Source organism: Chlorocebus sabaeus, chromosome 16, assembly GCF_047675955.1.
Source record: "Chlorocebus sabaeus isolate Y175 chromosome 16, mChlSab1.0.hap1, whole genome shotgun sequence".
NCBI classification, from domain to species: domain Eukaryota; kingdom Metazoa; phylum Chordata; class Mammalia; order Primates; family Cercopithecidae; genus Chlorocebus; species Chlorocebus sabaeus.
In genome coordinates, this window is record NC_132919.1 from 24,883,566 (window position 1) to 24,955,654 (window position 72,089).

The 72,089-nt window shown below is 42.6% G+C and overlaps 1 long non-coding RNA gene across 1 annotated transcript; it reads right to left on the reverse strand.

The window, feature by feature from the left end:
- Positions 1-9,981: 9,981 nt before the first annotated feature.
- Positions 9,982-47,414, reverse strand: LOC119622786 (uncharacterized). The gene is made up of 4 exons (XR_012088769.1): positions 47,289-47,414; positions 45,137-45,246; positions 41,382-41,514; positions 9,982-10,618 (listed from the first exon to the last, which is right to left on the reverse strand). It is a non-coding gene; the product is annotated as an uncharacterized lncRNA (long non-coding RNA).
- Positions 47,415-72,089: the final 24,675 nt, after the last annotated feature.

Sequence of the window (72,089 nt, forward strand, 5' to 3'; positions counted from 1 at the left end):
GTAGGTTGCCTGTTCACTCTGATGGTAGTTTCTTTTGCTGTGCAGAAGCTCTTTAGTTTAATTAGATCCCATTTGTCAATTTTGGCTTTTGTTACTGTTTAATACAGCCTCATCGAGTGGGGATGGTGGTTTGTAAGTTTGCATCCAGCATGAGATCTGGATGCTGTGTTTCCATTTTAGGGGATTCTTTAGCAAGTCTCCCCAAACCACTGTTCCTAGCAGACTGTGCAGCTGGCTACACTCCCCAGGCCCCATGAGGCCAAAGTTTCCACAAGTTGAATTCAGGGCCCTGCTTGTCCTCAGGTCCCGCCTCTGTGCTCATTCTTTCTGGGACAGCTCTGACTCTCCCAGGTGCAGAGATTTATTCTCCATTTCCGTTTCCTCACAGCACTCCAGGTATCCCCAGCCCATTCAGGCCGCAGTGGTGCCCAATAAATGCCCCTGCCCAACCAGCTCACAGTCCGACCATGGCCCCTCTGAGTCCCCTTCTGCCCTTGTTCCCTGCACACTCAGCCCGTCTGCACCCTGAGGCTCTTGCAAGACCTGACTATGTGGACAGTAGCACCAGCACTGGGCTGCAGTGGCTTTGGCAGCCCTCATCTGGGGCAGAAGCATGGCAATGCAGGGAGGAAGGACCAGGGGTGCAGTAGGCTGAGAAGGTAGACACTCCTGGAGGACTGTGGGGAACTGACACACAGCAACATGGAAAATGAGGGAAAGAAAAAGGAAAATATGATCCATAGTTTAATACCACTTAATGTAATTAAAACCCTGCAAATGCTAGGCATGGTGGCTCACACCTGTAATCCCAGCACTTTGGGAGGCCGAGATGGGCAGATCATGAGGTCAGGAGATCGAGACTGTCCCTGCTAACACGGGGAAACCCCATCCCTACTAAAAATACAAAAACATTTAGCCAGGCATGGTGGTGGGCACCTGTAGTCCCAGCTACTCAGGAGGCTGAGGCAGGAGAATGACATGAAGCCGGGAGGCGGAGCTTGCAGTGAGCTGAGATCACACCACTGCATTCCAGCCTGGGTGACAGAGTGAGACTCCGTCTCAAAACAACAACAACAACAACAACAACAACAACAAAACCCTGCAAACACACTTAAAAAGGTATACCCTTTCCAGGGACACACTCATGTCCAAATATTTGTCACACTCAGGTCATTTATCATTAAGGTGGGCTCCTCTTCTGGGAGGCAGAGGAGGGTGGATGTGGGCATCCTGAAGAAGGAGAGAAGATAACACAAAACAAAAAACGAAGTGCTCCCCACAGACTAAGGACGACGTGTGCCAGCCACCGGGGCCAGCCCAGCTCTCTGCACAGAGGACCATGTGAGCGGAAGAATGCAAGCAGCACAGGAATGATGCCTCAACCTCCCCAGTGCCTAGCAGATGCACCTGCTGGCTTGTTCCCATGCTCTTACTTCCCTTGGGGAGAGGCCCCCTTCCTCTGCTTCCACTCTCTAGCTGTCACCTGTCCCAGCATTCATGACTTCTTCAACAATTAGTTAGTGCCTACAGTGTGCAAAACCCCAATAAGATACAGCTCCTGCCCTCAAAGCACCTGTTTAGTAAGCAAACTAATATTTGTATACAAACACCTCAAACAAAATTTAAAAAACAGCTATGAAGTAAGAAAGTCTCAAAACTGGAGAACCTGAGCCATGCTCTGACTCTGCTCTATGAATGCTCACGCAGGGCAAGTTGAGGACATCGCTGGCGTCAGATAACTCAGTTTAAAATGAATAACTGAAGTACTTCCATTTGTTAGCTTAACCATAGCTTCAAATCTAATGAAGTGAATTGCAGTCCAATCACTGTCATGAGCACAGAAAAAGAAAAAAAAAAACTAAAGAAAATATGAATGAAACAGAGGCATATAAAATACATCCTACATCATGAACAATTTGGTTTTGTTCTAGAAATGTAAAGACAATTTAAAAATCAAAAAATATAATTATCTTTATTAATAGAAAAATTAGAAAAGGTTTATGATGCAGAAGATACAGAAAAAACTACGTAGTGAAATTCAACATTACTTCAGGATGAAAACTTATTGTAAAAATAGAGAATTTGTCCATGTTTTCTGGAAGCAAGAATCTACATTTTTGTAATTTCCTGAGGAATAGCTGTATTTTCGTTATCCCTGGACCTTCTAGATTACACCTGAGTTCATGCTAATGAAGTAGGCCCCCAGATAGCTTCAGGTTGATACCAGAAAGATCAACAGTTGGGTCTTTGAGCCAGCGCAGCCTAGGGCATATTGCTAAGAGAAAGGAGTTTGTCTGAAAAGGCTCCATAGTTCATGATTCCAATGAGATGACCCTCTAGAAAAGGCAAAACTATGGAGACAGTAAGAAGGTAGTGGCTGTTAAGAGTTTCACTGTGGGGGAATGAAAAGGTGGAGCCAGGGTATTCCAAGTGTTGTGAGATTATTCCTTATGACACTGCAAGGTGGATACATGACATTATGGCTTTGTCAAAACCCAAAGCCTGTGAATCTTAATGTAAACTACGAACCTTTCAGTTAATAACAACATACGGACATTGATTCAGCAATTACAGCAAGCATATAACACTAATGCCAGTTGGTACTAATAGGAGAAGTTTTGTGTGGGGAAGAGGAGACCATATGAGAACACTGTGTGGTTTCTGCACAATTTTTTCTGTAAACTTCAAACTGCTGTAAACGCATAAAGACTAATAGATTTTTAAAAGAAATAAAAATAACAAACAATGTATAACCTAGCATGTGGGCTATGCTGTAGAATATGCCATGTGCATGTGAGAAAAGTATGTATTCTGCCACTGTTGGCTGGTTGTTTACCTAGTATCTCCTAGGTCTAATTATTGTTCATGTTCTCTGTATCTGTGTTAATCTTCTACCTAGTTGTACTATCTGCTAATGAAAGTGAACTACCAAAGGCTTTAACTATCAAGTGGTCTACTTCTCACTTCAATTCTGTCAGTTTTTGTCGCACAAATTTTGGCGTTCTGTTTTTAGGTAAATATTGTTTATTATTGTTATACCTTCCTGGTGTTTACCTCTTTTTTATCATTATAAAACATCCTCTTTATCTCTAGCATATTATTTGTTTTTAAAGTCTTTTTTTTTTTTTTTTTTTTTTTGGCCAACATTAGCATAGCTGCCAAGTTCTTTTATGGTTGTTATCCATAAGGTATAATAACTTTTTCCATTCTTTTACTGTAAATCTGTTTGTATCTTTAAACCTAAATTATGTTTTCTAGAGACAGAATACAGTTGTGTCTTTAAAAAAAACAAATCTGATAATTTTTCCTTTTTTGACTTGTTCAATTCACTCAAACGGAATGTTTTTATGGGAATGTCTGGCGCTTCATCTGCCATGATGGCTTTTCTTTTCTACTGGTCCCATGCCACTTTTTTCCTCTATTCCTCATTTATAGCCTTCTATTATATTGAATACATAGTCTCTAATGTAATATTTAAATTTTTAATGACTTTTAAATTGTGTTTTGTTAGTTTTTTCATGATTGCTCTACAGCTTATGAGATATACTTTTATTATCAGAATCTCCATCAGACTTTCACCAACTTATTTCTAACAAAATACAGAAACTTTGCTACTATATAGCTCTATTTCCTGTCCACTTTGCTTATATCATTTCTGTCACACATATTCAATCTATATTTGTCACAAACCCAAAAATAAATTGCTAAAAGGATAATTTTATGTCATTTTAAGAAGTTGAGAGAAGAAAAATAAGTATATCTAGAGAGATGTATGTTAACTTTGGTACTTAGCATTTCTGGTTCACTTTATTGCCTCCCCTGAATTCAAGTTATCATCTGTTCTCCTTTCCTGACTCTAATACAGCTTTGCTCCCACCTGCCTTCTGTGAACTTTCATTGCTAAATACATTGTATTTCTGTATGTTATAGGCCCAAGGTCTAAGAATACAATTATATGTATCTTCATACTATTGCCTCTTAAATTTTTTCTTAAGAGAAAAAAGGAAGAAAAATATATATACTGTCTTTTGTAATTATATAATTACTTTTACTGCTGCTATTTGTTTTCTTTTTTTAAACTTTTTTATTTATTATTATTATTATACTTTAAGTTCTAGGGTACATGTGCATAACGTGCAGGTTTGTTACATATGTATACTTGTGCCATGTTGCTGTGCTGCACCCATCAACTTGTCAGCACCCATCAACTCATCATTTACATCAGGTATAACTCCCAATGCAATCCCTCCCCACTCCCCATGATAGGCCCCGGTGTGTGATGACCCGTTATTTTTTGGCACTTAATTTAAAAAAAAAATCTACATGCTTATGTTAATTTTGTAATTACTTGCCATTGTATTCATCTCAGAACACTCATGAAATAATCACAAAAGTCATAGATGATATTCTCTGCTAATTAAGCAAATTTTTTCTTTGTGAAATCAATTGACTTAATTCTTCTCTTTTTTGGTATTTAGAAATCATTTCAACTACTAATTTATTGCTGGTGGAATTTTGCACGATTCTCCAAATAAAAAAACCAAGAATGACCAGTATTAGTGGGAAAGTACTAAGTGTAAAAACCTTTTTCAGTCAATGAAAACTAATTTTCTAATTTTGCTTAGAAATTTTAGATTTAGCCTTGGTTAATAAATATAATGTTTGCTACCATATATAAATTCAAAAGACTTGTTAATTTAGATCGTCAATTTAATGTTGACCAAAGTTGCTTGAAATTTTCAAAAAAAAAAATTTAGGTAAGCTTAAGAAAAGCTCGATTGCATTTTTTTATAATCTCGTACTTCTGTTTTCATTCTGATTTGGCAGGCTGCTCACTTTTTTTGTTTGTTTTTGTTTTTTGTTGTTGTTGTTTATTTTAGGTGGACTGTGGCCATTCGTTTTCTCTCTTAAGTTTTATTTGATTGTTCTTCCAGAAAAAATGCAGTGCTGCATCTGGATCAAACAGTTTGGTTGGAGGAATTTAAACCAAAAGAGCTTATTTTCAATTGTCGTAGCTGACACTGAATCTATATCTAATGGCGTAAGCAATGTGGTATTGGAATGTCTCTGAATTTTATGTTAATAAATTTAGTAGCTAAATAAGTGATGGACTCTTCTGTTGATATCTGAGATGAAGAATGAGTAAAAAAAAAAAAAAAAAAAAAAAACACGTAAAAATCTTCCATACAACTAAATTTATCTTTGAATTCTTTGTAAAAATAAATTTTGTGAGATGGAACTTTAGAAAGTTTTCCTATAATTTCTTGAAATCAAATTTCAAGACAGTACATTGTAGTCTGATCATTCTGCATTCTTTATTCTGATTTTCTAGCAACTTGCATTTTTAATGGCTCAGAAGTTGGATTTTCAATAAAGTAATCACAATAGAACAATCTCCTTTCTGCATAAAAACATCACTATTTCAAGGCCAGAGAGGCCCCTTTACATGACTTGTTGAGACTTATTCAGAATCAAGCATGATTCAAGATACTGGTGGATTTGGGGTATTTGACGAGTATCCCTCTGGTGGCTAAAATGTTTTGAAGATAATTTGTGTAGCAGTCATTCAAGATTAAAGACTCCCCAGTTAATAGATTATCCAGTGAGATCACAGTTCCTGTGACAGTAGCAGAAGATGACCAGCAAGGAATTAGCAGCAGCCTAGCTGGCTTGTGTTGCATTCTCAATGAAAGCAGAAACTAACGAATAGCACTCAAAGTAATCAAGATCCTGCTCTCATGTCAAAAGTTGAATATGTACTGCCCCAGATATTTGGGGACTTAACACTTTCTCCAATTAAGAAAAGATGTTGAGAGCCTCTAGGAACCCATCATCCAAGACTATGACACTAAAAAAAAACACACCTAAGATTTTAATCTGCAAAGTTATTTTCTATTAAATTCATGGTCTTTTTCACGTCAGGGTGAATAATGACAATACACTATAGCTTAGTCATTTTGCACTCTTCATTATGATTTTCCAACAGCTTGCTTGGTGTATATCCAAAAGAAAGGAAATCAGTATATCAAAGAGATTTCTGCACTCCTAGGTTTGCTGCAGCACTGTTTACAATTACTAATATTTGGAAGCAGCCTACGTGTCCATTAACAGATGAAGAAAATGTGGTACATATACACAGTGGAGTACTATTCAGACATAAAAAATGAGAGCCTGTCACCGGCAACATAGGTGGAACTGAAGATTATTATGTTAAAATAAAATAAGGCAGGCACAGAAAGACAAACATCACATGTTCTCACTTATTTCTGGGTTCTAAAAACCAAAATACTTATGGATGTGGCAGAAGGATGGTGACCAGAGGCTGGAAAGGGTAGTGAGAGAGTGAGCGGGAGGGGGCAATTGTTAATAGATACAAAAGAAAAATAGAAATAATAAATAATAAAACCTAGTATTTGATAGAAAACCCGAGTGACTACAGTCAATAATAACTTAATCATATATTTGAAAATAACGTAGTGTAATTGGAATGTTTGTAACTCAGAGAATGATTGAGGGGATACCCCATTCTCTATGATGTGCTTTTTTTCACATTGCATGCCTGTAGCAAAACATCTCATTTACTCCATAAATACTATGTACCCACAAAAATTAATAATAAAATATGAAAAAGAACCATCTTCTTTTGTGTAATAAATATGATAGTTTCAAATCGAAGGCTAGAGAGCCCCCCTGAAACAATACACGCTCTTTTGACTTGAAGAGTTTTCTCTTTGTACATAGGTAATTGTAGAACTTGACATTCTGGACCATTGACTTCCAACACAGCACAAGGGACAGCCACACATATAAAATACAATGACAGAGGAAGACTCAGCAGTAGATTCTGCTGAAAAAGTGAGCATGCCAAATTCAAATTACTTTTCAAACTCATTGATTTTTAGCTACTGAAAGGTAGCTAGGACATTATCAGACAGGGTTTTTGTAGAATCTAAGATTTAGAATGTGACCTTGAATGGGATTGTGATCATTATGCAATAATTGCTGTAAAAACCCAGGTTGGTGTTGGCCACATATGACTACAATACTAAGATGGGGATAATTAAAGAGTGTTTCTTTGACAAGTTTCTCTAAAGGTGGCAGTAAACTTAGTGTCTTTCACTGTTCTTCTTTTTGCAAGACTCCCAGACAGCGAGAGACAGCTGGCATCCCCACATTAGTTCCTTACCAGCCAAGATCAGCATCTTGCCCACAACAAATTCTGGCTGTTGGTTAACATGGCATACTTAGAGACATATTTGGCATTTGGTAATACCTGGGTAAGACCTTTCCAAGCTCCTATGAAGTATATGATGCATAAGGTCCATTTCTAAATACTAGAAATATCTTGCTGTCAAAGCACATGTCCATAGTTAAGATGAAGCCATGCAGAAAAACATGTGGCAATGTAATCACCAGTATTTTCTTTTTCAATGGCCTTGCACATGCCTGCTACTGTACTGCTGAAGTTCTGTGTCAGTAGTTTATGTTTCCCTATTGTGTCATCAGCCCAATGCAAAGTACCATCAAAATTACACCTGGAGGTGCTAAAAGGAATATAATCTGAGTAAATGCACATTTTCAGTCTCAACTTCCAAAGAATGGTCATAAAACAGTGTGTTTGTGTTGTTCTATCTTGGCTGTCACCTTTACTACACTGTAGGGCTCTGAAGTGTGTAGAGTGAACACCACAGAGTTCTGGTTGCCATTTTGAGGTTTGATATCATAAACTTTTTCAAAAGAAGTATGCCTGATTACAGAAATGAGTATTGTCCCCTGACAATCAATATAGAATTCTGGGTAATTCTCTTTTCATTTAATAGTATCTTCTGCTAAACTTAAGTTCTGTGGGGTTGTATCACTTACATCTAACATCTGAAGTGTGAGGCAAGGCACTTTCATCAAAAAGGCTCTAGTCACGCCAGAGACAGCAAACCCTGGACTAACATATTTCACATATCTTATTGTTCGGTACTTGAGTACTGTCACAGAATAACCATTTCGGTCTTCAGGGCCAAAATAAGTAGAAAAATGCCTCATGGAACTTTGTTAGGTGTTAAGTGTTCCCGATTTCTCCACAAGAAGAAAACATGATAAAAGTCCTTGATTTCAGTCTTCATTGTATCACCTACTGTCATCCCATAATGGTGACTTGTTTTTCATTTCTGAAACCCAATATACTTTGAGTCATAAGGCAAATATTTAGCCGTTTCAAATATGCTGCCTAGAACTATTCATGGAGGCATTTCACCAGGGTTTTGAAGGACCTGAAGTGACATTTGTTTCCACATTTTCTAGAAGCAAGTTATCATTAGATTGTGTTTGTTTACTATACATGAACACAGTCTGTTCTAGTCTTCATAGTGTGGAACCATATTTGTCTGTAAAGAACCCACACACTTTAAACTTAAAAGTGGTTTTCTGTTGATGACCTTTATGTATATATCCACTTCCCTCTCCAGATTTTTGTCAATCTTTGGTGGAAAAACAGCTTTTTCTTCTATCTTTCTGGATCTTGTGGCCATGACAAATGCCATTTGCAAGAAGCTGTCTAACAGTACTGGATCAATATAATATTCATGCATTACTTTCTGGGCATCTTCACTGACTGCTTGTTATGCCTACCTTTAGCTCATCGCAGAATGAAAAAATGGGTTTTAACTGTTTGAAAATGACATCATACTAAAATCCAACATAAAAGAGGCATACAGAAAGTTCATTACTGTTTAAAATCAACTTACATTTACCAGCAACTCTACAAATTATCTTCTTTCTGTAACTTAAAAATTTAGTAGACAGCAACTATATTAGGATTCTTTCAAAGCATCCTGTGGTGATTATGGAATCACACCTTTGTATCTCCACAGAACGACTTTAAATCTTTTACTAAGTATAACATGACTTGGCAAAGCAGTATCTCACAAGGAAACCAAGTCTACCTTGGAACTACCACATTGTTAAACAATTTTTCAAGTTATCCAGAAATACTAAAAGTATACACCACTTACCTCAAAAATCTTCTCTGGCACTACATCTTCATTTGTATACTCTTTCATTGTCATTTTGTAAAATGACATATTACCAGATTTTGCTGGTAAAAACTGATAACATTTACATTTTCATCATGCTTAACAGTTTACAGAAGCATTATTCATTTTCTTTTTTCACCCTGTGGCAACATTTCATGACTGTAAACCACTAAGACTCTCATCATCTCATTTTTGCAGAGAAATAACACAAAGAAATATGATTTTTTTTTTTACTAGCTAGGAGCTTGAAATTTATATATTAGAACAACCATTTAAATTGTTCTTTTTTGAGCTATATCTGCTGCAATAATTTCTTAACATTAGATTTGCTTTTCTATGATGTGCTAGGACATGAACCCAGGCAAAAAAAAAAAAAAAAAAAAAGGTTGGGGTCTCATTTAACATGGACCTATATGTTCTGGGCATTAAGGAGATCATAAAAACACCATCAAAACTATAAGTTAAAGTACATTGATTAAATTTTTAAAATAATAATGAGACACAAAAAACTTACAATTTATTTTTGTTGAAACAAATGTTTTATAATTATTGCGATCTTTTCAAGAGACAGGATCATGCTACGTTGCTCAGGCTGCAGTGAGAGGGTGCCGTGGCTATTCACTGGCACCATCATTTCACACTACAGCCTTGAATTCCTGGGCTCAGGTGATTTTCCTCTCTCAACCTCTGGAGTAGCTGGGACTACAGTTGTGCACCACTGCACCTGGCTTTTGTGATTTTTCCCGTTGAAAAATAGTCAAACCTTAGACAAATTTCTTAGTAAGTCAAGCATAGTTGAACTGTTTTTTTCCTTTACCTTTTCCTAACTCTATAATTGATACACCTTGTCATTATTGTATTCACTTTATGATCCCCAGAAATACTCTTACTATGCATGAAATCTGGGCGATCTTTGGTTGTCTTCTTGGAAGAAATAATTTACCCAAAAGACCAATTTGTAAAGCAAGCAAAAGTTTAATTGGAGAAATACAAGAACACTCCAAGAGAGGAGTGGGCTGACCCTGCTAGAAACACCCCCAAGACATTCTGCATTGTGATCTTCTATTGTCTCAGTTCTTTTTTTACCCAGTTCTCATCAAAGTTTGGGGATCCTCCCCTACTGTGTTTAATGCACATGCACTGGAACCAGTGATCAATATGAATCCTATCTAATGGCGAGTTTTGTACTAATTGTGCCTGCTCAGCTCTCAGGAATTCCTCTTTTGCCTTTTTCCTTCCTTATCATAATCTAGTTAACAACATTCTGACAATTCGACCATGGAGTGAGTGCTGGGCATCCTAAAAGGTGTTCCTGGGTGTTCTTTCCAACATGGATACCCCCCTTCATGCCTGCTCATATTGACTGTCTACTCTTACATTTCTCCCTCAAGGAGTTGGGGCTCAGAAATCTTTTGGGAGATGGGACAGAGGTCATTCTCTGAAGCTGCTTGCTGCTGAGAAGGGACATCGAGGGTCTTCAGGGTCCTTCCTCCTTGCTTCCTGTCATGGTGAGGAGGATTTGACGACTGTTGCTGTCTCTTGGAAGATTTAACCCATGGTGTCCAGAGGAGACATGTAGGGACTTGGTTGTCCTGGAGGGAAAGAAAGAGGTTGATATCCCCATCACAAAATCATTTGAAGTTTGATGGTTTCTAGGTGAGAGGAAGTAAACTGAAAAGGTTCAGAAAGCAAGGCCTAAAAATGAGAAGGAAAATAGAGGCCAGGGGTCTCAAGAAAGGGAAGAGCTGAGAATGAAGACCAGGTGACACCCAAGCAGAGCCAACCCTTAGCATCCCTTTCCCAAAGGTGAGAGGCCTGGTTTATAAGATCTCTAATGTGCTCCTGGACATGCCCTGATCTGTTAAAAGAAAAATAAAAGAATTATATTAGAAATCTGAAAACCAAAGGAAAGGAGATACTATAACCTTTAAGAAGTAGTTCTCCATTCTAATATTTGAAGACAATGAGCTTGAGGCATGAATCCTTAAGTCTTTTCTTGGATTATGTATTTTGTTGAGACCTAAACTGTCATTAAACTTTCCATTCTAGGACTGGGATCATAATACACGTTGCCAATAAAGATCTGGTCTGCTCCTTCACTAGAAGTCTGTAGTAAAATCTGCTAGAATTTCCTTCTGTGAAGATTGCAAAAGACAAATGCTGTTTATTTTTTTCCCAAATTGTAGGAGATCAGTCAGGGTGATGGAAGAAATTATAGGAAAAAGATACAAACCTTACTGGAAGGCTGGGAGGTTTTGCAAAAGCTACGAAAGAGAATTTTGCTGAAGGTAGCTAAATTCTGTCAGGGTAGATAATAAGGAAGTGTAAGGGAACTGATCTAGATAAATTTGCTTAGGCCTCAGAACCTGGCCTTGAATCATCTGCATGCAGGACTGTTCTCTCGGAAGGGGGGGGTGCACCATGTTAATTACCCACAAGTTGTGGTGACTCAAAGCCTTTATCATTAAATCTGGACTAAATAAATGCCCGCAGCACAGGCTTGTTGGGGTTGTAGCTGCTGTGATTCTTTACGATATCCTCTTTGTCTGTGAGCAGCCCGGTCCTCTAGCTTCAGGCCTAGACAAAAAATCCGTGTGTGTGTACATTTTTCTTCCATCACTGGGCCAGGGTCTGCAAGTCAGACCCAGCAGGTGGTACCCCGTGTGAGGAATGCTGCAACAAATCATGACGGAACCCTTAAAAACGAAGGTGAACAGACTGTGCTGTCAGTAAGTAAATCATTGATGCCTGCTTGGGATTTCCAAGTTTGAGGGAATTGTTCAGGCTACGGTTTCATCACAGGACAGCAGTTATCAGCTCAGCAGCAACAGTTTATAAAAGTATTGAAACAGCTGCTTAAAGTTCGTGGAAACTTGGTTTCACAGGCTCAATTAAGGGACCCCATGCAAACTGTTGTTTCCCATAACCCATAGGAAATAGGCATGCTAGACGCAGAGCTCTAGGAATAAGGCAGGCTAGATGTAGAGCTCTGGGAACAAGTGGGGAGAAATCTTAACATCATGCACAAGGGCAATGGTTCTCAATAACATGTCTAACATTATGGCCCTTAGTCTGGGCTGCTTTGGTCCTGCTCTACATGGAAGAGCCCAAAAAAGGGAAAGGAAGGGGAGCTATCACCTACCTTACCGCCTTCTCCTTCTCCCTCAGTCCAGCCATTAGCAAGCAAAAATAACAAAGAGGAAATGGAGATTCTGCCTGATCCTCCTCCTCCAATAAATTGGAAAAAAGACAAGGGATACGCTACAGCTATGGGACCCTGTCTTAGGCAAGCAGCATTAGAAGGGGAGCTCTTAGCCTGCCCAGTAATGCAAGACCAACAAGGCAATCAGGTATATGAACTCATCTCTTTTGACTCTTATAAAGAGATATGAAAAAGCATTAAAAGAAATGGAGCCACTAGCTCATTTATGAAAGGAACAATTGAAGCCATAGCAGACAACTTCTGCATGACCCCATGGGACTGGTCAGTGCTAGCTAAAACAACTTTGGAGCTCAGCCAGTACCTCTGCTGGAAGGCAGAATATGATGAGTTGTGTGAACATGTCAACCAGAATCAAGTGACTGGGTAAGACATGACAGCTGCTATGCTCTAGGGGAGGGGTCCCCATGTCCGGGGTCCCCATGCCCATGTACAACAAGAACTAAATTTTGTTCCTCAAGCCTATGCACAAGTGTCTTTGCATGCTCTCAGGGCTTGGGACTGAATTCCCAAAAGTGGAGTTCAATAGGGATCTTTTATAAATGTTCAACAATGGCCTCAGGAGCAATTTGTTGAATTTATCAATTGGTTAATCCAGGCAATTAAGAGACAAATTAGTCATGCCCAGGCCGCTAATACCTTATTGTTGCAATTAGCTTATGAAAATGCTAATGTCAACTGCCAGCAAGCAATGAAGGCAGAGGAAAGGCAGCCACAGTTGGAGAACTTATACAAGCATGTCAACTGGTGGGACTGAAACACACAAAGCCAAAATATTGGCTATGGCATTAAGACCTCCTAAAATGAAAAGAGAGAAAAGCCCAAATTGTTTTCTATGCAGAGAGCCAGGTCATATGAAGAGGGAATGCCCCAATAGTAGAGACCAAGGCAACTCAGGAAAAGAACCACCTTCTATATGCCCCTGATGTAAAAAGGGGAAACATTGGGCAAATCAATGCAGGTCCAAATTTGATAAAAATGGCAACCCCCTAAGTAATCAAGTGGGAAACTTCCTGAGGGTCCAGCCCCCAGGCCCAGCTCCAAACTGGAGCAATGCCAGCGGCTTTCCTCAGTTGGATGCAAAGCCCACAGTCTCTCTCAGAGCAGCCAACAGTGAGAGCACAGGACTGGACTACTCTGCCCCAGTGAATTAGTGTTAATAGAAGTACAAGACCCTAAAAGCGTTGCAACTGGAATCGGGGGCCCACTGTCTCTGGGAACAGTAGGAATCTGGGATCAAGCCTATCCAGTAAAGCAATCAGTGTGCTCACCAGGGTAATTGACAGTGATTATCAAGGTGAGATATTAGTTATGATGGAATGTAAAGATCTGTGTATTCTTCCCCCTGGATCAAAGATAGCTCAGTTACTACTTTAACCATACTGGGTTCCCAATACCCAGGGAAAGGAAAGGGGAAAGGGAAGTTTTTGAAGCACGGGAGCCACAGGAGTATATTGAAACCAATTAATTCCTGATCAGAGACCCATGATTACCTTAAAAATTGGAAATAAAAATTTTACTGGCTTATTGGACACAGGGGCAGACATTTCCATCACTAGTGATCAAAACTGGCCAGAAACTTGGTCAGAAACAAACAATTATGGGCATCAGGGAAGCACACACAGCCAAGCAGAGCATGCGCCCCCTAACACGTGATTCAGAGGGAAGAAAATCAGTTATACAACATCTAATCATACTCATCCCTGTTAATATTTGGGGATGGGACATATTAGCCCAATAGTGGGGGTCACTCTGCAGACCCCTTTCTAATAATGGCCACTGTTATTATCCCTCCCGTAACCCTAACGTGGCTCTCTCAAAATCCTATTTGGTTAGAACAGTAGCCTTTAAAGGGAGAGAAATTACAATAAGCCCATGAATTACTTGAGGAGCAATTAAAAGCCAGCCATATAGAACCATTAAAAAGTCCTTGGAATTCACTCATTTTCATCATTCCCCAAAATCTGGCCAAGTGGAGACTTTTACATGACTTATAGGCTATCAATGCTAATTTGCAACCTATGGGGCCCCTTCAACAGGGCCTCCCTTTCCGCAGAGCGATTCCTCAAAATTGGCCTATACTCATTATTGACTTAAAAGACTGCTTTTATATTATTCCCCTTGCAGAACAGGACAGAGAAAAATTTGCGTTTACCATAACAACCATCAATAATGAAAGGGCAGCTCACTGACTGCATTGGAGATTGCTCCCTTAATGCTAAACAGTCCCACCATGTGTCAGTATCATGTAAATCCGGTTTTGCTCTCCAGTAGAAAATAATTTCCTAATTACAAGATTATTCATTTTATGGATGGTATTCTACTGGCAGACCCAATGGAGCCAGAACTTTTAGGTTTGTATGCCTCTGTCTTAAAGAATACACAGTTAAGAGGTTTAATCCTGGCACCTGAAAACGTACAAATGTCCTCGCCTTTGAAATGTCTTGGATACATACTAACTTCCTGGTCAGTAAGCTCTCAAAAGTTTAAATTAAATACTAGCAACTGTCATACTTTAAATGATTATCAAAAATTACTGGGCAATATTAATTGGCTTTGCCACACCTTGTGCATAACTTCTGATAAGTTGTAAAGACTGTTTTCTAACCTAAAGGGCAATACAGCCCTAGACTCTCCCAGGTATTTAACTCGTGCAGCAAAAAGGGAAATGGAGGAAATAGAGCAAGCTACTTCTCAGAGACAACTAGATTGCATAGAATCAAAATATTCAGTTCAATTGCTTTTTTTTATTCCTACTAAACATTCCCCAACAGAATTAATAGGACAGATAGCCCCAGTGCTACGCTTCCTAGAATAGGCTTTAGACTCACATACTGGGACTAATACTCTATATCCCTATATCCACTTAGTTAATAAAGTCATCTATTCAGGCCACAGATGATGCAAACAGTTGCTAGGTTATGACCCTGATGTCATCAAAATTGCTTTAAGTAAAAAACAATTTGAAGCAGTAGTGCCCATATCTCTAGGTCTTCAGATAACACTGATTATGCAGGCCATACAGAGCATGCCCTTCCTGCTGACAAACTCATTCAGTTCTTATCTCATATCCCTGTAGTTGTTCCTACAAAACTAGTTCACTCTCCCATACCAAATGCTTTCATGCTTTTTATTGATGGCTCTGGTAAAAATGGAAAAGGGGCTAATTTCCTTACTTGTTCTGGATTTACTAGCACTCAGAGAGCTAAGGTTGGAGCCTTAATATTGGCCCAGGTGACCTTTTCCACTCAGTCTATCAACATTGTTAGTGATTCTGCTTACTCTATTTATTGCAGAACCTTGAGACAGCCCTCATTAATTCTACTCTTGACCCCCACCCTGTGTGCACTTTTTCTGTGACTTCAGCAATTGCTAGATCAAAGTATGCATCCTATTTTTATCACACATACTCAAGCCCACAGCTCACTCCCTAGTCCACCAGTTCATATCAATGATCAAGCAGACCTTCAAGCTATGACGTCACTGCTTGACCAAGCCACCCAATCACATCAATTTTTCCACCAAAATGGGAGGAACTTAACTAAACTATTTCAACTTACCCAAAGACTAAATATTATCCTGCAATGCCCAGATTGCCAGCTCACAGGCACATCCCCTCCTTCAACAGGTGTTAACCCTAGAGAACTAGAAACTAATCAGTTATGGCAAACAGATGTTACACACATCCCTGAATTTGGAAAACTAAGATATGTACATGTATCCATTGATACCAATTCTCACCTAATCAGCGAACATGCTTTACCTGGAGAGTCCACCCGATATGTCATTAAACATCATCTTTTAACTTTACGTTTATGAGGCAACCTACAAAAATTAAAACTGACAATGGTCTGGCTTATGCCAGCTCACAACTTCAACAATTTTGTCACACGTGGAACATTCAACATTCCATAGACATCCCGTATAACCCCCAAGGACAGGCCATAGTAAAACCTGTCCATTGCATCCTTAAAAATATGCTCAGAAAACAAACAAAAGAAAAAAGAAAAATGTAAGGAACCCGCAACACTATTGGCACAAGCCTTATTTACCATTAATTTTTAAAAACTTAAATGATAAATTTCAATCAGCTATAGAAAAGCACTTTGCTAAAACCTCTCAAGAATAAAACCCACAGTTTTATGGGAAGATGTAAACAGCAATATATGGTGTGGTCCAAGTGATTTGCTAACATGGCGAAGAGGATATGCTTCTGTTCACATCCTCTCAAGTCCTCTCTGGATTCCAGCAGGACACATCAAACCATACCATGGCATGGCTAGGACCCATCCCGGTACCAGAAATGAAGAAAATGACCCTGCAGGACATGCAGCTCCAGACGATGCGGCTCCTTTGGATGACACAAGCCCTGGACATTACCTGGGGGATGCTGAAGAAGACAATTCAGGAGGCTGAGCGAATCCTGCTTTGAACACAAACACCATTCACTCCAGATAATCTGTTCCTTGTTATGCTCTCTATTGTACATTGCAATTCACATAGGGTGTTGATCCTTTTTATGCTCTCACTTTGCTTGCAACTCATACCTGCTACACTCTATTGGGCTCGTCTTTTAGATCTACCTTTTTTCCGGCCTGCTTCCTGGGCAGACCACCCCCTTCCCAGCCTCTAACAACATAACTGCTGGGCCAGAAGGGATTGACTTACCCCCAGTAGGGTCCCTCATTAATGACACACACTGGACTAAGGTGCCAGGTAACACTACATATCACTCTACTATCCTCCCACTGTGTGGAAGTTATAATAGTTCTAACCCTTACTGTATACCTGCCCAAACACTATGATGGCTGCATCATGGCAAAGGAAATGCCTTCACATTCTTGGTTGCAGGTAGCCTTAAACCAGGCAATGCAATCAATGTCACTTTTCCCAACATTCCTTCCTGTGCTAAAGAATGTAGAAGGGAAAGTAATGGATTCCACTTTTGCTGGGAAGTCTGTCACAGGGGAGAAGCTCATGGCCTCCAGTTAGGCAATTATAATATCTTAGACCGAAGCCCCCAATGCCATTTTCAGAGCGACCATACTGATGTCTGCATTCATCGTGGTATCAATCACAGTTTCATAGCCACGTCGTGTTTCCCTATAATTTGAGCCGATGGAGGGATAGGATATCCCAGACCCCAAGTAGAGTCCATGCCACTTGAAGACACTTTATGGTGCCTGGGACACCTTAGCATCTCCCTTAACACCAGGCATGGGATATACCATAATTCCAGTAACAATTATACTATGATCTTTATTCTTAATCACACAGATCAGTGCCTAATTTGCACTACCCATCCATATATTTTCCTTATGGGAACCAATATTTCCATTATACCCCAAAAATCTATGTTTGTGACCTAAGTACAGTGACAGGCTTCATTTGCCTCATGCATCACTAATTACGATATATCTCATTTAAATACTACAAGAGTCATGGTATTAAGGAGACAATCTGAAGCATTCCTACCAGTCAATTTGACATGCGATTGGCAACGTTCCTCTGTTCTTGCCACCTTAGAACATGCCCTGCCCCAGGTCAGACACAAAAGATTCATAGGCACTTTTATAGTCCTTATAGTCTCAGCCATAGTCACCTTGGCAACTGCTAGTGTTGCTGTGGCCTCCATTACTGAACTAGTACAAATAGCTACCTTTGCAGATAACTTGGCCAGAAATGTGCCTAACAAGCTTCTCTTACAGCAGGGTATAGATCAAAAGATTCTGGTATGCCCATAAGCTCTCAGGGCTGCCTTAGAATATGTAGGAAAGTGGCAATATGCACTGGCATTCCAACAGCAATTATACTGTGACTGGGAGCATAAGCATATCTGTGTCACCTCTCTACCTTGGTATCAATCAATACACAGTTGGGATGAAGTGAAGTAACACCTGTGGGGAACCGTATATAATAATTTAACAGAAGACACAAGGCAACTTAAAACTAAAATTCTAGAATCCCTAACGTCGTATATCTACACGACCAACAAACAGCCATATGGCAAGATGTACAAGAACATCTCTCCTGGATAGATACCCAATCCTGAGGGTCACTCCTTGATTGGAAAACAATGTTATTGATTATACTCATGTTTATCTTATGTTATTTACTAATTCTAGGATGCAAAGCAGGAATACAAGTCATAACCGCTGCACCAGACAAACCTGTTGCTGCACACATCTCTATTCTTCAGTCAACAAAACCTGATGTGAAAAACAGAAAAGTGGGAGACGTAGGAGATTGGTCAGGGTGGTGGGAGAAATTATAGGAAAAAGAGGCAAACCTTCTTGGAAGGCCAGGAGGTTTTGCAAAAGCTTTGGAAGACGATTTGGCTGAAGGCAGCTGAATTCTCTCAGGGTAGATAACAAAGAAGTGAAAGGGAATTGATCTAGATAAGTTAGTTTGCTTAGGCCTCGGAACCTGGCTTTTAATCATCTAGGCACAGGACTGTTCTCTCTGGAGAGGGTGACTATGTTAATCACCCACAAGTTGTGTTGACTCAGAGCCTTTGTCATTAAATCTGTACTAAATAAATGCCTGCAACACTTGCTTGTCAAGGCTGTGGCTGCTGTGACTCTTCACAGCATCCTCCTCAGTGTCAGTGAATGACCCGGTACCCTAGTCATGGGCCCAGGGAAAAAACCTGTGTCTGTATATTTTTTCATTCCTCGCTCAACCAGGGTCTGTGGGTCAGATGTGGCACCAAATGATGTCTAAATAATGTGTTGTTTAAAAAGTCACCATGAGTGAATGAAACATACCACAAATAATGTGTCTCCATCTGATCAGAGGTCCATCTTGCTCCAAGCTCCATCTTGCTCCAAGCTCCATCTGCTCCCAGCTCTATCTTGCTTGGAGCTCCAATCACTCTGAATTCTATCTTACGCTAAACACCTTTTGCTCTGAGCTACATCTGCTCCAACTTAAACCTTCATAAGGACTTCATCTTGATCAGAGCTCTATCTGCTCTGAGCTCCATCTGCTCTGTGCTCCATCTTGCTCATAGCTCCATCTAATCCGAGCTCCACCTTGCTTGGAGCTCCATGTGATCTGAGATCCATCCTGCTCAGAGTTGCCTCTGCTCTAAGGTCCATATGGCTCCAAGCACCATCTGCTCTGAGCATCATCTACTCAAAACTAAACCTTGACCAGAGCACCATATTGCTTGGAGCTCCATCTGCTCTGAGTTCTAGCTCGGTCGAGGTGCCATCATGCTCAGAACTCCATCTGCTCCAAACTCTATCTCGCTCAGAGCTCCATCTTGCTCCAAGTTCCATCTGCTATGAGCTCCCTCTTGCTTATAACTCCATGTGCTCAGAGCTCCAACTGCTCCGAGCTCCATCATACTCCAGGCAACATCTGCTCCAACTTCCATCTTGCTTTTAGCTCCATCTGCTCTGAGCTCCACCTTACTGGGAGCTCAAATAACTCCAAGCTCCATCTGCTCCAAGCTCCATCTTGCTCAGAGCACCATCTTCTTAGAGATCCAGCTGCTCCAAGTTCCAACTTGTTGAAAGCTCTAACTGCTCCAAGTGTTATACCCTGCTAAGAGATCCAATCACTTTGAGGTTCATCATGCCTTTAACATCATCTTCAAGGTGGTCCATCTTGCTTGGAGCTCCATATGCTTCGAGCTCCATCCTGCTGAGTCACATCTGCTCAGAGCTCTGTTTTACTTTGAGCAACATCCAATCACTTCAAGCTCCATTTTGCCCTGAGCGCCATCTGCATGGAGCTATATCTTGCTCTGAGGACCATCTGCTCAGAGGACCAACTTCTTCAGAGCTGCAATCACTTCGAGGTCTATTTTGCCCTGAATGCCATCTGCCCAGAGCTCCATCTTGCTCTGAGAATCATCTGTTTGGAGGTCCATCTTACTGTGAACAACATCTCTGTGTTCCATCTTGCTTGGAGCTCCATCTGTTCTGAACTCCATCTTGCTTTTAATCACTTTGAGCTCCATCTTGCTCTGAAAACCATCTGCTCAGAGCTCTGTCTACTCAGAGCTCCATTTGCCCCAAGCTCCATCTTGCTCAGGGCTCCTATCACTCTGACCTCCATCCTGCTCTGAGGACCATCTGCTTCCAGCTCCATCTTGCTTGGAGATCCAATCTGTCTGAGCTCCATCTTGCCCTGAGCACCATCTGCTCGGACATCCATGTTCTTTGGAGCTCCAATCACTTTGTGCTCCATTTTGCCCCGAGCACCATCTGCTCAGAGATCCATCTTCTTTAGAGCTCCAATCACTTTGAGCTCTGTCTTGCTCTGAGCTCCATCTTACTGTGACCAACATCTTCTCCAAGCTTCATCTTGCTCGGAGCTCCATCTGCTCTGAGCTCCAGCTTGTTTGGAGCTCCAATCACTCTGAGTTCCATCTTGCCCCGAGCACCATTTGCTCAGAAATCCATGTTCTTTGGAGCTCCAATCACTTTGAGCTCCATTTTGCCCTGAGCGCCATCTGCATTGAGCTACATCTTGCTTGCTCTGAGGACCATCTGCTTAGAGAGCCATCTTCTTTGGAACTCCAATCACTTCGAGGTCCATTTTGCCCTGAGTGCCATCTGCACGGAGCTCCATCTTGCTCTGAGGACCATCTGCTCAGAGCTGCATCTTACTGTGAGCAACATCTCTGAGTCCCATCTTGCTTGGAGCTCCATCTTCTCTGAACTTCGGCTTGCCAGGAGCTCCAACCACTCTGAGCTCCATCTTGCTCTGAGCACCATCTTCCTGGAGCGCCATCTTACTCTCTAAGCAACATCTTTTCTGAGCTCCATCTGCTCTGAGCTCCAGCTTCCTTGGAGCTCCAATCACTCTGAGCTCCATGTTGCTCTGAGCACCATCTGCTCGGAGCTCTATCTTACTCTAAGCAACATCTTTTCCAAACTCCAGCTTGCTCGCAGCTCCAATCACTCTGAGCTCCATCTTGCTCTGAGCACCACCTGCTCAGAGCTAAGCAACATGCTTTCTGAGCTCCATCTGCTCCGAGCTCCAGCTTGCTCGCAGCTCCAATCACTTTGAGCGCCATCTTGCTCTGAGCACCACCTGCTCAGAGCTAAGCAACATGCTTTCTGAGCTCCATCTGCTCCAAGCTCCAGCTTGCTCGGAGCTCCAATCACTCTGAGCTCCATCTTGCTCTAAGCACCATCTGCTCAGAGCTTCATCTTACTCTAAGGAACATCTTTTCTGAGCTCCGTCTGCTCTGAGCTCCAGCTTGCTCAGCGCTGCAATCACTCTGAGCTCCATCTTGCTCTGAGCACCATCTGCTCGGAACTCCATTTTACTCTAACCAACATCTTTTCCGAGCTCCACCTTGCTCGCAGCTCCAATCACTCTGAGCTCCACCTTGCTCGGAGCACCACCTGCTCAGAGCTAAGCAATATGCTTTCTGAGCTCCATATGCTCCGAGCTCCAGCTTGCTTGGAGCTCCAATGACTCTGAGCTCCAACTTGCTCTGAACACCATCTGCTTGGAGCTCCATTTTACTCTAAGCAACATATTTTCCGAGCTCCAGTTTGCTCGCAGCTCCAATCACTCAGAACTCCAATGGCTTCAGAACAATGTTTGGAGTGCCAATCACTCTGAGCTCAATCTTGCTCTGAGCATCACCTTCTCTTAGCTCCATCTTACACTGAAAAACACCTGCTGCAAGTTCCATCTTGCTCGGAGCTCCTTCTTGCTCCAAGCTGTATCTACTCCAATCTCCATCTTGCTCAGAGCTCCACCTGCTCCAACCTCCATCTTGTTTGGAGCTCCAATCACTCCAAGCACTATCTTCCTGTAAGCATCATCTGCATAGACATTCATCTTACTCACAGCTCAATCTAGTCAGAGATCCATCTACTCTGAGCTCCATCTTGCTGGGAATTCCAATCACTCCAAGCTCCATCTTGCTGGGAGCTCCAATCACTTCCAGCTCCAGTTTGCTCTGAGCACCAACTGGTCAGAGCTCATCTTACTCTGAGCAGCATCTGCTCTGAGCTCCACCTTGCTCGGAGCTGTAATCACTGTGGTCTCCATTTTGCTCTGAGCTCCAACTAAAACCGAGCAACATCTCCTCCAAACCCCATCTTGCTTAGAGCTCCTTTTTCACTCTATCTGCTCTGAGCTGCATCTTGCTCAGGGCTCCAATCGCTCAGAGCAATATTCAGAGTGCCAATCACTCTGAGCTCCCTCTTGCTCTGAGCACCATCTGCTCTGAGTTCCATCTTACACCAGCAACAAGTTCCATCTTGATTGGAGCTCCTTCTTGCTCAAAGGTCTATCTGATCTGAGCTCCATCTGGTTCGGAGCCCCAATCACTCCAAGCTCCATCTTGCTCTGAGCACAATCTGCTTGAAGGACCATCTGCTCCAAGCTCCATCTTGCTTAGAGCTCTCATGACTCTGAGCTCCATCTGCTCTAAGCTCCATTTTTCTCAGAGTTCCAATCACTTCAAAATCCATCTTGCTCTGTGCATCCTCTGCTCAGATATCCATTTGCTCAGAGCTCCATCTTCTAGCTCCATCTTGCTGAGATCTCCAATCACTTCCAGTTTCATTTTGTTCTGAGCACCACCTGCTCGAAAGTCTATCTTACTGAGAGGGGCATGTTCTCTGAGCTCCATATTGCTCTAAGCACCATCTGAAACCGAGCAACATTTCCTCCAAGCTCCATTTGGCTTAGAGCAACTACTTACTCACGATATTGTTTGCTCCGAGGTCCATCTCGCTCAGAGATCCATCTGCTCTGAGCTCCATCTTGCTGAGAGCTCCAATCACTTCCAGCTTCATTTTGCTCTGAGCACCATCTGCTCTGAGCAACCTGTTTTCTGAGGTACATCTTGCTTGGAGCTGCATCTGCTCCAAGCCCCATTCTGCTCGAGCTCCAATCACTCCGAGCTTGATCTTGCTCCGAGCACCATCTGCTCAGAGATTTAATCCTTCAGAGCAATGTTTTTAAGTTCCAATCATTCTGAGCTCCATGTTTCTCTAAGCTCAATATTACACCGAGCAACATCTGCTCCACGTTCCATCTTCTTTGGAGCTCCTTTTTTTCAGAGCTCTATCTACTCTGAGCTCAATCTTCTCTGAGCTCTATCTTGCTTGGACCTCTAGTCATTCTGAGCTCCATCTTGCTCTGAGCACCATCTGCTCTGAGCTCCACCTAAAACTGAGCAACATCAGCTCTAAGCCCCATCTGCTCAGAGTTCCATTTGCTCTGAGCTCCATCTTGCCCAGAGCTCCAATTACTCCAAGCTCTGTCTTGCTCTGAGCACTATCTGCCTGAACCTTCTCCTTTCTTGGAGCTCCAGTCCTCTGAGCTCCATCTTGCTCTGAGCACCATCTGCTTGAGCTCCATCTCGCTAAGAGCGCCAATCACTTCGAGCTCCATTTTGCTCTGAGCCCATCTACTCAGAGTTCCATCTTACTGTGAGCAATGTTTTCTCTGAGCCCCATGCTGCTCAGAGCTCCATCTGCCCCAAGCTTTAGCTTGCTTGGAATTCCAATCACTCTGAGCTCCATCTTGCTCTGAGCACTATCTACTTGGAACTCATGTTACTCTGGGCAATATCGGCTCCACGTTTCTCAAAGCTCTGTCTGTTCCAAGTTCCATCTTGCTTGGAACTCTAATCACTCTGAGCTCCAACCTGCTGTAAGCACCATCTGCTCTGAGCTCTATCTAAAACTGGGCAACATCTGCATCAAGCTCCATCTTGCTTAGAGCTCTTTATTGCTCAGAATTCCATCTGCTCTGAGCACCATCTTGCTCTGAGCTCCATCTTACAAAGTGGAACATCAGCTCCAAGCTCCATCTTGCTTGGAGCTCCTTTTGGTCTGAGCTCTATCTGCTCTGAGCTCCAATCACTTCATGCTCCATCATGCTCTGAGCTCCATCTGCTCCAAGCTCCACCTTGCTCAGGGCTCCAATCACTCTGAGCTCCATCTTTGATTGAGCTCCATCTTGCTCTGAGCACCATCTGCTCTGAGCTCCATTTGCCTCTGAGACCATATGCTTGGAGCTCCATCTTACACTGAGCAACATCTGCTCTGAGCTTCATTTTGCTGAGAGTTCCATCTTGCCTGGAGCTCCTTTTTCTCAGAGCTCTATCTACTCTGAGCTCAATCTTCTCTGAGCTCTGTCTTGCTTGGACCTCTAATCATTCTGAGCTCCATCTTGCTCTGAGCACCGTCTGCTCTGAGCTCCATCTAAAACTGAGCAACATCAGCTCTAAGCCCCATCTGCTCAGAGTTCCATTTGCTCTGAGCTCCATCTTGCCCAGAGCTCCAATTACTCCAAGCTCTGTCTTGCTCTGAGCACTCTCTGCTTGAACCTTCTTCTTTCTTGGAGCTCCAGTCCTCTGAGCTCCATCTTGCTCTGAGCACCATCTGCTTGAGCTCCATCTCGCTAAGAGCGCCAATCACTTCGAGCTCCATTTTGCTCTGGGCCCATCTACTCAGAGTTCCATCTTACTGTGAGCAATGTTTTCTCTGAGCCCCATGCTGCTCAGAGCTCCATCTGCCCCAAGCTTTAGCTTGCTTGGAATTCCAATCACTCTGAGCTCCATCTTGCTCTGAGCACTATCTACTTGGAACTCATGTTACTCTGGGCAATATGGGCTCCACGTTTCTCAAAGCTCTGTCTGTTCCAAGTTCCATCTTGCTCGGAGCTCTAATCACTCTGAGCTCCAACCTGCTGTAAGCACCATCTGCTCTGAGCTCTATCTAAAACTGGGCAACATCTGCATCAAGCTCCATCTTGCTTAGAGCTCTTTGTTGCTCAGAATTCCATCTGCTCTGAGCACCATCTTGCTCTGAGCTCCATCTTACACAGAGGAACATCAGCTCCAAGCTCCATCTTGCTTGGAGCTCCTTTTGGTCTGAGCTCTATCTGCTCTGAGCTCCAATCACTTCATGCTCCATCATGCTCTGAGCTCCATCTGCTCCAAGCTCCACCTTGCTCAGGGCTCCAATCACTCTGAGCTCCATCTTTGATTGAGCTCCATCTTGCTCTGAGCACCATCTGCTCTGAGCTCCATTTGCCTCTGAGACCATATGCTTGGAGCTCCATCTTACACTGAGCAACATCTGCTCCACTTTCCATCTTGTTTGGAGCTCCTTTGTTTCAGAGCTCTATCTACTCTGAGCTCAATCTTCTCTGAGCTCTGTCTTGCTTGGACCTCTAATCATTCTGAGCTCCATCTTGCTCTGAGCACCATCTGCTCTGAGCTCCATCTAAAACTGAGCAACATCAGCTCTAAGCCCCATCTGCTCAGAGTTCCATTTGCTCTGAGCTCCATCTTGCCCAGAGCTCCAATTACTCCAAGCTCTGTCTTGCTCTGAGCACTATCTGCTTGAACCTTCTTCTTTCTTGGAGCTCCAGTCCTCTGAGCTCCATCTGGCTCTGAGCACCATCTGCTTGAGCTCCATCTCGCTAAGAGCGCCAATCACTTCGAGCTCCATTTTGCTCTGAGCCCATCTACTCAGAGTTCCATCTTACTGTGAGCAATGTTTTCTCTGAGCCCCATGCTGCTCAGAGCTCCATCTGCCCCAAGCTTTAGCTTGCTTGGAATTCCAATCACTCTGAGCTCCATCTTGCTCTGAGCACTATCCACTTGGAACTCATGTTACTCTGGGCAATATCGGCTCCAAGTTTCTCAAAGCTCTGTCTGTTCCAAGTTCCATCTTGCTCGGAACTCTAATCACCCTGAGCTCCAACCTGCTGTAAGCACCATCTGCTCTGAGCTCTATCTAAAACTGGGCAACATCTGCATCAAGCTCCATCTTGCTTAGAGCTCTTTATTGCTCAGAATTCCGTCTGCTCTGAGCACCATCTTGCTCTGAGCTCCATCTTACACAGAGGAACATCAGCTCCAAGCTCCATCTTGCTTGGAGCTCCTTTTGGTCTGAGCTCTATCTGCTCTGAGCTCCAATCACTTCATGCTCCATCATGCTCTGAGCTCCATCTGCTCCAAGCTCCACCTTGCTCAGGGCTCCAATCACTCTGAGCTCCATCTTTGATTGAGCTCCATCTTGCTCTGAGCACCATCTGCTCTGAGCTCCATTTTCCTCTGAGACCATATGCTTGGAGCTCCATCTTACACTGAGCAACATCTGCTCTGAGCTTCATATTGCTGAGCGTTCCATCTTGCCTGGAGCTCCTTTTTTTCAGAGCTCTATCTACTCTGAGCTCAATCTTCTCTGAGCTCTGTCTTGCTTGGACCTCTAGTCATTCTGAGCTCCATCTTGCTCTGAGCACCATCTGCTCTGAGCTCCATCTAAAACTGAGCAACATCAGCTCTAAGCCCCATCTGCTCAGAGTTCCATTTGCTCTGAGCTCCATCTTGCCCAGAGCTCCAATTACTCCAAGCTCTGTCTTGCTCTGAGCACTATCTGCCTGAACCTTCTCCTTTCTTGGAGCTCCAGTCCTCTGAGCTCCATCTTGCTCTGAGCACCATCTGCTTGAGCTCCATCTCGCTAAGAGCGCCAATCACTTCGAGCTCCATTTTGCTCTGAGCCCATCTACTCAGAGTTCCATCTTACTGTGAGCAATGTTTTCTCTGAGCCCCATGCTGCTCAGAGCTCCATCTGCCCCAAGTTTTAGCTTGCTTGGAATTCCAATCACTCTGAGCTCCATCTTGCTCTGAGCACTATCTACTTGGAACTCATGTTACTCTGGGCAATATCGGCTCCACGTTTCTCAAAGCTCTGTCTGTTCCAAGTTCCATCTTGCTCGGAGATCTAATCACTCTGAGCTCCAACCTGCTGTAAGCACCATCTGCTCTGAGCTCTATCTAAAACTGGGCAACATCTGCATCAAGCTCCATCTTGTTTAGAGCTCTTTATTGCTCAGAATTCCATCTGCTCTGAGCACCATCTTGCTCTGAGCTCCATCTTACACAGAGGAACATCAGCTCCAAGCTCCATCTTGCTTGGAGCTCCTTTTGGTCTGAGCTCTATCTGCTCTGAGCTCCAATCACTTCATGCTCCATCATGCTCTGAGCTCCATCTGCTCCAAGCTCCACCTTGCTCAGGGCTCCAATCACTCTGAGCTCCATCTTTGATTGAGCTCCATCTTGCTCTGAGCACCATCTGCTCTGAGCTCCATTTGCCTCTGAGACCATATGCTTGGAGCTCCACCTTACACTGAGCAACATCTGCTCCACTTTCCATCTTGTTTGGAGTTCCTTTTTTTCAGAGCTCTATCTACTCTGAGATCAATCTTCTCTGAGCTCTGTCTTGCTTGGACCTCTAATCATTCTGAGCTCCATCTTGCTCTGAGCACCATCTGCTCTGAGCTCCATCTAAAACTGAGCAACATCAGCTCTAAGCCCCATCTGCTCAGAGTTCCATTTGCTCTGAGCTCCATCTTGCCCAGAGCTCCAATTACTCCAAGCTCTGTCTTGCTCTGAGCACTATCTGCTTGAACCTTCTTCTTTCTTGGAGCTCCAGTCCTCTGAGCTCCATCTGGCTCTGAGCACCATCTGCTTGAGCTCCATCTCGCTAAGAGCGCCAATCACTTCGAGCTCCATTTTGCTCTGAGCCCATCTACTCAGAGTTCCATCTTACTGTGAGCAATGTTTTCTCTGAGCCCCATGCTGCTCAGAGCTCCATCTGCCCCAAGCTTTAGCTTGCTTGGAATTCCAATCACTCTGAGCTCCATCTTGCTCTGAGCACTATCTACTTGGAACTCATGTTACTCTGGGCAATATCGGCTCCAAGTTTCTCAAAGATCTGTCTGTTCCAAGTTCCATCTTGCTCGGAACTCTAATCATTCTGAGCTCCAACCTGCTGTAAGCACCATCTGCTCTGAGCTCTATCTAAAACTGGGCAACATCTGCATCAAGCTCCATCTTGTTTAGAGCTCTTTATTGCTCAGAATTCCATCTGCTCTGAGCACCATCTTGCTCTGAGCTCCATCTTACACAGAGGAACATCAGCTCCAAGCTCCATCTTGCTTGGAGCTCCTTTTGGTCTGAGCTCTATCTGCTCTGGGCTCCAATCACTTCATGCTCCATCATGCTCTGAGCTCCATCTGCTCCAAGCTCCACCTTGCTTAGGGCTCCAATCACTCTGAGCTCCATCTTTGATTGAGCTCCATCTTGCTCTGAGCACCATCTGCTCTGAGCTCCATTTGCCTCTGAGACCATATGCTTGGAGCTCCATCTTACACTGAGCAACATCTGCTCCACTTTCCATCTTGTTTGGAGTTCCTTTTTTTCAGAGCTCTATCTACTCTGAGCTCAATCTTCTCTGAGCTCTGTCTTGCTTGGACCTCTAATCATTCTGAGCTCCATCTTGGTCTGAGCACCATCTGCTCTGAGCTCCATCTAAAACTGAGCAACATCAGCTCTAAGCCCCATCTGCTCAGAGTTCCATTTGCTCTGAGCTCCATCTTGCCCAGAGCTCCAATTACTCCAAGCTCTGTCTTGCTCTGAGCACTATCTGCTTGAACCTTCTTCTTTCTTGGAGCTCCAGTCCTCTGAGCTCAATCTGGCTCTGAGCACCATCTGCTTGAGCTCCATCTCGCTAAGAGCGCCAATCACTTCGAGCTCCATTTTGCTCTGAGCCCATCTACTCAGAGTTCCATCTTACTGTGAGCAATGTTTTCTCTGAGCCCCATGCTGCTCAGAGCTCCATCTGCCCCAAGCTTTAGCTTGCTTGGAATTCCAATCACTCTGAGCTCCATCTTGCTCTGAGCACTATCTACTTGGAACTCATGTTACTCTGGGCAATATCGGCTCCACGTTTCTCAAAGCTCTGTCTGTTCCAAGTTCCATCTTGCTTGGAACTCTAATCACTCTGAGCTCCAACCTGCTGTAAGCACCATCTGCTCTGAGCTCTATCTAAAACTGGGCAACATCTGCATCAAGCTCCATCTTGCTTAGAGCTCTTTATTGCTCAGAATTCCATCTGCTCTGAGCACCATCTTGCTCTGAGCTCCATCTTACACAGAGGAACATCAGCTCCAAGCTCCATCTTGCTTGGAGCTCCTTTTGGTCTGAGCTCTATCTGCTCTGAGCTCCAATCACTTCATGCTCCATCATGCTCTGAGCTCCATCTGCTCCAAGCTCCACCTTGCTCAGGGCTCCAATCACTCTGAGCTCCATCTTTGATTGAGCTCCATCTTGCTCTGAGCACCATCTGCTCTGAGCTCCATTTGCCTCTGAGACCATATGCTTGGAGCTCCATCTTACACTGAGCAACATCTGCTCTGAGCTTCATATTGCTGAGCGTTCCATCTTGCCTGGAGCTCCTTTTTTTCAGAGCTCTATCTACTCTGAGCTCAATCTTCTCTGAGCTCTGTCTTGCTTCACCTCTAGTCATTCTGAGCTCCATCTTGCTCTGAGCACCATCTGCTCTGAGCTCCACCTAAAACTGAGTAACATCAGCTCTAAGCCCCATCTGCTCAGAGTTCCATTTGCTCTGAGCTCCATCTTGCCCAGAGCTCCAATTACTCCAAGCTCTGTCTTGCTCTGAGCACTATCTGCCTGAACCTTCTCCTTTCTTGGAGCTCCAGTCCTCTGAGCTCCATCTTGCTCTGAGCACCATCTGCTTGAGCTCCATCTCGCTAAGAGCGCCAATCACTTCGAGCTCCATTTTGCTCTGAGCCCATCTACTCAGAGTTCCATCTTACTGTGAGCAATGTTTTCTCTGAGCCCCATGCTGCTCAGAGCTCCATCTGCCCCAAGCTTTAGCTTGCTTGGAATTCCAATCACTCTGAGCTCCACCTTGCTCTGAGCACTATCTACTTGGAACTCATGTTACTCTGGGCAATATCGGCTCCAAGTTTCTCAAAGCTCTGTCTGTTCCAAGTTCCATCTTGCTCGGAGCTCTAATCACTCTGAGCTCCAACCTGCTGTAAGCACCATCTGCTCTGAGCTCTATCTAAAACTGGGCAACATCTGAATCAAGCTCCATCTTGCTTAGAGCTCTTTGTTGCTCAGAATTCCATCTGCTCTGAGCACCATCTTGCTCTGAGCTCCATCTTACACAGAGGAACATCAGCTCCAAGCTCCATCTTGCTTGGAGCTCCTTTTGGTCTGAGTTCTATCTGCTCTGAGCTCCAATCACTTCATGCTCCATCATGCTCTGAGCTCCATCTGCTCCAAGCTCCACCTTGCTCAGGGCTCCAATCACTCTGAGCTCCATCTTTGATTGAGCTCCATCTTGCTCTGAGCACCATCTGCTCTGAGCTCCATTTGCCTCTGAGACCATATGCTTGGAGCTCCATCTTACACTGAGCAACATCTGCTCCACGTTCCATCTTGTTTGGAGCTCCTTTTTTTCAGAGCTCTATCTACTCTGAGCTCAATCTTCTCTGAGCTCTGTCTTGCTTGGACCTCTAATCATTCTGAGCTCCATCTTGCTCTGAGCACCATCTGCTCTGAGCTCCATCTAAAACTGAGCAACATCAGCTCTAAGCCCCATCTGCTCAGAGTTCCATTTGCTCTGAGCTCCATCTTGCCCAGAGTTCCAATTACTCCAAGCTCTGTCTTGCTCTGAGCACTATCTGCTTGAACCTTCTTCTTTCTTGGAGCTCCAGTCCTCTGAGCTCCATCTGGCTCTGAGCACCATCTGCTTGAGCTCCATCTCGCTAAGAGCGCCAATCACTTCGAGCTCCATTTTGCTCTGAGCCCATCTACTCAGAGTTCCATCTTACTGTGAGCAATGTTTTCTCTGAGCCCCATGCTGCTCAGAGCTCCATCTGCCCCAAGCTTTAGCTTGCTTGGAATTCCAATCACTCTGAGCTCCATCTTGCTCTGAGCACTATCTACTTGGAACTCATGTTACTCTGGGCAATATCGGCTCCACGTTTCTCAAAGCTCTGTCTGTTCCAAGTTCCATCTTGCTCGGAACTCTAATCACTCTGAGCTCCAACCTGCTGTAAGCACCATCTGCTCTGAGCTCTATCTAAAACTGGGCAACATCTGCATCAAGCTCCATCTTGTTTAGAGCTCTTTATGGCTCAGAATTCCATCTGCTCTGAGCACCATCTTGCTCTGAGCTCCATCTTACACAGAGGAACATCAGCTCCAAGCTCCATCTTGCTTGGAGCTCCTTTTGGTCTGAGCTCTATCTGCTCTGAGCTCCAATCACTTCATGCTCCATCATGCTCTGAGCTCCATCTGCTCCAAGCTCCACCTTGCTCAGGGCTCCAATCACTCTGAGCTCCATCTTTGATTGAGCTCCATCTTGCTCTGAGCACCATCTGCTCTGAGCTCCATTTGCCTCTGAGACCATATGCTTGGAGCTCCATCTTACACTGAGCAACATCTGCTCTGAGCTTCATATTGCTGAGCGTTCCATCTTGCCTGGAGCTCCTTTTTTTCAGAGCTCTATCTACTCTGAGCTCAATCTTCTCTGAGCTCTGTCTTGCTTGGACCTCTAGTCATTCTGAGCTCCATCTTGCTCTGAGCACCATCTGCTCTGAGCTCCATCTAAAACTGAGCAACATCAGCTCTAAGCCCCATCTGCTCAGAGTTCCATTTGCTCTGAGCTCCATCTTGCCCAGAGCTCCAATTACTCCAAGCTCTGTCTTGCTCTGAGCACTATCTGCCTGAACCTTCTCCTTTCTTGGAGCTCCAGTCCTCTGAGCTCCATCTTGCTCTGAGCACCATCTGCTTGAGCTCCATCTCGCTAAGAGCGCCAATCACTTCGAGCTCCATTTTGCTCTGAGCCCATCTACTCAGAGTTCCATCTTACTGTGAGCAATGTTTTCTCTGAGCCCCATGCTGCTCAGAGCTCCATCTGCCCCAAGCTTTAGCTTGCTTGGAATTCCAATCACTCTGAGCTCCATCTTGCTCTGAGCACTATCTACTTGGAACTCATGTTACTCTGGGCAATATCGGCTCCAAGTTTCTCAAACCTCTGTCTGTTCCAAGTTGCATCTTGCTCGGAGATCTAATCACTCTGAGCTCCAACCTGCTGTAAGCACCATCTGCTCTGAGCTCTATCTAAAACTGGGCAACATCTGCATCAAGCTCCATCTTGTTTAGAGCTCTTTATTGCTCAGAATTCCATCTGCTCTGAGCACCATCTTGCTCTGAGCTCCATCTTACACAGAGGAACATCAGCTCCAAGCTCCATCTTGCTTGGAGCTCCTTTTGGTCTGAGCTCTATCTGCTCTGAGCTCCAATCACTTCATGCTCCATCATGCTCTGAGCTCCATCTGCTCCAAGCTCCACCTTGCTCAGGGCTCCAATCACTCTGAGCTCCATCTTTGATTGAGCTCCATCTTGCTCTGAGCACCATCTGCTCTGAGTTCCATTTTCCTCTGAGACCATATGCTTGGAGCTCCATCTTACACTGAGCAACATCTGCTCCACGTTCCATCTTGTTTGGAGCTCCTTTTTTTCAGAGCTCTATCTACTCTGAGCTCAATCTTCTCTGAGCTCTGTCTTGCTTGGACCTCTAATCATTCTGAGCTCCATCTTGCTCTGAGCACCATCTGCTCTGAGCTCCATCTAAAACTGAGCAACATCAGCTCTAAGCCCCATCTGCTCAGAGTTCCATTTGCTCTGAGCTCCATCTTGCCCAGAGCTCCAATTACTCCAAGCTCTGTCTTGCTCTGAGCACTATCTGCTTGAACCTTCTTCTTTCTTGGAGCTCCAGTCCTCTGAGCTCCATCTGGCTCTGAGCACCATCTGCTTGAGCTCCATCTCGCTAAGAGCGCCAATCACTTCGAGCTCCATTTTGCTCTGAGCCCATCTACTCAGAGTTCCATCTTACTGTGAGCAATGTTTTCTCTGAGCCCCATGCTGCTCAGAGCTCCATCTGCCCCAAGCTTTAGCTTGCTTGGAATTCCAATCACTCTGAGCTCCATCTTGCTCTGAGCACTATCTACTTGGAACTCATGTTACTCTGGGCAATATCGGCTCCAAGTTTCTCAAAGCTCTGTCTGTTCCAAGTTCCATCTTGCTCGGAGCTCTAATCACTCTGAGCTCCAACCTGCTGTAAGCACCATCTGCTCTGAGCTCTATCTAAAACTGGGCAACATCTGCATCAAGCTCCATCTTGCTTAGAGCTCTTTGTTGCTCAGAATTCCATCTGCTGTGAGCACCATCTTGCTCTGAGCTCCATCTTACACAGAGGAACATCAGCTCCAAGCTCCATCTTGCTTGGAGCTCCTTTTAGTCTGAGCTCTATCTGCTCTGAGCTCCAATCACTTCATGCTCCATCATGCTCTGAGCTCCATCTGCTCCAAGCTCCACCTTGCTCAGGGCTCCAATCACTCTGAGCTCCATCTTTGATTGAGCTCCATCTTGCTCTGAGCACCATCTGCTCTGAGCTCCATTTGCCTCTGAGACCATATGCTTGGAGCTCCATCTTACACTGAGCAACATCTGCTCCACGTTCCATCTTGTTTGGAGCTCCTTTTTCTCAGAGCTCTATCTACTCTGAGCTCAATCTTCTCTGAGCTCTGTCTTGCTTGGACCTCTAATCATTCTGAGCTCCATCTTGCTCTGAGCACCATCTGCTCTGAGCTCCATCTAAAACTGAGCAACATCAGCTCTAAGCCCCATCTGCTCAGAGTTCCATTTGCTCTGAGCTCCATCTTGCCCAGAGCTCCAATTACTCCAAGCTCTGTCTTGCTCTGAGCACTATCTGCTTGAACCTTCTTCTTTCTTGGAGCTCCAGTCCTCTGAGCTCCATCTGGCTCTGAGCACCATCTGCTTGAGCTCCATCTCGCTAAGAGCGCCAATCACTTCGAGCTCCATTTTGCTCTGGGCCCATCTACTCAGAGTTCCATCTTACTGTGAGCAATGTTTTCTCTGAGCCCCATGCTGCTCAGAGCTCCATCTGCCCCAAGCTTTAGCTTGCTTGGAATTCCAATCACTCTGAGCTCCATCTGGCTCTGAGCACTATCTACTTGGAACTCATGTTACTCTGGGCAATATCGGCTCCAAGTTTCTCAAACCTCTGTCTGTTCCAAGTTCCATCTTGCTCGGAACTCTAATCACTCTGAGCTCCAACCTGCTGTAAGCACCATCTGCTCTGAGCTCTATCTAAAACTGGGCAACATCTGCATCAAGCTCCATCTTGCTTAGAGCTCTTTATTGCTCAGAATTCCATCTGCTCTGAGCACCATCTTGCTCTGAGCTCCATCTTACACAGAGGAACATCAGCTCCAAGCTCCATCTTGCTTGGAGCTCCTTTTGGTCTGAGCTCTATCTGCTCTGAGCTCCAATCACTTCATGCTCCATCATGCTCTGAGCTCCATCTGCTCCAAGCTCCACCTTGCTCAGGGCTCCAATCACTCTGAGCTCCATCTTTGATTGAGCTCCATCTTGCTCTGAGCACCATCTGCTCTGAGCTCCATTTGCCTCTGAGACCATATGCTTGGAGCTCCATCTTACACTGAGCAACATCTGCTCTGAGCTTCATATTGCTGAGCGTTCCATCTTGCCTGGAGCTCCTTTTTTTCAGAGCTCTATCTACTCTGAGCTCAATCTTCTCTGAGCTCTGTCTTGCTTGGACCTCTAGTCATTCTGAGCTCCATCTTGCTCTGAGCACCATCTGCTCTGAGCTCCATCTAAAACTGAGCAACATCAGCTCTAAGCCCCATCTGCTCAGAGTTCCATTTGCTCTGAGCTCCATCTTGCCCAGAGCTCCAATTACTCCAAGCTCTGTCTTGCTCTGAGCACTATCTGCCTGAACCTTCTCCTTTCTTGGAGCTCCAGTCCTCTGAGCTCCATCTTGCTCTGAGCACCATCTGCTTGAGCTCCATCTCGCTAAGAGCGCCAATCACTTCGAGCTCCATTTTGCTCTGAGCCCATCTACTCAGAGTTCCATCTTACTGTGAGCAATGTTTTCTCTGAGCCCCAGGCTGCTCAGAGCTCCATCTGCCCCAAGCTTTAGCTTGCTTGGAATTCCAATCACTCTGAGCTCCATCTTGCTCTGAGCACTATCTACTTGGAACTCATGTTACTCTGGGCAATATCGGCTCCAAGTTTCTCAAAGCTCTGTCTGTTCCAAGTTCCATCTTGCTCGGAGCTCTAATCACTCTGAGCTCCAACCTGCTGTAAGCACCATCCGCTCTGAGCTCTATCTAATACTGGGGAACATCTGCATCAAGCTCCATCTTGCTTAGAGCTCTTTATGGCTCAGAATTCCATCTGCTCTGAGCACCATCTTGCTCTGAGCTCCATCTTACACAGAGGAACATCAGCTCCAAGCTCCATCTTGCTTGGAGCTCCTTTTGGTCTGAGCTCTATCTGCTCTGAGCTCCAATCACTTCATGCTCCATCATGCTCTGAGCTCCATCTGCTCCAAGCTCCACCTTGCTCAGGGCTCCAATCACTCTGAGCTCCATCTTTGATTGAGCTCCATCTTGCTCTGAGCACCATCTGCTCTGAGCTCCATTTTCCTCTGAGACCATATGCTTGGAGCTCCATCTTACACTGAGCAACATCTGCTCTGAGCTTCATATTGCTGAGAGTTCCATCTTGCCTGGAGCTCCATCTGCTCTGAGCTCCATCATGCTTGGAGCTCATCTTGCTCAGAAGTCCATCTTGCTCTGAGCACCATCTCTTCCACGTGTTTATTGCAGCACTATTACCAATAGGAAAGACATGAAACCAATACATATGCTTATCAATGATAGACTGCAAAAAGAAAATATTCTACATATATTCCATAGAATACTATGCAGCCATAAAAAGGTATAAGATCAAGTCCTCTGCACGGACATGGATGAAGCTGGAAGCCATCGTCCTCAGCCAAGTAACGGAGGAACAGAAAACCAAACATTTCATGTTCTCACCCATAAGTGGGAGCTGAACAATGAGAACACATTTTAATACTATTACATCCTCTGAAGACGCTCTGTGTTCTCTTAACAAAGGATATTTGTACTTTGTAATTTTTTCTCTCTAAAGGATTGTGGCTTCTCCTGTCTGTGCCAGTTTAGGGTACAGGTTGACCACCTCACCTTGAAATGACCCACTCCATGTCCACACTTGGTTGGTCACTCCTGTGAACTGCTTGTTCACAGACTCTTAACACCTGTGAGTCATATGAGGGGAAGTGACCTCACATAGTATTGCACCAGGAAGATTACCAACTGAAAGAGTTACTGAAACAAAGTGTGTGTCTGGTTATTTCAAAGAATAAACAGGCGTCAGGTGAAGGTAATAACATCTTAAGGTGACGTCAGTAGTATCTTAGATGACCAAGAATAATCCTGTGGGCCCCAAGAACATATTACAACATGGACTATGCCAGCAGAAATCTCACCCATCAGACAACAGCAAATGACGCTCTGGCTCAAATGTTAAATGTCCTCTCTTGGTGTGTGAAAGCACATGACCAGCAGGAAGGAAAAACGTCAGGGAGACAAAGGCTTTGCTACATATCTGTGGGCTTCAGTCTCCAGTGAGACACTCAGAGCCTACATCTCCTCTATTACCACTGCTGCTTTTATTGTACAGCACATTTCCATGTATGTTTCATTCTATTTTTTGAACTCTGTATTTCATTGTTCTCTCAGTCTTGTTATGAATCATCACACTTTCAATTTCCAAGTATTTACAATACATGAAATGAAAAGTTATTTTTTATATTCAGACTTTCATGGATGTTTTTGTTTATTCTTCCTTGCAATACATTTTCTTATCTCCAGAGGATAATCAGATAGTGGCTATATTGGAGTAAAGCTCAATTTATCAGTTGATTAAAGAATCATTGATCTCTTCATACTGTTAAAAATACTTTTCTAAAATTGTGGTTTCATTATTTTTTATTTATACAAATCCATTTCATATTTTATACATTTTTACAGCAATTCTGATTTGGTTAAATTTTTAAAATATACTATGCTGCAGAATCCTGACAGTGTCTTTTTACATCTATGATCATGAACACATGGCATTCTCATGAACTCTATGAATGTGGCTAATAATATTAGTGGATTTCCTAATGCTGAATCTGACTTGCACTCCTGCCATAACGGATGTCTGGTCATGCTATAATATACTAATATGCTGATACAATGGCTTCTAACATTTATAACTTTCACTTTTATATCCTTATGTCCTGTTTGTAGTAGTCTGTGTGCCTCAATCCAGTTAATGATCTTATATCCCCTCACATACTCTTCCAAAATTTTGGGGGTATAACTCTTATACCTGCTTTATAACTCTTACACAGTTTAAGTGACACTTGTTTACTGAACTTTTTTTGGTGGGGGGATGGAGTCTCGCTCTCTACCCCAGGTTGGAGTGCAATGGCATGATCTCAGCTCACTGCAACCTCTGCATCCCAAGTTGAAGCTATTCTCCTGCCTCAGTCTCCCAAGTAGCTGGGATTACAGGTGCAAGCCACCACACCTGGCCAATTTTTGTATTTTTAGTAGATACAGGATTTCACCATGTTGACCAGGCTGGTCTCGAACTCCTGACCTCAAGTGATCTGCCTGCCTTGGCCTCCCGAAGTACTGGGACTACAGGCATGAGCCACTGTGCCCAGCCTACTGAATTCTTGTATACTGGAACTTATTTGCGTATAAGAGCTCTCTTTTGATAGATATCTCTGTTATTTCTATTATTTCATTCACATTTACCCCTGTTGAGATAGAGATTTTAAACTGATGAACCACCCAACTGGTACTGGGTTCATAATATTGTTAATTACAATAAAAGTAGGTATTCTTTCAGAAAATCAAGGTGGAAAGCTAAAAAAAAAAGAAAAAGAAAAAGAAAAAGGAAAAACACACCTACAAGAAAACAAAACAAAACTTATACACTGACCCTCTCCATCCATTAGTGGCATAAACACAGAAAGATAACCAAATGGACCAAATGAGGGAGCCAGATAATCAGACCAAATTACATCAACACATTTTTCAGAAACACACCAAAGGCACCCAAGTTGAGAAACCTGGATATTCAAGTACAAAGGACTGAAGTAAGACCCTTATGTTACACAAAACACAAATATCAACACAAAATAGACTGAACACCTAAGTCTAATCCTGAAACTAAAAAAGCTCCCAAGGAAAAAAAAAAAAACAACATAGAGTGAGTGTCTATTTTGGGGAAACTTGAATCTGTGCACACCAGCTGCAAAAATAAAAAATTAGGGAGAATATACCCATAAACAATGCAATGGTTTTACCATCTCCATATTTTTTTATTTCCCAATGGGACACAGAAATAACTGCTAACAAAAGCAAATATAAATATGTTAGACAAAGGACAACTTTAAAATTTTGAAACAAGGAGAAAACAATGAACCCAAAGAAAAGGCATCTCACAGATTAGGATAAAATCATGGAAAGTCAAGTACCTGAGAGGAACTGTTACCTAACATACATAAGAAACTAAAGATACTGCCGGGCGCGGTGGCTCACACCTGTAATCCCAGCACTTTGGGAGGCCGAGGCAGGCGGATCACAAGGTCAGGAGATCGAGACCACGTTGAAACCCCGTCTCTACTAAAAATACAAAAAATTAGCCAGGCGCGGTGGCAGGCGCCTGTAGTCCCAGCTACTCAGGAGGCTGAGGCAGGAGAATGGCGCGAGCCCGGGAGGCGGAGCTTACAGTGAGCCGAGATCATGCCACTGCACTCCAGCCTGGGCGACAGAGCGAGACTCTGTCTCAAAAAAAAAAAAAAAAAATACTAAGTGAGTAAAAAGACAAAACAACTAAAACCTATATTTATCCAAACAATCTGCTACTGGCATAAAAATAGAAAGGAAACCCAATGAACAGAATGAGGGAGTTCTGTATGCCATCCAAATGTACATACAGTGAACATATTTTTCAAAAGGACACAAAAAGACACAATGGGAAAAGGAAAGTCTGTTCAATAAACGATTTTGAGCAAACTGGATAGCCACATGAAATACAGAGAAATGGGACAAAAATCAATGTAAATTACATTGAAGACCTAAACTCATTCTTGAAACCACTTACTTCCCTTAGGAAACATAGGGTGAATGTGTATTTTAGAAGACTAATCAATGCACACAAGTTGCAAAATGTAAAATATAAAAATAGAAAGAAAAAAAAATTAGAAGAAAAAACCCATAGACAATGCAATAGCTTGGCAATCTTTTCCACTGTTTTTAATTACACACAAAAGTCACCACTAATATATACATATGTGGGACTACAAAAAACATTGGATCTTATGGAGGGAAAAGAAAACAATAAACCAGAATAGAAGGCACCTCAGAGACTGGAAGAAACCTATGGAAAATCCTGTCTTTGAAAGGGGTTGTTATAAAATATGTGCAGGAAACTAACACCACCATGTGGGGGAAAAACAAATACAGAAACAAAAACAAATGTCGAAGATAAATCTGGGCAAAGGACCTGAAAAGACATGTCTGAAAAGTAGATGTGAAACTGACTCAGATAAAAGAAAAGTTTCTCAAAAGCTCTAATCCTCACAAGAATGTCAAGGAAAACCACACTGACATACCACTCCCATCCACATAGAATGAATGTTACCTAAAACAAAAATAAAAGTTTGAAAAGGAAACAACTGGTATACACTTGCAGAAGGGGAAACTCTTCTCATACACTATTGGTGTGAATGTCAACTTGTACACACACTAGGAAAAACAGCTGGAAGTTCCTCAAACAAGGTAAAAACACCATTTCATCTAGCCATCCCACCATGGGCTGTACATGCACAGCCAATGAAACTCCTATGTGGAAGAGATACCTGCCTTGCCCTGTGTACTGTAGTACTCACAACAGCCAAGATAGGAAATACCCCTACCTGTTCATCCATTGATGAAGGGATGAGGAAACTGCAGTATACATCCAGAACAGAATATTCTTCAACCATAGAAATGCAGCCACGTGCAAAAACCTGGGGGACGTTATCTTAAATAAAATGGGCCAGACAGAGAAAGGCATATACTGCATAATCTCATGCATGTGGAATCTAAAACACTTGACCGCATAGAAGTACAAAGTTCAACAGTGGTTACCAGAGGCTGGGGAGAAAAGGGTGCGTAGGCAGGAATTGGTAATGGGTATGAGGTTACACTTAGAAAACTGAGATCAACCCTGCCCTTCTCTTCTGTAGCAGAGTGACTAGGGTTAATATTGTAGCAAATTTTCCAAATAGCTGGAAAGGATTCTGAATATCCTCTCCACAGACAAATAATACCTAGAGGACTTCATAGATGCTAAATATTATGATTTGATCAATATGCTAGGTGTACCTATATCAAAATGGCCCCTGCATCCTCTAGTTATACACGTATACTCTAGGGCAATTTCTTTAAAAAAAAAGTCAACGATGCTAAAATTCACATGGAACCATGAAACACTCTGAATTTCTAAAGCAATCCTGAAAATACAAAGTACATGGGATAAATCACTGCCATCTATTTGAAATTATATTAAAAAAGCTAGTTATCTAAACAATAGATGACTGGCATTAACCAAGAAACCCAAACCAACAGACAGAACGAGGGAGCTCAAATCACAAACCCAAATTCCTAGGTAGAGTAAACATTTTGTAAAAGAACACCAAAAGACAGAACGAAGAAGGGAGAATCTGTTTAATTAATTGCTTTGAAAATTGGATACCCCTACGCAAAACAAAATAGGGACCCTATTGTGTAACAGGCGCAACAATCAACTCAAAATGAATTAGAGACTCATACACAAAACTTGAAAGCATTAAGTTCCTCCAATGGAAAGACAAACAATGTGGGTATATTTAGGTCAACGTGGATCTGTGTTCACAGTGTGCCAAAACCAAACAAAAAATACAGGGGGAAACTCATGGGTGATGGATTAGTTTAGTCATAATTTTGATTTTCTTCATCCGTCACCTACATCACAGGAAACCAAGAAAACAGACACATGTGGGACTGCATCACACTCTAGAGTTTGTGCCCAAGCATATTAAAAAAAATCCATGAAGAAAATAAAAAATCATCCTGAGGTTTACAAGAAAGGATTCAGCAAACATACATCTGATAAAAGGTTGCCTTCAAAATGCCTAAGCAACTAACACCACTTACTAGCAAAAACACAAAAATTAACCTACAACTACCACTTCATCTAACAATTCTACTACTAAGGATACTTTCAGTGCAAAAGAAATCAGTCATGTAAGAGATATCTGCCATCGTATGTGGACTGCATCACTATTCACAATTGCCAAGATAAAGAATAAACTTACTTGCCCATCCACAGGTGAAGGGATCAAGTAACTGTGGTGGATACACACAAATAGTCTTCAGCCAGTAAAGCAGAATGAAATTTCATCATTTGGAGCCATACTCTTGAACCTGCAGGACATCATGGCAAATGACCTAAACCAGGCAGAGAAAGAAAAACATTGCCACATCTCACTCATGTAGAATCCAAAATAAAAGGCTTTATTGCATAGATCTAGAGGGCACAATAGTGGTTACCAGAGGTTGGAGGGAAGAGGGGGCATGGGAAGGGATCAGAAATAAGTAAAAAGTTACACTTAGATGAGAGGAATAAATTGTTCATCTCTGTTCCACAGCACAGTGACTAGAGATTAACACAACATCATACCTTTTTCACAAAATCTGAAAAAGAAGATTCCAAACGTTTTCACCACAAAGAAATTAACAACTGTTTGTGATAACAGAAACTCTTGTAAATGCAAGATTTCAAATGTTTCACCACAAAGAAATTAACAACTGTTTGTGATAATACTCTAAATATCCTGATTTTATCATTCCTCTGTGTCTGTATTAACCAAAATGCCACGATCTAACTCCCCACATTGTACACCTTTACTATATGGCCACCCTTTTAAAAAAATATGTAAACACACAATGCTAAAATTCATGTGGACCACAAAACAGCCTGAATTTCCAAAGCAATTCTGAGAAATCCAAACGACATTGGTTGTGTCACACTTCCCAATTTTAAATTTCATTGAAAAGCTAGGGACCCCCTTCCACACAGAGCAGTGGAACAGATTAGAGGATCCAGACGTAAACCCTAACACGCCTAACACCATCTGATCTTCAACAAAATCCACAAAAATAAGCTTTGGAGAATGTACTTCCTCCTCTCAATAGATGGTGCTGGGATAAATGGCTAGCCAGTTGCAGAAGAAAAACAGTGGGGCCCTGTGTCTCACTGTGTACAGAAATTAACTCAAGTAAATGAAATATGTAAATGCCAGACCTCAAACTATGAAAAGCCTGCAAGGGAACCCAGGAAGTACCCTTCTTGACAGAGGATTTGGCAGAGCATGAATATGCCTAAGTCCCCAAAAGCAAGTGTAACTAAAACAATTATTGACAAGTGAGGCCTAACATACAAGAGTGGCTGCACAGCAGAAGAGATTAACAACAGAGTAAATAGACAGCTTACTTACATAATGGGAGAAAATGTTCCCACGTATGCATCTGATGAAGTCTAATATCCAGGATCTACCTCAAACATGTTAAGCAAATAAATCAGCAAAACAAAAACTCAATGAAGAAAGTGCAAGAGGCATGAAAACACACATCTCAAAAGAAGGTTTACAGCAACCAACAGACAGGATAACATTTTTCTAACTTAGTAATCATCAGAGAAATACAAGCAAAAGGCCCATGAGATAGTATTTCACACCAGTCAGAATGGCAGTTATGACACAGTCCACAAGAATGACTGCCAGTGAGGTAGAGGAGGAGAGGAATGCTGGTCTGCTGTTGGTGGAAATGCAAACTACTTTGGACACCATGGAAAGCAATGTGGGGATTTCTCAAATAACTTTCTTGACATCACTAATACAAAAATGCCCAAGAAAACCACACTAAGATTCTGCCTCATTCCACTCAGAATGACTACTACCAAAAACAAACAAAACACAAATTTTTGAAGGTGACAGCCAGTGTACACTTACAGAAGGGTAACCTCTCAAACACAATTGGTGGGGATGTAAATTAGTATACACACTATGAGAAACAGCTAGAGGTTCCTGAAAAAATTCACAGCACAACTACCATGTCAGCAAGCAGCCCCCACCACTGGTTCCACATTTGAAGCAGTTGAAATTCCTAGGTTGAAGAGAGCTATCTGCCTTCCCATGGGTACCAAAGCTCTCGTAACTGTGACCAAGGTACAAAACGAACCTATCTTTCCATATGCGGCTGCTGGAATGAAGAAACTGCCATATAGATACACCACAGAATATGTTTCAGCCATAAAGCTTTGGGAAATCCTGCCATCAGCAGCCACATGAAGAAATCTGGAGAACATCAGATCCAATGAATGAGCCTGGTAGAGAAAGTTCCATGCCACGTGATCTCAGGCACGTATACTGAAAAAAGCTTTATCTCCTAGAAGTAGAAAGTTCAATAGGGATGACCAGAGGCTGCTGGGGAGGTGGAGGCGGTCTGGGGAGGAATCAGTAATAGGTACAAAGTTACTCTCCGATGAGTGTAATCAATTCTGGTCTTCTATTCCATAGCAAGATGACTAGCCTTAACACAAATGTATCATATATTTCAAAGTAGCTAGAATAAAAGATTCTGAATGTTGTCACCACTCAAAAAATAATAACTATATGAGGTGAAGAGATGCTAAATAACCTGATTTTATCATTACTCAACATATACATGTATCAAAATCTTCCTGGTACCCTCTAGTTATATACATTTAGGATATGGCAGATAGTAAGGCGAACATCACACACCAGTGCCTATTGTGGGGAAGCGGGGAGGGATAAGGAGATATACTTAATGTAAATGACAAGTTAATGGGTGCAGCATATCAACATGGCACATGTATACATATGTAACAAACCTGCACGTTGTGCACATGTACCCTAGAACTTAAAGTATAATAATAAAACAAAAAGAAATATTTTAAAAATGCCAAAATTTACGTGGAAATGTGAAACACCAAGAATTTCCAAAGCTATCCATGAGAAATACAAACCATATGGGATGCATCACATTCCCTGAGTTCTAATTAAGTGAAAATCCCTAGTTAACCAACTCATATGTAACTGGCATACACGGAGAAACAGACCAGTGAGCAAAATGAGGGCACTCAATAATAAACACAAATTTCTAAAGAGTGAACACATTTTTCAAAACACCACCAAAATGACACAATGGGGAAGGGTTCCAAAACTAGATATTCATTTTCAAAATAATAATACTGGACTCTTATGGTACTAAATACACAATAATCAACTCAAAAGAATTAAAGATTATACACAAAACTTGCAACCATAAAGTTCCTATGAAGACAATCTCAGGTGTGTGTATATTTAGGGCAACTTGGATGTATGCTCATGGTTTACAAAAAGTAACAAAAATACAAGGGAAAAAATCATTGACAGTGGACAGTTTTGGTAGGGATTATGTTTTTCCTTGATTAGTAACCAACAGCATAGCTAATCAAGAAATTGTACACATGTGGGACCACACCAAACTGAAAAGTTTTTGCCCAACAAAGGAAACAATGGACACAATGAAAAAGCATACCGAAAAATACAAGAGACGTAGTTTGGGCAAACATATCTTGGATAAGGGGTTATTTTTGAAAACGTACAAGTCAGTAATACTACCAGCTGGCACAAAACAAACAAACAAACATAAAAATAACCAGACCAAAATTGGGCAAATAATCTGAGAAGATATTTGTACAAAGAAGACAGGAAACTGACCCAACATTTACAAAAATGTGGTTAACATTACTACTCATGATAAAAATGTAGATCAAAACCACACTCAGATCTTATCTCACTCCAACTAGAAGGAACATTACAAAAATATTAAAATATTTAAAAAGACAATTCCTGGTATCAATTTCCAGAAAGGGGAACTGTTTGTGGAAATGTAAATTAGTACTAACACTATAAAAAAAAAGTTGGGGGCCCTGCAAAGAATAGAAAAAAAAAAAGAAATTCCATACCATCTAGCATTCCCACTACTGGGTATACGTTCAACCTACCTGTTCATCCACAGATAAAGGGATCAAGAAACTCTTGTATACATACATGAGGGAATATTCTTGGCCATCAAAATAATGAAACAGTGTCATTTAGAGCACTCCAGACGAACCTGGAAAACATTATGTTAAATGTAATGAGCTAGGCCTAGAAAGACAAACACTGCATGATACCACTCGTGAAATCTTAAGATGTTTATCTTCAAGTAGAAAGCACAATATTGGTTACCAGAGTCTTGGAGATGAGGGGGAATGGGAAAGGATTGGTTATGGAAACAAAGTTATCTTAACATTAAAGGAATACATCTGCGTTCTCCTCCTCAGCCTGGTGACTGGTGTTAATAATACTGTATTTTTCTAAAAAAGCAAGAAGGGAGAATTTTGAGTGTTCTCTCCACACACACACACAAAACACCTGTATGAGGGAATAGAGATCCTAAGTACCCTGATTTGATCATTACCCAACCTATCTGTATGAAACTGTACCCTTAACTATGGACCTTCATGTTGTAAAAAAAAGTTAACAGAAATAAATATATATTGCAAAAAATCACAGGGAACCACAAAAGTAATGAATATCTAAAGGAATTCTGAGAAACACAATCAAAGTGAGGACCCACAATCATCGATACCAAATTAAACTACTGCCAAGTTGTAGTTACGCAGCAGATATATGTTACTTGCATAAAATCAAATACCTAGAACTGTGGACAAAAACAGGGAGGAGAAAAACACGATCAACACAAATATGGACATAGTCAACTGACTTTGATAAAGAACACCACAATGTGGAAGGCAGAGTCTGCTCAATGAATACCTTTAAGAAAAATGATATCCAGATGCAGAAGTAAGAAATAGGACCCTTATTTTACACAATGTATGAAAATCAATCCCCCTTCAAATTGAAAGCCAAAACAAAAGACCATAAGCCACAAAATGTTTTTAACTACAACACAGGTTGAGCATATATTTTGGGTCACTTGAATCTTTGCTCACCTTTGCAAAGAGGAAAAGAAACAAACACCCTGGAAGAAAAACCTCATTGACAATGAAATGCTTTGTCATTGATATATAATTTCTTATATGGGTGACCAAAATTACACGCATGGAACGCAAAAAATAAACATCGGACTACATCAACCTGAAAAGTTTCTGCACAGCAAAGCAAACTACTTTCCACAGAGAAAAGCATCCTATAGATTAGGCAAACATTTCAGGCAATCATGTAATTCACGAGGAGTTGTCGTCTAACGTGTACACAAAAAACACTACAAGATAGCAAAACACTCCAATCTAATATTTCTCAAAGAACCTGAACAGACAATTCTGCAAAGACATAAAATCAAACAACAGATAAGAGATAAGGTCCTCAAAATTATTCATTAGAATACTGTCATTCGAAACCACACGCAGACAATCTCACACTTAATGCCTATTCCTAGAAAACTTATAAAAAATAGGAGGGGCCAGGAACAGTGGCTCACGCCTGTAATCCCAGCACTTTTGGAGGCCGAGGCTAGCGGATCACCTGAGGTCAGGAGTTTGAGACCAGTCTGACCAATATCGTGAAACCGCGTCTTTACTAAAAATACAAAAATTAGTCAGGTGTGGTGGCAGGCGCCTGTAGTCCCAACTACCCGGGAAGCTGAGACAGGAAAATTGCTTGAAACCGGGAGGTGGAGGTTGCAGTGAGCTGAGATGGCGCCACTGCACTCCAGCCTGGGAGACACAGTAAGACTCCATCTCAAAAACAAAACCAAAAATAGGAATGAGGGCGGGGTTTTGGAGACAGGGCAACTCATAGCTGTAGATGGAAATGAAAAATTAGGATACACATCATGGAAAACAGCTAAATAGCTGAAGACTCCTCAAAGAATTGAAACTATAGATGTTCCTTGCCCTAGCGAGGTCTCTTTCTAAAGGTCCTGAGGCATCAAAAACAACCATAGGCCCCAGTTCAGAGGCCCGTGGGACTCGGAAGGACCCAGGTCCCGCGGTTCACTGCTGCCGCGGCCAGGACCCCACAACACCCCCCCCAAGTGGACGACTGGGGCCCAGATGCCCAGGAAGAAGTCAGGGCCTGTAGGAGGGAGTGGCAGGGAAGGAGCAGGGAGGCCCGGAGGGTTCCAGGTGGGGACCATGCCCCCCCACTTACCGCTGAGACTTGCCTCCTCCTCCACCATTACATGGAAGCCACCAGGGCTTCTCGAAAGCTCACTCTCACCACGCCGCAGCTGGCTCCTCGCAAGAAGCGCAGTCTAAGCTTCCGTAGGCGCACGCACGCTGGCAGCGTCCCTCCAGCCAGGCTGAAGCGCCACCCCCTCTTAAAGGGGCCGCAGCTGAGACTGACCGGAAGCGGCTTCGGGTTGCGGGACAGGCTGATCCTCTGCCCAGCCCCAGGGGTGGACGAAAGGACCCCAGTCTCTCATCCTCCCTGGCTCTAGGGCCCTAGAGGTCACAGGAGCGCTCCCTGTGACCCCGGCCCCGACATAGGCTCCCATTGCTTGAGGAGTGCGCGGCACTTGCCCCTGCCCACTTCTGGACCTCAGCTTCACCATCAGCAAAGGAAGCGGCCTGGCCAGAGCTCTGAGTTCCCTCAAACTCCGAGCCTCGGGATTCAGGGTGGGCTCCCCTGCCCCTCTGCAGAGGGGGCCCAGAGAACCACAGAAAGCTGAGAACTGGAGGGACAGTCCGGAGGGCAGCAGGGCCTCCCCGTCTCGCTGTTTGCATTCATCCTGTGGGAGCCTGGGGTCTCACTGGGGCCTAGACACCCCACCAGTGGCCTCACCAGGGCTGCCCGGGTCACCGAACTCCACGGGAGGCAGGCAGAAGCCCTGGGGTTTAGCGCTGCCCCCACCTCAACTCCATTCTACGTCAGTGCCCGCGAGGGGCCCTGTGGAGTGGACCCAGGCCGCCCCTTTCCGGGGAATGGGACCTGCATCGGTCTCCATGACACCCAAGGGAGGGGCCGTGCCGACCTTTCCAGGGAATCTGGGGGTGAGGCGGGGGAGTCCTGGTCACCTCTTGAAGCTCGCTGAGCCGCCCACCCCAGAGAGCTGGCAGAGAGCTCACACATTTTCAAACTTTCATTTCCATTTTCTCCTCCCAACCCCCCAAAAATAAAAGACGTGTGTAGCTTCGTCGCCTGTACATCATCCATTCCCCAGGGCCACGGCGTGGATCCAGCCCGCTAGCTGCCTCAAGGCGCCTGGGCGCCTGGCGGCCAGCATGCAGCCCGGGGCCTGCCCAGGTGAGGTCTGCGGACACTACAGTGCCGAGGTCCCTCCTGGCTGGGGCACACGGGACGCTGTGGGTGCTGGCTGTGAGCTCCTGGAAGGTAGAGCTGGAGGGTGCCCCAGGCCCTGGCTGCAGAGCTCTTGATGTCATGCCCAGCGCCCTCCATCCACTGCCTCGGGGCAATGCTCCGGAGCCCCAGCTGGGGCAAGAAGTCTATCGCTTCGTCCTTTATTCATTGGAAAAATTCAAAAACACATCATGATCCCCGAAACAATCACTGTTTACAGGCGGTGGTTCGCGCCTGTAATCACAGCACTTTGGGAGGCCGAGGTGGGCGGATCAGAAGGTCAGGAGATTGAGACCATCTGGCTAACACGGTGAAACCCCGTCTCAACTAAAAATACAAAAATTAACCGGTCATGGTGGTGGGCGCCTGTAATTCCAGCTACTCCGGAGACTGAGGCAGGAGAATGGCGTGAGTCCGGGAGGCGGAGCTTGCAATGAGCCGAGATAGCAACACTGCACTCCAGCCTGGGCGACAGAGCGAGACTCCGTCTTAAAAAAAAAAAAAAAAAAAATTAAAATAGGATTGTAAATGCCACACTGAAATAAGCTTTTATAAAAATGGCAGTCAATGGAAAACAGGTTCAGAAGACAGGAGAGATAGGGAAAACAAGTAAGTTATCTGACTGAAACAGAATTAGAAATTAACAACAGAAAGAAATATTGAACATCTGAAAATATGTGAAAATTCAACAACTCACCTCTAAATCATTGGATCAAAAATAAAATCACAAGATAAATTGGAAAATATTTTGAGCTGCACTCTAGTCTGGGTAACAGACTGAGACCCTGTTTCAAAGAGAACACAGCAAAACAAACCTCAAAAAGCTATAAAATTAAATGCCAACTTTCTGCTGTCCCCAAACGCTCCGTGGCTCTCCATGCTCTCAGAAGCCCATTGTTCTCACTTTGGGCTCCAGGATCTAGGTAACCTGGCCAGTGCAGACCCTATCACCATCTCCTCCTCTGCATGCAGCCTGGGGCCTGCATCTGGAGGGCTGTCTAGTCTAGGGGAGACAATGCTGGATGTATCTCCTGCCAGCCCCATAGGGTCAGAACTAGAGGGGAAGGAGGGGGACTGTGGGATTCCAGAGGAATTGCAGGGAGGGCTTCCTAGAGGAATGGGGTTTTTTTGAACTTAGTTTTTGTTTTTGTTTTTGTTTTTGTTTTCTCTGTAGCTCAGTCTGACTTGCAGTGGCACAATCACTGCTCACTGCAGCCTTGACCTTCCATGCTCAATTGATCCTCCTGCTTCAAGCTGGGACTATAGGCACATGCCACCACACACAGCTAATTTTTTATAGAAATGGGGTTACACCATGTTATTCAGGCTGGTCTCAAACTCCTGAGTTCAAGTAATCCTCCTGTCTTGGCCTCCCACAGTGTTGGAATTACAGGCATAAACCACCTCATCTGATCTGAGCTGAGTTCTGAAGTGTGAGTAGGAGTTGGCTAGGTGAAGAAGGGAATAAAGGCCTTCTAGACAGAAATATTTATCAAAGATAGAGAGAAGGAGACAGGAGTTAATTAGGGCAGGGTCTTTGAATGCCAGGCTGGGAGCAGGAATTTTCTCACAAGGCCAGTGTTGAACCATGGAGAATGTGTGAGCAAAGGAGGCCATGATTAGAGCTTGATCACTTAGGGGCAAGAGTGTGGGACAGTTTGGTTCTTGGGTGATGGGATCAGAAGAGTTTCAGTGTCATGGGGTGTCAGTAGAGTCAAGACCCACATGAGCTCATCTCTACCTGACACCTCATGCCAGAGTTGGTGGAGGAACTCCTGATGTATAGAGTCCAATAAGCCCTGGGATCCAGTGACTTACAGTGTGAGGTACAGATCAGTACAGAAAGGGTACCGCCCCAGACTCTGCTCAGATGGACAGAGCCCTGACCTCATCTCCAGCCTCTTCTCCACCCCTGCCCTGATAGTCCTGCTTTCCATGGTAGCCATGGGCTGTGTGTTAAAATGACAAATCAGCCCCGTCCCTTCTCTCCTCAAAACCCTGTTATAGCTCTTCTTTGATCTTAGACTAAAACCCAGAGCCTTCCAAAGCTCAGAAGGCCCAGAGTGGCCCAGTCTGTCTGGGGAGCCTCTCGCCCTCCCCACCCACTCCAAACTCACTACTGTTTCTCTCCCTCCTCAGGATCCTTGAACCTGCTGATCCTTCTGCATGAAATTCAATGGTTAGTGATGTATCCTGTAAAACTTCCTTTTCAGTATGCATGGTTTTCATTTCTTTTTTATTCTTAATTTATCTGGCTATGACTTCAGTGTTTCGTTGAATAGAAATCATGAAAGCAGGCACCCTTGCCTTGATCTTGATCTCATAGAAAAGAGTTTTATTTTTTACCACTGTGTATGATGCTAGCTGTGGGTTTAAAAATAAATAGCCTGTCTTACACTGAAGTAGTTTTTGTCTTTGTCTAGTGTTTTGGGTAATTTTTAACATGAAAATGTGTTGAATTTTATCAAATGCTCCTTTACTATCAATTGAGATAATCATATATAGTTGTTCCTCATTCTGTTAATGTGGTATATGTCATTGATGAGCCACCTTTGTGTTTTTGTAATAAACTTAACTTGACCATGGTGCATAAAACTATTGGTATGCTCTTGTTGGGTTTTATAGCATACTGTTAAGAATTTATGAACCAATATTCATAAGGGACATTGGTCTGTGGTTTTCTTTACTCATAGAACCATTACTAGGGTTTGGTAACAGGGTGATGCTGGCCTCAAAAAGTAAGTTAGGAACCATTTGATTCTATTCAACTTTTTGGAAACATTCAGGAAGATTATGGTTAATTCTTTAAATGTTCAGTTGAATTTATTAGTAAAGTCTTCTGGTCCTGTGCTTTTCTTTGAAAATTTTGATTTATGATTCAATGTACTTACCAGTGAGTTGTAACTTTATATTAATTTTCTATTTCTCCACGGTTGCACTTGGCAGGCAATATGTTTCTAGGATTTTTCTTGTTTATTGAGATCATCCAATTGGTTGGTGTTCAAGTCATAATACTCTCTCATAGTCCTTTTTATTTCTATAATGTCAATGGTAATATTTCTTTTTCTATTTTTTTAGTTAGGTACATGCTTTTTTATTTATTTGTTTGTTTTGGTTATTTAGCTGAAGGTATGTCGATTTTGTTTATCCTTCCTATTACCTGTAGTTTTGTCGATTCTCTTTATATTGTTGTAATTTTTATTTTGTTTATCTTGGGCTGTAACCTTTATTATATTTTCTTATACTAGCCTTGGATTCAGTTTATTTTTAATGCTTTCTTAAGGCATAAAGCTATTCTGTTGACTGAGGACTTTCCTTATTTGTAAAGTAAGCATTTCGAGATAAAATGTCCTTTTTACCATGGTTTCACAGCACCCAATACATTTTGTTGTGTTTTATTTCTACATTAAATTATATTAAGATAATTGTCTAAATTTCCATATAATTTTTTCTAGGAACAATTTGTTACTTAAGTGTGTTATATAACTTTTATATGTTTTTGAATTTCCTATTTTTCATTCTATTGTTGATTTTTGCAATTCCTACTACTGTGTTTGGAAGAAATACTATAGGTAATTCCAATAATATTTAATCTATGAAGACTCTTGTACTCTAGCATGTTATTTATTTTAAATAATAGTCTATGTACAATAAAATATGTGTGTATTCTGTTGATGTTGGGCAAAGTATATTTTGTCTTATATTTTAAAATCTTATTATAAATTTTTGTGGGCACACAGTAGGTACATATATTTATGGAATACATGAAATGTTGTGATACAGGCAAGCAACGCTTAACAATGACTTCATGGACAATGGGGTATCTATCCTTTCAAACATTTATCCTTAGTGTTACAAAAAAAACCAATTATACTCTTTTAGTTATATTTAAATCTACAGTTGAATTATTAACTATAGTCAACCTGTTGTGCTATCAAATAGTAGATCTTATTCATTCTTTCTATTTTTTGTACTCATTAACCATTCTCACCCCACTCACTACCATTCTTAACTTTGGTAATCATTGTTTTACTCTCTGTATCCACAGAGAGTTCAATTGTTTTGATTATTCTAGTTCACACAACTAACGAGAACATATGATGTTTGTCTTTCTATGCCTGGCTTATTTCACTTAACATAATGATCTCCAGTTCCATCCATGTCATTACAAATAACAGAATCTCATGCTTCTTTAATAGTCAAATAGTACTCTATTGTATATATCTACCACATTTTCTTTATCCATTCATCTATTGATGAACATGGGTTATTTTCAAATCTTGGCTATTATAAGCAGTGCTGCAATAAACATGCAAATGCTTGTTATGCCATTTTTTTCTTTTCTTTGTTCACCCTTTGTTTTATTTTTTATTATACTTTAAGTTCTGGGGTACATATGCAGAATGTGCAATTTCATTACATAACCATACACTGGCCATAGTGATTTGCTGCACCCATCAACCTGTCACCTACATTAGGTATTTCTCTGACTGCTAGCCCTCCCTAGCTCCCCACCCACCAACAGGCCCTGGTGGGTGATGTTCCCCTCCTTGTGTCCATGTGTTCTCATTGTTCAACTCCCAATTATGAGTGAGAACATGAGGTGTTTGGTTTTCTGTTCTTGTGTCAGTTTGCTGAGAATGATATACTGATTTATTTTCTTTGGGATACATACACAGCTGTGGGATTGCTGAATTGTATTGTAGCTCTACTTGTAGTTTTTTGAGGAACCTCCAATCTGATATCCACGGTGGTGGTGCTAATTTACATCCCTGCCAACAGTGTATGAGGTTTCCCTTTTCTCCACTTCCTCTCCAGCATTTGTTGTTGCCTGCCTTTTGAATAAAAGCCACTTTATGGTGAAATAATATCTCATTATAATCTTGATTTGTATTTGTCTGATGATCAGTTATGTCAAGAAGACTTTCATATTCCTGTTTGCCATTTGTATGTCTTCTCTGAGAAATGTCTATATATTATGTGCCCATTTTAAACTACATTATTAAGTTTTTTGCTATAGAGTTGTTTGAGCTTCTTGTATATTCTGGTTATGAATCCCTCATCAGATGGGTAGTTTGCAAATATATTCTCCCATTTTATGGGAGATTGTTTCCTTTGCTGTGCAGAAGCTTTTTAACTTGACATGATACCACTCATTCATGTTTACTTGGGTTGCCTGCGCTTGTGGGCTATTACACAAAATGTTTTTGTCTAGACAAATGTTCTGTAAAGTTTCCCCAATGTTTTCTTTTAGGAGTTTCACAACCTTAGAACTTAGATTTAAGTCTTTAATATTTTCCATTTGATTTTTGTATATGGAGAGAGATAGAGGTCTAGTTTTATTCTTCTGCATGTGGATGTACAGTTTTTCTAGTACCATGTATTGAAGAGGCTGTATTGTCTCCAATGTATGTTCTTGGCACCTTTGTCAAATATGAGATCACTGTAGTCATATAAATTTGTTTCTGGGTATTTATTTTGTTTCTTTGGTCTATGTGTCTGTTTTTATGCCAGTACTATGCTGTTTTTATTACTATAAGTTCATAGTATAATTTGAAGTCAGATAATGTGATTTCTCTAGTTCTGTTCTGTTTGTTCAAGACAGTGTCTGGTATTCTTGGTCTTTTGTTGTTCCATATAAGCTTTAGGATTGTTTTTTCTATATTGTGTGAAAATTTTCATTGGTATTTTGATAGAGATTTCATTAAATCTATGGATTTTGGTAGTATAGACATTTTAACAATATTGATCCTTCCAAACCATGATCACAAAATATCTTTCCATTTTTGTGTCTTCTTCAATGTATTTCTTATGTGTTTTATAGCTCTCATTCTAGAGATTTTTTACTTTTTTGGTCAATATTTTTAGATTGTTCACTGTTGGCATATAGAAATGCTACTCATTTTGTGTGTTGGTTTTGTATTCCATAACTTTACTGAATTTATTAGTTCTAATGGTTTTTTGGTAGAGCCTTTAGGTTTTTTAAATAAAAGATTATATCAACTGCAAACAAGGATAGCTACATTCTTCACTTCCAATTTGGATGCTCTTTCTTTCTCTCCTCTAGTAGCTCTAGTTAGGACTTTCAGTATTACGTTGAAGAACAGTGGTGAAAGTGGGCAGGCATGCTTGTCGGGTTCTAGATCTTAGATGAAACACTCAATTTTTCTCCATTCGGTATGATACTAAATGTGGATCTGTCATATATGGCTATTATTATGTAGAGGTACATTCTTTCTATTCCCGGTTATTTAAGCATATTTTTAATTACAAAGAGATGTTGAATTTTATCCAATACTTTTTTGCCATCAGTTGAAACGATCATACAGTTTTTATTATTTGTTCTGTTGATATGCTATATCACATTGATGGTTCTGCATATAATGAATCATCCTTGCACCCCGAGACATATTCCACTTTGTCAATATCAATTATCTTTTCAATGTTTTGTTGAATTTAGTTTATTAGTATTCTGTTGAGGATATTTACATCAGTCTTCATCAAAGATATTGGCCTGAAGTTTTGTTTTGTGATGTGTCTTTGTCTTGTTTTACAATCAAGATAATACTAGCTTTTAGAATGAGTTTGGAAGTATTTTCACCTTCTCCATTTTTCTGAAGAGGTAGAGTATAATTAGTGCTAGTTCTCCCTTAAATGTTTGGAAGAATTCAGCAGTGAAATCATTGGATCCTGGGCTTTTCTTTACTGTAAGACTTTTTATTAAATCTTTGATAACATTATTTATTGTGGTTTGTGCAGGTTTTAGATTTCTTCATAGTTTTATTTTGGTAGGTTTTATGTGTCTTGAAATTTATCAATTTCCTCTAGATTTTCCACTTTATTGGAGTTGCTCATAGTAGCCACTAATGACTTTTTTAATTTCTGAGGTAAAATTTGTAATGTCTCTTTTTCATCTCTAATTTATTTGGGTCCTCTCTCTATCTGGCTGAAGGTTTGTCAGTTTTAATTATATTTTTAAAACCCTCCATCTTTTTGTTTTATTAATTTTTTGTTTTGTTCCCTTTATTTAAATGTCATATATTTCTGCTCCGATTTTTGTTATTTCTTCTACTAATTTTGGGCTTGCTTTGCTCTTTTCTGGTTCTTTTAGCTGTATCATTAATTATTTATTAATATTCAAAGTTTTTCTTTTTGTAATGTAGGCACTTATAGCTATAAACGTTCCTCATAGTACTGCTTTCACTGCACCCCATAAGTTTTTGCATGTTGTGTCCATTGTAATTTGTGTCAGCAAAATTATTAATTTCCTTCTTAAGATTTTATTGACTCACCAGTCACTCAGAAGCATGTCGTTTACTTTTCATGAACTTGTATAGTTTCCAGAATTTCTCTTGTTATTGATTTCTAGTTCAATGCCATTGTAGTCTGAGAAGAAAGTTGATACTACTTCAATTTTTTTAATGTTTCAAGACTTGTTTTATAACCTATGTTCTATCTTTGAGAATAATTTATGTGTTGAGGAGAAGAATATGTATTCTGCACTTGTTGAATGAAATATCCTGCAAATATCTATTAGGTCAAATTATTCTATAATGCAAATTAAATCCATTTTTTCTTATTGGGGTTTTGCCTAGAAAATCTGTCCAATACTGAATATTTTCACTGGATATACTATTCTAGGTTAAAAGTGTTTTTCTTTTCTTCTTCTTCAGCACTCTAAATATGTTATGCTACTCTCCCCTGGCCTGCAATATTTCCACTGAAAAGTTTGCTGCCAGATGTATTGAAGCTCCATTGTATATTATTTATTTCCTTCCTCTTACTGATTGATATAGTTTGGCTGTGTCCCCACCCAAGTCTCAACTCGAATGATAGTTCCCATAATTCGCATGCGTTGTGGGAGGGACATAATGGGAGGTAATTGAATCATGGAGATGGGTCTTTTTCATGCTGTTCTCATGATAGTGAATAAGTCTCATGAGAACTGATGGTTTTATAGAAGGGAGTTCCTCCTCTTGCCTGACACCGTGTAAGATGTGAGTTTGCTCCTCATTTGCCTTGTGTCATGATTGTGAGGCTGGCCTCCTCAGCTATGTGGAGTCCATTAAATCTCTTTCCTTTATAAATTGCCCAGGCTCAGGTATGTCTTTATTAGCAATGTGAGGACAGACTAATCCAGTAAATTGGTACCAGTAGAGTGGGGTGCTGCTGTAAAGATACCCAAAAATATGGAAGTGACTTTGAAACTGGGTAACAGGCAGAGGTTGGAACAGTTCAGAGGGCTCAGAAGAAGACAGAAAGATGTGGGAAAGTTTGTAACTTCATAGAAACTTGTTGAATGACTTTGACCAAAATGCTGATAGTAGACAATAAAGTCCAGGTTGAGGTGGACTCAGATGAATATGAAGAACTTGTTGGGAACTGGAATAAGGATGAGTCTTTCTATGTTGTAACAAAGAGACTGGAAGCATTTTGCCCCTGCCCTAGAAATTTCTAGAACTTTGAACTTAAGATAGATGATTTAGGGCATCTGATGAAAAAAAATTCTATGCAGCAAAGTATTCAAGAGGTGATGTGGGTACTGTTAAAAACATTCAATTTTATATATTCACAAAGGTATGCTTTGAAATTGGAACTTATGTTCAAAATGGAAGCAGAGCATAAAATTTCATAAAATTTGCAGCCTGACCACATGATAGAAAAGAAAAATTCATTTTCTATGGAGAAATTCAAGCCAGCAGCAGAAATATGCATAAGCAATGAAGAACCAAATGTTAATCACCAAGACAATAGAAAAAGGGTCTTCAGGGCATGTCGGAGGTCTTCACAGCAGCCCCTCCCATAACAAGCCAGGAGGCCTAGGAGAAAAAAATAGTTTCATGTGCCTGGCCCAGGATTTCGCTACTTGGTGCAGTCTTGGGACTTGGTGTTCTGCATCTCACCCATGGCTAAAAGGGGCCAACATTAATCTCAGGCCATTGCTTCAGAGGGTGCAAGTTCAAACCTTTACAGCTTACAGGTGTTGGTCCTGCAGATGCAAGGAAGTCAAGAATTGAGGTTTGGAAACCTCCACCTAGATTTTAGAGGATGTATGCAAATGCCTGGATGTCCAGGCAGCAGTTTGCTGCAGGGGCAGGGCCCTCAAGGAGAGTCTCTGCTAGGGTAGTGTGAAAGGACTCTATGGGGTGGAAGCCCACAGAGAGTCCCCCACTGGCAGACTGCCTAGTGGAGCTGTGAGAAGAAGGTGACCATTCTTCAGATCCCAGAATGGTAGATCCATTGACAGCTCGCACCGCATGCCTGGAAAAGCCACAGACCCTCAATGCCAGCCCATGAAAGCAGTTGGGAAGGAAGCTTTATCCTGCAAAGCCACAGCTCTTGGCAGAGCTGCCCAAGACCATGGGAACCCACCACTTGCATCAGCATGACCAACACTTGAGACATGGTGTCAAAGGAGATTATTTCGGAGCTTTAAGATTTGACTGCCCTGCTGGATTTCCAATTTGCGTGGGGCTGGGAGCCCCTTTGTTTTGGCCAATGTTTCCCATTTTAAATGAGTGCATTTAGTAAATGTCTATACACACATTGTATCTAGGAGGTAACTAACTTCATTTTGATTTTACAGGCTCATAGGCAGAAGGGACTTGCCTTGTCTCAGATGAGACTTTGGACTGTGGACTTTTATTTAATGCTGAAATAAGTTAAGACTTCGGGTGACTGTTGGAAAGGCATAATTCATTTTGAAATATGAAGAAATGAGATTTTAGAAGTGCCAGGTGTGATGAAATGATATGGTTTGGCTGTGTCCCCACTCAAATCTCATCTTGAACTGTAGCTCCCATAAATCCCACGTGTTGTGGAAGGGACCATCCCAGTGGAGGTAATTGAATCATGGGGGAGGGTCTTTTTTGTGCTGTTCTCATGATAACTAATAAGATTCATGAGATCTGATGGTTTTATAAAGGGGAGTTTCCTTGCACATGCTCTCTTGCCTGCTGCCATTTAAGATGTGACTTTGCACCTCATCCACCTTTCACCATGATGGTGAGGCCTCCTCAGTCATGTGGAATTGTGTGTCAGATAAACTTCTTTCTTTTATAAATTACCCCATCTTTGGTATGTCTGTATTAGCAGCATAAGGAAAGACTAATGCACTGCTTTTAGAATCTTTTCCATAGCTTTGACTTTTGGGAGTTTGATTATTAAAAGTTATGTTGTAGTCTTCTTTGGGTAAAATCTGCTTGGTGTTCTACAACCTTCTTGTACTTGATTATCAACATATATTCTAGATTTGGAAAGTTCTCTATTATTATCCCTTTGAATAAAGTTCTAACCCCATCTCTTGATCTACCTCCTTTTTTTACAGCCAATATGTCTGAGAGTTTCTCTTAAATATTATTTTATAGATTTTGTAGGCATGCATCACTGCTTATTTTTTCATTGGTCTCCTCTGACTATATTTTCAAATAGACTATCTTCAAACTCGCTAATTCTTTCTTCTGCTAGATAAATTATCCTAGATACTCTGATGCATTCTTCAGTAAGTTAATTGCATTTTTAACTCTAAACTTTCTGTTTGATTCTTTCTAACAATTTCAATCTCTTAGTTGAATTTATCTAGTAGAATTCTGAATTCCTTCTCTGTGTTATTTTTAATTTCTTCAAGTTTCTTCCACATAGCTATTTTGAATATTTTATCTGAATTGTCATGTATCTCTGTTTTTCCAGGATTTATTTCTGGTCCTTTGTTTACTTTGTTTGGTGAGGTAATCTTTTCCTGGATGGTCTTAATGCTTGCAGATGTTTGTCAGTTTGGGGACATTGCAAGTTTAGGCAATTATTGTTGTCCTTAGAGTTTGAGCTTGTTTGTGCCTGTCTTTCTTGGGAAGGCATTCCAGGTGTTTTTAGGAACTTAGGCCCCAAGCCCAATAACTCTGCGGTTCTTTCTAACTCATAGAGGTACTGCTTTGGTGGTCTTGGATAAGATCTGAAAGAACTGTATGGATTACCAAGTGGAAGCTTTTCTTCTTTTCCCTTACTTTCTGCCAAAGAAATGGAGTCTCTCTCCACACAATACTGGGGTTATGGGGATAGAAGCACCCCTGTGGCCACCATCAATGGGACTGCTCTGGTTCATACATAAAACCAGCACAGCAATGAGTCTTCTCGACACCCGTAACCACTGCCTGGCTACCACCTAAGTTCACTAAAGGCCCTAAGGCTCCATAATTAGCACATGATAAAGCCAGTTAAGTTTGTGTCTCTCTTTTCAGGGCAGTGAGTTTTCCCAGATTCCAGGTGGGTCCAGATATGTTATCTGAGGGTCAGGGTTTGGAGTTAAAAACCTTAGAAATTTACCTGATGTTTGATTCAACTGTGGCTAGGCTAGCACTCAAACCACAAGACAAAGACTTTCCCACTCTTTTATCTTTTTTATATAGACAGAGGAACTTCTCCTTGTGTCCACCACCACCAGCCCATGGATGTTTCTGCTAGGTCACTGCCAATGTTCACTTAAAGCCAAAGGGCTCCTCAGTCAGCTTGCTGTAAATGCTGCCAGGCCTAGGACTCACCATTCAGGACAGTGGGCTTCTATCTGGAGCAGGGCATGTCTATAGATGCTGTCCAAGAGCCTAGGCCTGGATTTGAGAATCTCAAGAGCTCACTTGTTGCTCTAGCTCACTGTAGCTGAGGTCATACCTAAGGTGCCAGAGAGTGTCCCCTTTACTTTTTCTTCTGCTTTGCTCAGAGTCTTTCACCATAGCTACCACACCTGGGAATGTGTTGAGACATCCCTGAAGCCAGCATGTCTCAGAACCCAGAGTTTGTGGTGTACTACCTGGGTATTGCTCTTGGTTATTCAAGGCTTAAGGCTTCTTTAGTCAATAGGTGATTAATTTTGCCAGGACTAGGCTTTTCTGTTGAAGGCATCAGGTTTCCTATTGGCATAAGGTGTTTCTAGAAATGTCATTCATGAGCTAGGGTTGGGAATGGGTGCCTCACAACTGTACCTGCTGCCCCATCCTAGTGTGGTGAAGCTGGTATTCAAGATGCAAGATAACATCTTTACTTTTCAATTTCCTCTACTCAACCAAAAGGAAAAAAAAAAAAAAAACATTTTTGTTATGGCCTTCTGAGTTGGCTGAGTTTGGTGAACAGATGACATAAACCCTCCCTTTTCCATTGTGTCCAGTGTCTCCTTAGGTCATGTGCCACTCTAGTCAACTGGGTTTAAGACCAGCCCAGCACTAGGGAGTGGCTAGAAATTGAAATACTCTTGTCCTATACTGCCTTTCAAGTTTTCCTAAGACCACCATAGCACTTTGGCCTATGACGGCAAGGCCTGAGAATAAGTTCAAGCTCTGACTGCTGGAATAGGCTAATCACCTCTGGCTAGAACTGGCCCAAATGCGTTAGCACATGCTAAGCCCAACACAGCTTTGCTCTCCACTGTGGCAAAGAAGCACTGAGTTCAATGTAAAGTCCCCAAGTCACTGCATTCTCCCTTCCCCTAATGCACAGACTTTCTGTCTGCACTGCAAGGCCACTGCCAGCAAGTGGGGGAGGTGTGGCATTGGTGATTCAGTACTGTTTATCCTACCCTATTCAGTGCCTCTTTCAGCAATATGAACTTAAAACCAGATACTCTGATTGCTCATTTGATGTTTGGTTCTTGTGATGGTGCTTTTTTTTGTGTAGTTAGATGTTAAAATCTGGTGTTCCTGTTGGGAAAATGTATGGTTTAGGCTTCTTCTCAACCATCTTGCTCCCAAGGACGGGTCCCAGGGCTCAGACATTCAGTTCCAGAGGCTCAAATTGCCATTATTGCTCAGGAAGCCTGGTGATACTGGAAATTGAAGGAAAGAGGGTGGATTTCCTTCTGGACACTGAAGCAAGTCTTTTTCTTCTCTCTAATATGGACCTCCCCTCTTCCTGTAGCTAGACCATGATAACAGGAAAGGTTCTAACCCAATATTTTTCTCAACAACTTAGTTGTAGTTTGGGGGCCTATTATTAACACATGCCTTCTAAATCAAGCCTAAAAGTCCCACTCCTTTATTAGGTGGAGATATTTTGCCTCACATGGGGGTCAGCATTCTTATAGCCCCAGAATAAACTATTCATATCCCCCTGTTAGAAGCTAATATTAATCCAGAAGTGTAGGTACCTCATGGAAGAATAGGTCAAGTTATAACCACTAGGCCAGTCCAGATCCACCTTAAGGATCCCAGTTTGGGGGGGGTTTAGGGGATATTCACTAAAGCCAGATGCTAGGAAAGGGCTAGAAGTCCTTATTAATAACCTGAAAATAATATATCACGACAAAGTAGGTTTTATACTAGGGATGAAGGGATGATTTAACATATGCAAGTCGGCTGCGTGTGGTTGCTCACGCCTGCAATCCCTGTATTTTGGGAGGCCAAGGTGGGCAGATCACGAGGTCAAGAGATCAAGACCATCCTGGGCAACATGGTGAAACCCTGTCTTTACTAAAAATTAGCTGGGCGTAGTGGCACATGCCTCACGTGACTGTTATCCCAGCTACTCAGGAGGCTTAGGCAGGAGAATGCTTGAACCTGGGAGGCGGAGGTTGCAGTGAACTGAGGTCATGTCATTGCACTCCAGCCTGGGCAACAAGAGCAAAACTCCATCTCAAAAAAAATGCAAGTCAATAAATGTGATACATCACATAAACATAATTTTTTTAAAATATGATCATCTCAAAAATTCAGAAAAAGCATTTGATAAATTTCGGGATTATTTTATGATATACTTCAAACAAATAAAAGCCATTTATGACAAACCCACAGCCGACATCATAATAAATAAGAACACTTGAAAGCATTTCCCCTGAGAACTGAAACAAGACAAGGATGCCCACTTTCATCACTTCTATTCAGCATATTACTGGAAGTCCTGGCCAGAGCAATCAGACAAGAGAAATACATAAAGGCCTATCAACTTGGAAAAGAGGAAGCCAAACTGTTTCTGTTCACTGGTGGTATGATTGTATACCTAGAAAACTTGAAAGACTTATCAAAAAGCTTCCAGATTTTATAAACAAATTTAGTAAATTCTCAAGATAAGAAAAAAATCGAAGTACACAAATTAGTAGCGCTGCTATACACCAAAAACAATGAAGCTGAGAATCAAATTAAGAACTCAATCTGTTTTACAACAGCTGCAAAAATAATTAAAGAAATAAAATACTTGAAAGATACTTAACAAAAAAAAGTGAAAGAGCTCTACAAGGAAAATTACAAAACAGTGCTGAAAGAAATCTTAGATGAAATAAACAAATGGAAACACATTTCATGCTCATAGATGGTGACATGGTTAGGTTTGTGTCCTCAACCAAATCTCATTTTTAATTATAATTCCCATAATCCCCATCTGTCAAGAAAAAGACCAGGTTGAGGTAATTGGATCATGGGGGTGATTTCCCCCATGCTGTTTTTGTGATAGCAAATTCTCATGAATCTGATGGTTTTATAAGTGTTTTGTTGTTCCTTCTGTGTTCATTCCCCCTCCTGCTGCCAAGTGAACAAGGTGCCTTGCTTGCTTCCCCTTTACCTTCCACCATAACTGTAAGTTTCCTGAGGCCTCCCAAGCCTTGTGGAACTGTGAGTCAATTAAACCTCTTTCCATTATAAATTACCCAGTCTTGGGCACTTCTTTATAGCAGTATGAAAACGGCTAATACAGATATTTAAAAAATTATTGTGAAAATGACCACACTGCCCAAAGCAATCTATCGATTCAATGTAATTTTTATCAAAATCCCAACGTTATTCTTCACAGAACTGGAAAAAAACTATTCTAAAATTCATGTGGAACCTATAAAGAGCTTGCAGAGCCAAAGCCATACTAAGCAAAAAGATGAGTCATCACATTACCTGATTTCAAATTATACTGCAAGGCTATAGTTACCAAAGCAGCATGGTACTGGTCTAAAAATAAGTATAGGCATGTAGACTTATAGAACAGAATAGAGAACTCTAAAATAAAGCCAAATACAGCCAACTGGTCTTTGACAAAGCATACAAGAACATAAATTGGGAAAAAGACACCCTATTCAACAAACGATGCTTGGAAAACTGGCAAACCATATGTAGAAGAATTAAATGAAAACTTTATCTCTCACCTTATACAAAAAATCAACTTCTGATGGACCAAAGTCTGAAATCTAAGACCAAAAATCATATAAATTCTAAAAGATAGCATCAGAAAACCTCTTCCAGATGTTGGCTTACAAAAAGAATTTATGACTTAGATCTCATAAGCAAATAAAACAAAAATAAATATATGGGACCTAATTAAACTAAAAAGCTTCTTCATAGAAAAGAATAATAATAATAGTAATACTCAGCAGAGTAAATGCACAAGCCACAGAGACAAAATATTTGCAAACTACACATATCAGAAAGGACTAATATCCACAAACTACAAGCAAATCAGACAAATTGACCAGACAAAAACAAATAATCCCATCAAATGCAGGCAAAGGACATGGATATGAAATTTTTAAAAGAAGATATACAAACAGCCAACAAACATAAGAAAATTGCTGAACATCACTAATTATCAGGGAAATGCAAATTAGAACCAAAGTGAGATGCCACCTTACTCCTGCATGAATGGAGGAATGCATAATTAAAAAGTCAAAAAACAATAGATATTGGTATGGATGTGATAAAAATGGAACACTTTTACGCTGCTGGTGAGAATGTAAATTAGTACAAGCACTATGGAAAGCAGTATGGATATTCCTTAAAGAACTAAAAGTAGAACTACTTTTCAATTTAGCAATCCTACCTCTGGGTATCTACCACCCCCCAAACAAATAAGTCATTATATGACAAAGGCACATGAACATGCATGTGTATAGTAGCACAATTCACAATTACAAAGATATAGAATTAACCTAAGTGTCCATCATCCAAGGAGTGGATGAAGAAAATATGTTACATATGCATCATGAAATACTGCTCCCCCATAAAAAGGAGCAAAATAATGTCTTTTTCAGGAACTTAAATGGAGTTGGAGGAAATTATTCTAAGTGAAGTAACTCAAGAATCAAAAACCAAATATTGTACATTTTCATTTGTAAGGGAGAGCTAAGCTATGAGGATGCAAATGCATAAGAATAACATAATGGACTCATATTATTCTGGTGTCTGCAATCTACAAGGAACTCAAATCAGCAAGAAAAAGGTGAATAATTTCCTCAAAAAGTATGCAAATACATGAATAGAAAATTAGCAAAAGAAGATACACAAACAGTCAAAAACATATGAAAAAAGTGCTGAATGTCACAATTCTAACTCTCTTGAGTTAGAAGGTTGGGAAGGTTGGGAGGGGGATGAGAAATTTAAAAACATATTGGGTACAGTATACACTGCTCAGATGATGGGTCCACTAAAATTTAAGAATCACCACTAAAAAACTTTATCCATGTGACCAAAAACCACCTATACCCCAAAAACCATTAAAATAAAAATAAAAATATGTAAGTAAATAAATAAATAAATAAATAAAAATAAAAGGTTTGAAAAGATACCAATATATCAACGATATTTGTGGATCATTTTCCACGTAAGTGTGGCTGTCTCCAACTGAGAGCTCGCTGCAGGTGAACCCCAGCTGGTGTCCTAATGCTCTATGCACAGAAGGGGAAGCTCCCAGTGGCTCCGTTGGCCCTGGTGTTGCGTGCCTGCAAACAACTCTGCAAGGGGAGCAGGACCAACTTGCCACCACAGACATAGGAAAAAAAGGACAGCAGACCAAGACTCAAGCTGGATCACGTGGCATGGTGACTTCCTTTACCTCGCACCCCTTTTCAACATTAACACACTGAAGGGGAAGCGCAGTGGAGAAAAAGGGATGATGAATGGAGACCAGGAAGGGTGCAGGGAGCCCACCTGCGGAGACAGAAGGACCACATGCAGATTCTGTGCCTGCGTGAACCCGCTTGCCAGGTGTCCTACATGGTCTCTGGCCACGTGAGGAGAGCCTCCCCACCATGCTTGCTTTTGCCCTGGCTGCCTGTTAGACAACTTTCAGGGCAATTATGAAAAGTCACTCATGCCAGTCCTCCCCATCCTTCCCCAAATGGTGTAGGCAGCCTCTCCATGATTGGTCTGCGTACAGCTCTGCAGATGTGCAAATATTTTATTTCCGTGGGTTGTGCGTTTACTCTGCTGATTATTATTATTATTCTTTTCTATGAAGAAGCTTTTTAGTTTAATTAGGTCCCATATATTTATTTTTGTTTTATTTGCTTATGAGATCTAAGTCATAAATTCTTTTTCTAAGCCAATGTCTGGAAGAGGTTTTCTGATGTTATCTTTTAGAATTTATATGATTTCTGGTCTTAGATTTCAGAATGTGCTTGCCCAGAGAACTCGCCCCTGCAGAGCCCCTCAGTTGGAGACCTGGTGCTTGTCAAGGTCAGACACCTGGTCCTATGTCCAGCACAGCCTTGTGAACACCAGGGACCTGGGGCACAGGGAGGTACCATTGTTTGCCTGTGGAAAGTGTTAACAGGAACATGATGCACGTACACCACGTGTTAACTTTGGGCATCATTGACAGATGTCTGAGAACTTGAGGTGGGGAGATGTAATTTACCTTCTCAGGCTGGCCTGGGTAATTAAACTGCCAATGTTATTTATGAGTTTTGGTATTAAAGTGTTGTGCAAGCACCCAGAGGCTTTCTATCAAAGAGAGTGCTATTTTCTTAATCACATAAAATATTAAAGTCCTCGCAGCTGCTCTTCAGAGGGTGTTTCATGTTGTTACAGCTTAAACTGCTGGTAAAGCTGTTGATTGAGTTCCCATCGAGTAACAAACAGCACAGATTTGTGCATTTCCATGTACAGCAAGTAGTAGCCCCACCAACTTAGTACTATGCCTACCAGTTGTGGGAAAATTTACATTTCCAGGAAACTGCATACAATTGGGTAAAGGATTGGTCCTTCAGGGAAATAAGTGTTCCAGTTAAATAATGGCCATCGTCTCCAAGAATATGAAGACATTATTTTAAGAACCAAGATGGCTGAGCCCACAATATGTACCATGAACAGCCCTAGGCATGAAATGGAGGGTTAAGCTGCTCTCGCTGGCTGTGAGCCCAACTCTGACACTGCCTGAGTGTGGGGTACTAGGCCCTCAGTGCCTGAGTTTCCACATCTGTAAGCCCAGCTCTGACACTGCCTGAGTGTGGGGTACTAGGCCCTCAGTGCCTGAGTTTCCACATCTGTAAGCCCAGGTCTGACACTGCCTGAGTGTGGGGTGCTAGACCCTCAGTGCTTCAGCTTCTACATCTGTAAGCCCAGGTCTGACACTGCCTGGCTGTGGGGTGCTAGACCCTCAGTGCTTCAGCTTCTACATCTGTAAGCCCAGGTCTGACACTGCCTGGCTGTGGGGTGCTAGATCCTCAGTGCCTGAGTTTCTATATCTGTAAGTTCAGCTTTGACACTGCCTGAGTGTGGGGTGCTAGACCCTCAGTGCCTAAGTTTCTACATCTATAAGTTCAACTCTGACACTACCTGGGTGTGGGGTGCTAGGCCCTCAGGGCTTGAGTTCCCACATCTGTGAACCTATCTCTGACACTGCCTGGGTTGGGGGTGCTAGGCCCTCAGTGCCTGAGTTTCTACACCTGTGAGCCAAGCTCTGACACTGCCTGGGTGTGGGGTCCTAGGTCCTCAGTGGCTCAGTTTCCACATCTGTACACTGGGTCTTGAAAGGGTGCTGACCATCATGGAGTGGTTGCAAGGAGTAATTGACTCATACCCATAAAGTTTGTAGGCCTTCCCCTTTGTCAGCACTCAGTAAATATCGTTATTATTAGCAATATTAGGATCAGGCTACAATAGTAAAGGGTGGTGTTTTGTCCTTGAGAGGATTAAAATCTAGGTGGAATGAGAAATAATAACAGCAGCCATCATTTGAATATTCCCTGTATGCCAGGCACCAGACTAGCACTTTGAGTAAATTATCTCAAGTAAATACAAATACAGGTGGAAACAGAGAAAGAATCTGTGACACAAACTGTGCAGCCAGGGGAGGCAGGATCTACATGTGCTCAGAACTCAAGGCTGCTGAGTCTGCAAAGCCAAACAGAATTGTCAGCAAAGGTTCCCTGGGAGCCCACTTTGACCTGTTGTGAGAAGAGACAGCAGATCTCACAAGAGCAGGTGGAACACCTGTGGAGGAGCAAAGAGGCTATTGCAAACAACAGCGGAGTAAGTTTGCTCTGTGACTGTGGGAAATTCCCTTTCCTATGTGTCTTTTAAAACAAAATTTATTCCCACCCTCGGGGGAGAGGGGTGTGCAGTGTGAACCTGCTGGGAAGATGGGGAGGGAGTGAAATATTTACAAAGCGTCCTCTGTCAGGCTGGAATTTTAGAGGTAGGGAACAGGGAACAATTGGAACAGTCCCTGCAGGAGGTGTTCTGGGCTTGTGTGAAAACCTTGGTGAGGAGAGGCCCAGGCCAGTAATGTGGCTTCATAAGCATGATGTCCAGCGAGTCAGTCACCAGCCTGGGCACCTCCTCTTCTCCATTGAACATTCTGAGCTGTGCCACCTCCGCTGGGGGTGGAGCTGCAGGAACCCTCAAGACCCTCATGTTCTGGGGGAGGAAGATGCCTGGGCTGAGTCCCGTGCTTGTGGGGAAGCTCTGAGCATGGACACAGCAAGCTCTGACCAGTGGAGTGAGGACCTCACCCCTTCCCTGCAGGTCTGTGCTGGGCCTTGCGGGAGGAGTGACCACAGCCCCCGAGCTGGCGGGCAGCTGGGGAGACGCTGTGAGCATGAGGAGCCAGGGCTGCCCTTGGGAGAGGAGGGAGTGTGGGCATGGAGCACATCTGCTGCCCAGGCTCAGTCCCCAGAGTGAGGCCAGAGAGGGAGGGTGTGGAGTCACCAAGCATGTTAGAGGCAGATGCAGGGACACCTGTGCACACATTCACTTCTACAAGAACCAGCAGCCTGTGGAGGAGGCTCAAGGGAATGAGGTGAGTCTTGCTGGGGCTCCAGTTCATGCCTGACAGTTTTCGGGGATGCAGAAAATGACGCAACCCCGGAAGACCAGAACACCCCATCCGAAACTGACTCTGGCTTCAGAGGCTGCAGGAACAAAGCACATCCTCTGAGGACAGATGGACCGAGCACTCCTTGCCTGGCTGCTCGGGGACCTGGTAGATACTGCCCTGTCCAGGTGCCTGGTAGCCCTGCACAGGGAGGGGAGGACATTCCCCCAGGGAAGGGGGATCCCCAAACCCAGACAGGGAGGAGCATTTACAGGGGTGAAACTAGGCAAGACGTGAAAAACGGTGGGTTGCTGTAGCTCGTGGGGACCTTGGGGTTTCTAGGTGGTGGGTGTGCATTCCAGGCCCAGGTGTCTGGCCAGTACCTGTCTGGGGCCTCCCTGCCCCCAGCATCCTGCACCCCACTCAGTTTTCTTTGCAGCCAGCACAGTCAGGCTATATAAATACTGGGCTCACCTCTCCTAGAAGAGAGGCCAAGCAATAGTAGGTGAATTCCTGAAGGCATGAGCCCAGGTGAAACTATGAAGGGAATAGCTTAGCTGTGGGCAGTGTTTTCTAGATTGGTGGTTCCCAAATTCTGATCCTGGAAACCCTGAGCATTGGGTGCGGTTGATGGAGTGGGAGGCTTGTGTACAGTGCAGACTTCTGGCCCTCACCAGGTCCTGATGAGAGAGGCATTCCAGGAGCTGCTGTGGAAACCACATTGTCTGATGGTGTCCCCCAGGTCCAGGTCGCCTTTGTTATCTCTGTTGAGTCAATGCTGTCACACTGTCTTGTCTGCGGTCACAGAGGGGTGACCGCAGACCCATGTTCAGGTCAGAGTGTTGAAGGGAGATGGAGCAGGCGTTATTGGGGCTGGGCAGGGCTCAGTACAGGAGTGTGTAGAATGAATACAGACATCTAGAGAACATTAATTAGTAAGAGGAGCTCTCATAATATCCACTGCCCTGCTTAAAAATGAAAGATTACCAAGAGCAACCAAAGCCCTGCTTGGCCTGCCCAGAGCACAGGCTCTTGTCCTGCACAGTGTCAGGGGCTTGGGTTTATCCTCCACCCATTTTTATCTTTAAGTATTTTCCCTCTATATGGTTTGGTCTGGTTTTGAACTTTATATTAAGGGAATCACACTGTGCTTTTTCTGACTATAGCATTGCTGTTAAGAGCCCTCCAGTTGCCTGGCTTGCAGTCTCAGCTCTGGTACTCAGAGGTGGTGTGATGTCCAAGCCTCAGTTTCCTGATCTATTAAATGGATGATCATAATCTGTACATCTTAAGTGACTGTATTAATGAGTTAGTAGAAGTGCCGCCTTCGAACACCAATGGAAGCCTTGGTTATTTTTAAGCTTGACTTGCTATTTTCACTTAGTGCCATGTTTCGGGTTCATGCTTGCTGATGCATGGAGAGCGGTTGGTCCACGTGTTCACTGTAGAGTGCTTCATTCCATGATCTGGCCACACCTGCTCATCCAGGCCTCTTGTCTGCTGTGTGTCCATCCCCACTACTATGCTGCTTTGAAAATACATGTTTCTCCTGGTGCCCCTCTGCAAGCACACATTAAACTCACTGCTTAAGCTGAAGTGTTTTCCCAAGTGCTGTAACCGCCTTCCACACTCATCTACAGGGAGACTCTGATGCCCCAGCCCTTCAGCAGCATGGTTAAGGTTTGCAAACTCCCTGAGTGTGGAATGTTGTCTTACGGAATTTGATTCTTGCATTTCCTGGGTTAACCACACTCATCTTCCCTGAAATGCCTCCTGTCTCTTGCTCATTCCCCTAATGGGTTGTTGGTCCATTTTTCTTTTGTAGACATTCTTTATATCTTCTGGTGACCATGCCTGTGTCTATTACAGGGGTTACAGATACCTTCTCCTGACATGTACTTTGATTTTTTTCCTGTCTTTTAATACTATATTTTGATCAAAAAGTTCTTAATTTAATGTAGTTTAGTTCATTCATCTTTTCTGTTTTGTTTAAGAAATCCTTTTAAATGTGTCTCTAGATACATCTTTAGACTGTCCAAGTTCATTAATCCATTCCCACATACCTGATAAATGGCACGAACTGGAACTTTAATCAGTGGTTTGAATTACTAATTTCAACATTATCTTATTTCTAGACGTTTTATTTGGCTCTTCATAAAGTTCAACCTGCCAGTTACTACAGTTTCATTTTCTTTCATTATGTGTTCAGTCTTTCACTTCTTTAAGAAGTCTCCTTTGACAGAAGACTGAGGTCTGATGTTCCTGGGTGAATCCTTCTGTCAGCTGCCTTCTCTGAGCTTGACTCCTTGGTTCCAGTTTCCCCATGTGCTCAGTGACATTGGAGCTGATCCAGTGTTCTCCGATCTATACCTGGGGACAATGTGATCAGGGACATGCATCCTCTCAGGACAGACTGGCTGGGAGCTCTGCCAGGTGCCTAAGGACTCAGCCCATCCACAGCCCCTTTCAGCTACACTTCTGGCTTCAGGTTTCTGGCCCCATGGGTTGAATTCTGACAGCAAAGCTTGGTTGATGTTCTCTTGCAAGGCCCGGAACAAAGTGAAGGCTGGGGAAGGCATTTCAATCATGTCTCCTACTAGCACACAGGGCTTCCCATTTGCCCACATTCTGGTCCCCACGTAGGGAGAAGGGCATCCAAACCTTGGTAGTCGCTGGACCTTTCCCTCAGGCCCCTGTGTGGTTGGTGGAATTCACGCTGCAGGGGTCAGCCTGCACTGCCCTGGATAATGGCCATTCCCATCCCCACTAACTCAGAGGCCCATTCCATGCCATCTGGAGGAATTTCTATTTCCCCACCTGCTCAGAAAGACATTAAAAAAGGACTAAATCATTTTAATCCAACAAATCAGTCACAAGAGGAAAAGTATTATCTAACTTCACATAGAGGAGGTCCCTAGAGGGTCTAATTCACAGAGGCAGAGGGCAGAACCATGGCCCCCTGAGGTTGAGGACAGGTTGCAAAGTTCATGTTGGAGGAGAACAGGGCTTCCATTTCACAAGATGAAAAGTCCTGCGGATGGATCCCAGGGATGGTTACACAAGGATGTGAAAGCATTTAATGCCACTGAACTTAAGAAGGAGTACAAGGACAAATGTTGTCGTGTATATTTTACCACATTTAGGTGGTAAAATATTTTGTTGGGTGTTTTTAGGTGTGTTGTACCAGGAAGGGCCCTCTGACCATGTATTCTGCCCCATGGCAGGTGTGGAGGGCCCTGTGACACTCATGTTTAATTATGTGCACTGCTCGGCCTTCAGAATGCTCTTCTCAGCCTCCCTGCAGCCACGCAGACCTCTGTCTAGAAGACTCTTGGGAGTTTGTGAGAAGAAAGCACTAGGTATTCAGTGACATCCTTCTCCCACCACACTTCCTGGTTTTAATGTATCTGTCTCACCCCCACCAGCAGTGGTCAGTGGTCGACTGGCAGTGGATGCTGAAGACAGACTTTGGGACTGGCATTGTCCTTCCTGGGGAAGCAGCCCTTACCTCCTCCACACTGAGCTTGGTTTCTATTGAGGAAGGTGCTACTGACATTATGTCTGTGTGACGCAGACTTTCCCAGCCCTATTAACACAGCCAGGACACCTGGGACCCAGTGCTCCTTTACAGAACATTGTAAGATGCCAATGAATTTTATT